General features: G+C 37.0%; 2 protein-coding genes across 2 annotated transcripts; both read right to left on the bottom strand.

Annotated features, from left to right (window-relative positions):
* Window positions 1-30,206: 30,206 nt before the first annotated feature.
* LOC131039278 (G-type lectin S-receptor-like serine/threonine-protein kinase At2g19130) lies at window positions 30,207-31,556 on the bottom strand. Its single transcript, XM_057966520.2, has 2 exons — window positions 31,119-31,556; window positions 30,207-30,896 (listed from the first exon to the last, which is right to left on the bottom strand). The coding sequence occupies exons 1-2, from the start codon at window positions 31,554-31,556 to the stop codon at window positions 30,207-30,209; spliced, it is 1,128 nt and encodes a 375-aa protein (XP_057822503.2).
* A 75-nt stretch (window positions 31,557-31,631) lies between these two features.
* Window positions 31,632-32,615, bottom strand: LOC131034910 (G-type lectin S-receptor-like serine/threonine-protein kinase At4g27290). Its single transcript, XM_057966522.1, has one exon. The coding sequence runs from the start codon at window positions 32,613-32,615 to the stop codon at window positions 31,632-31,634; it is 984 nt and encodes a 327-aa protein (XP_057822505.1).
* Between the last annotated feature and the right edge of the window lie 39,474 nt (window positions 32,616-72,089).

The following is a 72,089-nucleotide window of genomic DNA, read 5'->3' as shown; positions in this document are numbered from 1 at the left end:
CCTTCCCATGCCCCGCCTAAAAAAAACACCAAATATGAGGTATACGCCTCTCCACATGCATTCTACTGAACCAATAAAACATACGGGCATTCTTGAATTGACCCGTACTGTTATCTGACCATATTATATGTCGATCAGTTACAATATCTTTCCCATGCAAGAACTCAAAAAAATTCTCGAAAGAATGTTGCACATACTCAGAGGAGTATGATCTATCATCACTCATATAAAAATGATACTCCTTGATTATCTTCCTGTCCTCTTCTATACTATCAGGAGCATGTCTATATGTAATGTGAACAAAAATAGCAATCTGGACTGAATTGTAGTACTGAGACTATACCTCATTTTGTGGTTGCAATGTATAGTTCTCTGCAAAATCAACCACCGATACAATAGTGCCAATTAGGAAAGAGTTCTTACACATCCTTAACTATTGATCCAACCACTGAGACCTATGGGTGTGCCTTGCATACTTGTAGAAAATATTTTCCTTAAAATCCAAAATAGAATCAGCAATACTCACTTCTCTTGAGACTAATTCGCATCTAGAACCTTCATCTCCACTTTTCAAAGTATATTTCACTATCTCATACCTTTTTTTCTCAACATAATTATTTCCAAACTTGTGTTCACTACCCTCATGAAAACATGAAACAAACTTCAACAACCCACCACATTCTGAGCATTTCTCATTCAATCAATCATTTCTATAGAAATAGTAGCCATCATCTCGAGGGCATAAAAATAGATCTTGCAAGTCTCTTGATGATCTTGGAAATAGCATTGCACCACACTCCTGCAACATCTCATTAGTATGCATCGTAGAACGAATATGACATAAAAGTTCATGGTACATTGAAAACTCCACATGGTACTTGCAACAATAGGTATTGCAAATCTTAAGAGGAACACAATAAAATGGTTTCAAAGATTCAAAGGCCTTTTGTGATATTTGCAAAGTTGGATGTAATTCACAAAATCTTTTGTACAACATTGTTTGGCTTGATTCCAAGAAATGTTTGGGATGTGGTGTGCGGTCTCAATTGCCGATTCTTAATTTTACAATGTCCTTTACATTGGGTGACACTCTATAATTAGAGTGCCAAAATTGTTGAATCTCTTCCTTCACATTGTTAGTCAACTTTCTATTAACACGTGGAAGCCTCCCACCAAATGCCCATGTATCTTGTTGAAGTGGATCGTCAAGTCTGTGTCTTTGTGCAAGTGCTCCATCCAAAGTTTTATGGTTTATGTTAAAATCAACACAAGTTTGTCTAATTTGATGAGCCTTCCTAAATTAATGGCTTACTAAGGAGGTTGTAATCACTCTTCAAGCGGCTCTCTTATCTCTTTCTTTGGTATTCTTTCCAATAGAATTGAGAGCGTCAAATAGATTTTTTGCAATAATAGAATTTCTCTCCGTCTTCTTGTTCATACGAATCTTCAATTTCTTTAGCAATGGTTTCATCTTTATCATCTTTAGCAATTGAACAAAGAGTTGGCATTGCTCGGTCAATGTCTTATTGCTAAAATTTTGGTTGAAAAGTTCTGTAGCCCACAACCGAACGGTTCTTGTTGACCTCTTGCCTTCAAGATTCGCAATAATGTTCTCATCGATTTCAAATAACCATTTTGGGGTTCTTGAAGGTCTTGGATTTGGAATTTGTCTTTCATCCATGAGAGGGTCTTCATTTCTAAAGTAATTAGGTGTTACATATGGTTCACTTGGTGAGGCAATTCCACCTTCAATGTTAAAGTTTTCCACATTTTCACCTCCTATGTCAAAATTTTCCACATTTTGAGCATTTTCATTATCACTTTCAACATTTTCAAAATTTTCAATATTTTCACTTTCAAAATTTACATTTTCATTTTCAATAACTTGTGGCACATTTTCAATTTCAATTTCCTCTTCAATTGAAGTAACATTAGCAATATTTAACATACCTTGTCTTCTCCTCCTATGACATTCTCTATCTCTTTCACTATACACTTCAACTTGGTCATTTGAAAGTTTTCTTTTGCATTTAGACTTCCGACGACTACTACTCCCCATTTCCCTCCACACATATGCTCCTTCATGATTGACAATGTAAGTTTTCACTTTAAGAATCTCCTACAAGCATAAATTTGTCTCTAGCTATCTGAAACCACGTGATCCTCGACAGAAAACATAGGAGAGAGAGAGAGAGAGAGAGCGGGGGGGGAGAGAAGGAGAGGGACAGAGAGAGAAAGAGATAGAGAGAAGGATAAAGACACCATATGACCCCTAACGACACCATAGGACCCCTTAAGACACCAAATCATGTCATTAGGGGTCATATTGTGTCTTACAGGGTCGTAGGACACAATATGACCCCTAACGACATGATTTGGTGTCGTTAGGTGTCATATGGTGTCTTGAGACACCACAGGACCCCTTAAGACACAATATGACCCCTAATGACACAATATGACCCAAAGCAACCCAATATGGTGTCACTAGGGGTCATATGCTGTCCTAAGAGGTCATAAGGGTTCATGGGACACCATATGACACCATAGGACCCCTTAAGACACCAAATCATAACATTAGGGGTTATATTGTGTCTTAAAGGGTCGTAAGGGGTCCTATGACACAATATGACCCCTAATGACATGATTTGGTGTATTAAGGGGTCCTATGGTGTCGTTAGGGGTCATATGGTGTCCATAGGGGTCATATGGTATCCCATGAACCCTTATGACCTCTTAGGACACCATATGACCCCTAATGACACCATATTGTTGTGTCCTAATGGGTCATATTGTGTCTTAAGGGGTCCTATGGTGTAAATATGACCCCTAACAACATGATTTGTGTAAAGTGGAAAATCATGGTCGAACCCTAGCTGTTCTCCCCTCTTCCAACTCCGAGGAGAGAGAAGGGAGGTTCGCTAGGATTCGATGGGTTTTCACTTAGGGGGAAGACTTTACATTCAAAAGAGGGGTTGAAACTCATAAGATTCAATCCCACACAATGTAAGATTGGATGCTAAATGAATTTCAAGGGTTAGGAAAGCAAGGCTACCCTCTTTTGTAAAGAATGTGCATAGAAGAATTAAGCTAAGCATGCATAGAAAGTCATAAAGATTCGCTCATAAACTGAGTTTAGGTTATAGGATGAAGCTATGGACCTGGAATTAGCAGTAAAATGTCGATACGGCGCTGTCCTGCAAATTTGAGCAAAAGTTGTCAGGACGATGGCGCCCGGCGCCACGGTCCTCCGAAAAATCCGTCAAATGAAGGGGGATCGGTTCGTCTCTGCACAAGGATTCCAGATTTTCAATCTCAGCTGCGTACCTGCAACCTACACATAGAAAAGCGAAGACGATTGGGGGGTTAGGGATTAGGGGTTTGCCTTTAGGTCAAACCCCGGTTTTGGAATTAACCAAGAAATGAGCAAGAGCTGTAAATGTAAATGACTGTAATGTAAAACAAGTACTAATAACTTGTTCTAAGGATGTTGGTATCCTTATGTGCGAAGGTTTAGATGTTGTATGTAGCATGTAGTAAGTGATCTCCTCTTCAATGGTTGAATCCTTGTCTTGAATGCAACACTTAGCCTTGAATGGAGACTTAGAAGGAATGCTTGAATGCTTGAATGCTTGAATGCTTGAGTATAGTTTCCACGCTTTGTACACATATCCTCTTCATCCCAAATGAGAGAGAAAAATGTAGTTTATATACTTGTCAATTAGGGCTGATAGACTGATTTTCCCGACCTTAGGCCGACCAGGGAAGTATATTTCCAAATTGCAATAAAAAAGACCCGATATCACTTAGGAGACCGGGCCCAAAATAGGACCCAGGGACCAGGGCACTGGGCGCCCTGGTCCTGAGGGACCAGGTCGCTGGGCGCTCTGGTCCCACCTCCGGGATAGCGGGGTGCAAGGAGGTTCAGGCCAAGGTGCTTGAAAAATGCAGTTTTTGGTGTCGTGAGCAAGTTTTGGGGTCTCCATTCAGGTTGCGTGTTGCGTCGCCATCGTGAAGACCAAAATGCAGTCGAAATTGCAAGTGTCGCAATTTTAGGACGCTACATTTAGCCCCCACTTTAGCGGGAGTATGTATGCTGATACTTCCAGTAAAGTACAAGGAAACAATATTAAAAGACTTTCACCACGTCAAGGAGGCAAGATACACCAAGCCCCCAGTGGACTAAGGATCTTATGACTTCGATTGACAAAGCAAAAGGGAAGATCACGAGGGAGAACCATGACTGTCAGTAGTAAGGTTCCCTCACTATGAGTCATGTAAGAGAAATACCGAAAATTTTCAAGGCAAAGCTAAGTTCTCCAAGAAATTTTCAAGTATCGTGAAGGGATAGTCAGGGTGTATGCCCCCCTACGTTAAAGCGATCGCACGCGCCTCGATGGGGGTGATTGTTTTAACGTAGTGATACACATAAGAAATGAGAAAGGAAAGGAGCGCGTTATCGCAAGGATTTAGCCCCCAAGTGTGAGATAAACCCAAGGATAATAGACACAAAACACAAAGCACGAGGTGACTTCGCTTTCCTCGGGGTCAGTATGCTGTATGATAAGTCATGTATATATCATATGTATGTATGCATAATTGTTCTTCATTCCCCAATCAAGGAAGGTCACCTAGAAGAAGGGAACACATGTGTCTTTTGAGTCAACGTGAGAGAGACCAAAGAGATCTCAATGCTTTGCATCATCCTCAAGTAGACAACACTAAGGACGACAAATAGAAGAATGAGAATAACATATAGAAGAAGTAACAAAAGGGAGGGGGAGAGAATCTCCCATGCTAATGTAACTAGTCTAGCACATCATCTACCCCCCGATCTTGCTGATCAATGTTTCGGGAAGGCAGGGAACACGCCAGAGGAGGAACATCCAACACATCAGATGGAGCTATCACAAGATCCAAACAAGGGCTATGTTCATGTTCCGAGCCACATTGTTCTTGTCTAGGAGCTAGGATAAGTGCTTTAGAAAATTCATTAGATAAATGGTTATCAACATCAACAAGTTCATATTCACTATCAGAAGCAAGAGGAGTAACATTTTCATCATGAATAACATTTTCATCTATATCATCATCAAGATTTATAAAAATAGGATCTTTAACTCGCACAGGATCAAGACCATCATGCATCTTATGTTTAGGAGATTTAGGCTCAATATCCGGCTGAGGAGAAAATGGAATAATGCTTGTTGAAGGTGTTTTGGGAGATTGTAAATTTTGAGGAGCGGCTGCTTGAGCCCTAAGACGACGTTTTCGTCGGCGTTCGCATGCAGAACGATTACGTCTAGTCTTAGTAGGAAGTGTAGAAGATAGAGGAGGAGGAATGTTCTCATCCTTATCACTTGGGTGTTTAGGTTGTGGTCTCTTAGGCTGGATAATAGGAGAAGAAGAAGGTCTCTTCTCTCTATAAAAGGCAGGAAGAGGAACTGCTCCATATAAAGGAGGAATTTTTGGTTTAGGGAGAAGACCAAGTCCATCATGACGAGGAGGTATAGGTCTACTCTTAGAAGATTTATTAGGCATAGACATAGTCACATCCATGGGGACGGGTTGGGAATCTTCTTGAGAAAAGACATTAGTTTTGTCTTTCAAAGGAAGAATTTCCTTCTCAAGAATGATAGGAATGTCAAGTTTAGGTGTTCTAGGTTCACTTAAAGATAGGATCATATCTGTTTTCCACTTTTGATAAGATTTGAAAAGATGATCACTTCGTGGAGGAAGAGATTGGAATTGTTTAGGCCAAAAGTAATCAATAGGAACACTAGAGGTTCTTTCGGCTGGTTTAAAGAGACTATGATTGACAGTAACAACTTCACCATTATGGGGAAATTTCAAACACTTATGAATAGGAGAAGCAATAGCCTTCATGGAAGATAGCCAAGGATAGCCAAGCTTCACACGAAATTGTTCGGAAGAAGGAATAATAGCAAAGTTCACATCAAGAGATTTGTTATGGACCTCAATAGGCAATGTAATAGAACCAATTGCAGGAGAAGAAAATGCATCAAATAGTTTCACAATCACATCTGTTTTGTCATAGATCATTTGATTCAATGGCAAAGTAAAAAGAAATTCTTCAGTAATAACATTAACCATGCACGAAGGATCAATAAGCACTCCACGGCAAGGTGTATTCTTGACTTTTGCAACTATGTATAAAGGACCATCAGGTGCTCTAATGGTTTCACTAGAATCAAATGTGATGGAAGGTTCTTTAGGGATTTCTTGCTGCTCAACAAAGTTAATCACATTCGGAGTCATAGACACAAGACCATCAGATGAAAGAGAGGAATCATTAGCCTCAATTGCATTAGAGGTATGAGAAGGCAATGGATCAGTGAAAATCTGAAGATTTTGGTTAGGAGGAGCTACAGATGTGTTGCCTTTATCATTCACTCCAGAAACAGAAATAGTATTATTATCAATCAAATCCTGAATTTTACCCTTTAAAGAAAAACATTTTTCAGTATCATGACCAGGCTGACGATGAAAATGACAAAAAGCTTTGTGATCAAAATAAGGTGAAGTAATCTTTGTAGGATCAATTTGTCGTACAGGAGGAAGAGTAAGCACATTTTGTCCCAATAACTTATTCATAATATCATGCAATGATTCATTCAAAGGAGTATACTTTCTTTCTTTCCTGAAAAATTTAGAAATAGGAGGCACACCTGATGCTGCATTCACATTGTTGTTGATGATGTTGTCATTGAATTTGATGGAATCTCTGTTCGGTTTAAACTTCCCAAATGGTTGTTGACTGCTATCACCCTTATCACTCGGAGCCATAGGATGTGATTGTTCCATTTGACTCACATTCAGTTGATAATTGTGAAGAGTGGCACACAACTGTTGGAAAGAAGTAAACTCAGAAAACAGAAGTTTGTCTCAAATATCTTTTTGCAAATTAGAAATAAAGATTCTTTGAATATCATTATCAGGCACTGGAAAAGAAATTTGAGCATACAAATGCTTATATCTACCAATAAAATCAGTCACTTTTTCTTTAACACCTTGTTTACAATGCATTAAATCAATCAAAGTAACTTTAGGACTTATATTGTTTTGAAATTGTTGAATGAAAGCATTTGCAAGTTGTTCGAAAGAAGTAATAGAATAAGAAGGCAACGAGCAATACCATTGTAAGGCTTTGTCTCTTAATGTTCTAGTGAATAGTTTTGCAAGCAACCTTTGGTCATAAGCAAAATCGGTACAAATTGTTTGAAAAGTCTTAACATGTGTTAGAGGATCTCCTTTACCATTATAAAGCTCAAAATGCGGAATTTCAACATGTTTAGGAGGGATAGCTCGAACAATATCAAGAGAAAGTGGGCTCGCAACATCAAATGTGGGCACACTAAACTTAGATTGATTCATAGCGGCAATTTGTTGCTATAAAGAAGAGACAATTTGTGCAAGATTGTTAATGGTCGCTTCAGTCGAAGAGTTCATATTAGGTGTGTTAGATTGAGATGGAGGTGTGATGTTATTGAAAGAAGGTAAAGAGTAAGGTGGTGGGACCCTATGATAGTCAACCATAGGGGATGACTGGATAGGAGGAACACTACAAGGAGGAACGGAATGGTTAAATGAATTGCCCCCTTGCGTCATGTTCATTTGTGAAGATGTAATAGGAACATTCATTGAAGGAATGTACGAAGAAGTTGGATTGAATGAAGGAAGAGGATTAATTGAAGAAGAGGGAGGATTGCCCCCATGACTAGTGATCACAGGAGGAATGTCTTGTATAGAGGTAGCCATGATGTTTGATGTAAAGGTAGGTATACTAGCAATAGGAGTGGTCAAAGGAATAGAATGGTTGACTTGTGTAGGAGGTTGTGTATAACCTAAAGATTCAGCACAACTCTTCATAGGCATCATATTCGAATTCACAATGTGTGAAATACCACGCAAAATATCAATTCCATTCTTATCACTTTGAAGCATGCGTTTTAGACCCTCAATTAAAGGAAGAGCTTGACTATCGGGATACTCATGAGACATCCATTGGTGAAAATCGTCAAATTGGTTATCCAATTTGGAAAGTTGTTCAACAGAAACTTCATGGGGAGCTTCTTCATCATTAGGAGGATTAGAGGAATTACCCATATCCTCGTTAAAAAGGCTACTCAAATTAGGTTCCATCTCCTCGGTAGTTAAACCTCGGAAGGACTTAATTCTAAGGCTTCATCTAACGGGAATAGTGTAAGTAGGGCTTGTTGTTGTAAAACTCATGCACTAGAGAGAGAGAAAAGATTTTGATCTTAGAGGTAGCAATTTTCAGTAAAACCAGCCAATCTTCCAGATTTAAGCTGTTAAATACAATCACAACAGTCTCCCGAAATTTCGGAAAAAATGTCCGGGACCGTGGCGCTCGGAGTGCAACACGGTCCTTGCAACTTTTTTCGAAATTTGCAGGGATGAAAGGTATGGTGATTTTAGAGCTAATCTGAAAAAATTGAGGGATTTTACGATCTGTAGATAGGCCAAATTAAAGTTGCAAATTCAAAATTGAACCCTATCAAGATTGTCGAAAAATGCAAAATTTGAATTTTGAAAAAGAGAGGGAAACTGAAATTTTGAATTTTATGATTTTAGAGGGAATGTCAAAAGCAATGCAAATTTTGAAAATTAAAAATTGACTCAATTTCACGCAAAATTCAATTTTGAAAGCGGAAATCAAAGTTGTTGTAATTAAGCACTTAATTTCAAAAGTCATAAATTGCAAGAATTTGAATAAAGCACTGAAATTTCGAATGAATGTAGACACACTTTTCAGATTTATGATAATAAAAACGCAATTTTGACACAAAATTTTAATTTCGACAATTTTTGAATGATTGGGAGCCTTAGACCAAGCAATCGCAAGACCAACTTTGACTGTAATTTTGAAGGTGTTATAATTGATAAAATCAGCCAAAATTCTGGATTTTAGCAGAAAAACACAGTAAGATGTCGCTCCCGAAATTTCGGAAAAAATGTCGGGGACGATGGCGCTCGGAGTGCAACACGGTCCTCGCAACTTTTTTCCAAATTTTCAGGGATGAAGGATAATGTGATTTTATTGCAGAATCCAAAGTTACAGCTGATTTGGAGATGTTTTGATCGGTCAAATTGTCGGACAAAGGTTGAATCAAGAGGGTTTCAAAAATTAGGGTTTTGACTTTTAACCACTTAATTTTCAAAAGTAAAGTACAGACACGAATTGATAATTTGTAATAGAAAAGCAGATCTGAAGCAAGCATTAACAATTAAACATTTCGTAAGTTCAATGTTCAAAAAGAAAATTTAGGGTTTTTATGCAATCACCTCTAAAATTTTGCAAAAGATCAAACATGGAAATGTAATCAACTTTTCCGATCTAAGCATGAAAAATCAGAAAGGATGTTCACGTCGGGTTCACCAAAATGTAAAGCGGAAAATCGCAGTCGAACCCTAGTTGTTCTCCCCTCTTCCGACTCCGAGGAGAGAGAAGGGAGGTTTGCTAGGATTCGATGGGTTTTCACTTAGGGGGAAGACTTTACATTCAAAAGAGGGGTTGAAACTCATAAGATTCAATCCCATACAATGTAAGATTGGATGCTAAATGAATTTCAAGGGTTAGGAAAGCAAGGCTACCCTCTTTTGTAAAGAATGTGCATAGAAGAATTAAGCTAAGCATGCATAGAAAGTCATAAAGATTCGCTCATAAACTGAGTTTAGGTTATAGGATGAAGCTGCGGACCTGGAATTAGCAGTAAAATGTCGATACGGCGCTGTACTGCAAATTTGAGCAAAAGTTGTCGGGACGATGGCGCCTGGCACCACGGTCCTCCGAAAAATCCGTCAAACGAAGGGGGATCGGTTCGTCTCTGCACAAGGATTCCAGATCTTCAATCTCAGCCGCGTACCTGCAACCTACACACAGAAAAGCGAAGACGATTGGGGGGTTAGGGATTAGGGGTTTGCCTTTAGGTCAAACCCCGGTTTTGGAATTAACCAAGAAATGAGCAAGAGCTGTAAATGTAAATGACTGTAATGTAAAACAAGTACTAATACCTTGTTCTAAGGATGTTGGTATCCTTATGTGCGAAGGTTTAGATGTTGTATGTTGCAGTATGTAGTATGTTGTATGTAGCATGTAGTAAGTGATCTCCTCTTCAATGGTTGAATCCTTGTCTTGAATGCAACACTTAGCCTTGAATGGAGACTTAGAAGGAATGCTTGAATGCTTGAATGCTTGAATGCTTGAGTATAGTTTCCACGCTTTGTACACATATCCTCTTCATCCCAAATGAGAGAGAAAAATGTAGTTTATATACTTGTCAATTAGGGCTGATAGACTGATTTTCCTGACCTTAGGCCGACCAGGGAAGTATATTTCCAAATTGCAATCAAAAAGACCCGATATCACTTAGGAGACCGGGCCCAAAATAGGACCCAGGGACCAGGGCGCTGGGCGCCATGGTCCTGGAGGACCAGGGCGCTGGGTGCCCTGGTCCTGAGGGACCAGGGCGCTGGGCGCTCTGGTCCCACCTCCGGGACAGTGGGGTGCAAGGAGGTTCAGGCCAAGGTGCTTGAAAAATGCAGTTTTTGGTGTCGTGAGCAAGTTTTGGGGTCTCCATTCAGGTTGCGTGTTGCGTCGCCATCGTGAAGACCAAAATGCAGTCGAAATTGCAAGTGTCACAATTTTAGGACGCTACAATTTGGTGTCTTAAGGGGTCCTATGGTGTCACGAGACACCATATGACCCCTAACAACACCATATGACCCCTTAAGACACCAAATCATGTCATTAGGGGTCATATTGTGTCTTACGGGGTTGTAGGACACAATATGACCCCTAACGACATGATTTGGTGTCGTTAGGGGTCATATGGTGTCCATAGGGGTCATGTGGTGTCTTGGGACACCATAGGACCCCTTAAGACACAATATGACCCCTTAGGACACAATATGGTGTCACTAGGGGTCATATGGTGTCCTAAGAGGTCATAAGGGTTCATGGGACACCATAGGACCCCTTAAGACACCAAATCATAACATTAGGGGTCATATTGTGTCTTATAGGGTCGTAGGACACAGTATGACCCCTAACGACATGATTTGTTGTCTTAAGGGGTCCTATGGTGTCGTTAGGGGTCATATAGTGTCCATAGGGGTCATATGGTGTCCCATGAACCCTTATGAACTCTTAGGACACCATATGACCCCTAATGACACCATATTGTTGTGTCCTAAGGGTTCATAATGTGTCTTAAGGGGTCCTATGGTGTCGTTAGGGGTCATATGGAGTCTTGTGACACCATAGGACCCCTTAAGACACCAAATCATGTCGTTAGGTGTCATATTTACATAACAACATGATTTGGTGTCTTAAGGAGTCCTATGGTGTCACAAGACACCATATGACCCCTAACGACACCATAGGACCCCTTAAGACACAAAATCATGTCATTAGGGGTCATATTGTGTCTTACAGGCTCGTAGGACACAATATGACCCCTAATGACATGATTTGGGGTCATTAGGGGTCATATGGTGTCCATAGGGGTCATATGGTGTCTTGGGACACCATAGGACCCCTTAAGACACAATATGACCCCTTAGGACACAATATGACCCAAAGTGACCTAATATGGTGTCACTAGGGGTCATGTGGTGTCCAAAGAGATCATAAGGGTTCATGAGACACCATATGACACCATAGGACCCCTTAAGACACCAAATCATAACATTAGGGGTCATAATGTGTCTTATGGGGTCGTAGGACACAATATGACACCTAACGACATGATTTGGTGTCTTAAGGGGTCCTATCATGTCGTTAGGAGTCATATGGTGTCCATAGGGGTCAAATGGTGTCCCATGAACCCTTATGACCTCTTAGGACACCATATACCCCCTAATGACACCATATTGTTGTGTCCTAAGGGGTCATATTATGTCTTAAGGGGTCCTATGGTGTAAATATGACCCCTAATGACATGATTTGGTGTCTTAAGGGGTCCTATGGTGTCACAAGACACCATAGGACCCCTTAAGACACAAAATCATGTCCTTAGGGGTCATATTGTGTCTTATGGGGTTGTAGGACACAATATGACCCCTAACGACATGATTTGGTGTCGTTAGGGGTCATATCGTGTCCATAGGGATCATATGGTGTCTTGGGACACCATAGGACCCCTTAAGACACAATATGACCCCTAATGACACAATATGACCCAAAGAGACCCAATATGGTGTCACTAGGGGTCATATGGTGTCCTAAGAGGTTATAAGGGTTCATGGGACACCATATGACACCATAGGACCCCTTAAGACACCAAATCATAACATTAGGGGTCATATTGTGTCTTATGGGGTTGTAGTCCATAATATGACCCCTAGTGACATGATTTGGTGTCTTAAGGGGTCCTATGGTGTCATTAGGGGTCATATGGTGTCCATAGGGGTCATATGGTGTTCCATGAATACTTATGATCTCTTAGGACACCATATGACCCGTAATGACACCATATTGTTGTGTCCTAAGGGATCATATTGTGTCTTAAGGGGTCCTATGGTGTAAATATGACCCCTAACAACATGATTTGGTGTCTTAAGGGGTCCTATGGTGTCATAAGACACCATATGACCCCTAACAACACCATAGGACCCCTTAAGACACCAAATCATGTCGTTAGGTGTCATATTGTGTCTTACGGGGTTGTAGGACACAATATAACCCCTAACGAAATGATTTCATTTCGTTAGGGGTCATATGGTGTCTTGGGACACCATAGGACCCCTTAAGACACAATATGACCCCTTAGGACACAATATGACCCAAAGCAACCCAATATGGTGTCACTAGGTGTTATATGGTGTCCTAAGAGGTCATAAGGGTTCATGGGACACCATATGAAACCATAGGACCCCTTAAGACACCAAATCATAACATTAGGGGTCATATCATGTCTTACAGGGTCGTAGTCCACAATATGACCCCTAACGACATGATTTGGTGTCTTAAGGGGTCCTATGGTGTCGTTAGGGGTCATATGGTGTCCATAGGGGCCATATGGTGTCCTATGAACCCTAATGACCTCTTAGGACACCATATGACCCCTAATGACACCATATTGTTTTTTCCTAAGGGGTCTTATTGTGTGTTAAGGGGTCCTATGGTGTAAATATGACCCCTAATGACATGATTTGGTGTCTTAAGGGGTCCTATGGTGTCATAAGACACCATATGACCCCTAACGACACCATAGGACCCCTTAAGACACCAAATCATGTCATTGGGGGTAATATTGTGTCTTACGGGGTCATAGGACACAATATGACCCCTAACGACATGATTTGGTTTCATTAGGGATCATATGGTGTCCATAGGGGTCGTATGGTGTCTTGGGACACCATAGGACCCCTTAAGAAACAATATGACCCCTTAGGACACAATATGACCCAAAGCAACCCAATATGGTGTTACTAGAGGTTATATGGTGTCCTAAGAGGTCATAAGGGTTCATGGGACACCATATGAAACCATAGGACCCCTTAAGACACCAAATCATAACATTAGGGGTCATATCATGTCTTACAGGGTCGAAGTCCACAATATGACCCCTAACGACATGATTTGGTGTCTTAAGGGGTCCTATGGTGTCGTTAGGGGTCATATGGTGTCCATAGGGGTCATATGGTGTCCTATGAGCCCTAATGACCTCTTAGGACACCATATGACCCCTAATGACACCATATTGTTTTGTCTTAAGGGGTCTTATTGTGTGTTAAGGGGTCCTATGGTGTAAATATGACCCCTAATGACATGATTTGGTGTCTTAAGGGGTCCTATGGTGTCATAAGACACCATATGACCCCTAACGACACCATAGGACCCCTTAAGACACCAAATCATGTCATTAGGGGTAATATTGTGTCTTACGGGTCATAGGACACAATATGACCCCTAATGACATGATTTGGTTTCATTAGGGGTCATATGGTGTCCATAGGGGTCGTATGGTGTCTTGGGACACCATAGGACCCCTTAAGAAACAATATGACCCCTTAGGACACAATATGACCCAAAGCAACCCAATATGGTGTTACTAGAGGTTATATGGTGTCCTAAGAGGTCATAAGGGTTCATGGGACACCATATGACACCATAGGACCCCTTAAGACAGCAAATCATGTAGTTAGGGGTCATATTATGTCTTACAGGGTCGTAGGACACAATATGACCCCTAAGGACACAATTTTGTGTCTTAAGGGGTCTTATGGTGTCACAAGACAACATATTACCCCTAACAACACCAATCGACCCCTTAAGACACCGAATAATAACATTAGGGGTCATATTGTGTCTTACGGGGTTGTAGGACACAATATGACCCCTAATGAACTGATTTGGTGTCTTAAGGGGTCCGATGGTGTCGTTAAGGGTCATATGTTGTTCATAGGGGTTATATGGTGTCCCATGAACCCTTATGATATCTTAGGACACCGTGTGACCCCTAATGACAACATATTGGGTCACTTTGGGTCATATTGTGTCCTACGGGGTCAGATTATGTCCTAAGGGGTCCTATGGTCTCTCTCTCTCCCTCCCTCTCTCTCTCTCTCTCCCTCTCCTCTCTCTCTCTCTCTCCCTCTCCTTCCTTCTCTCTCTCCCTCTCTCTCTCTCTCCCTCCCTCCCTCTCCTCCTTCTCTCTCTCTCTCTCTCTCTCTCTCTCTCTCTCTCTCTCTCTCTCTCTCTCTCTCTCTTTCTCCCTCTCTTCCTCTCCTCTCTCTACCTCTCTCTCTCCCTCTCCCTCTCCTCCTCTCTCTCTCTCCATCTTTCCCTCTCTCTCCCTCTCTCTCTCTCTCTCTCTCTCTCTCTCTCTCTCTCTCTCTCTCTCTCTCCCTCCCTCTCCTCCTCTCTCTCTGTCTCTATCTCTCTCTGTCTCTCTCTCTCTGTCTCTCTCTCTCTCTCTCTTTCTCCCTCTCTCCCTCTCCTCCTTTCTCTCTCTCTTTCTCCCTCTCTACCTCTCCTTCTCTCTCTCTCTAAAATATGACCAATAAAATCTGATATCTGATTTAATCGGATATCAGATTTCTGCCATGTGGTAGTTTACTTCATAAATGGCGGTAAAAGGAAATTCTTTGAGGACCGCAAATTTTTGTACTCAAATTTTGAAATTTCAAATTTCGGCTTGGGAATGCTTTGGTATTAGGCTTGGAAGTGACAAGCCTAGAAAGTCAACTGGAAAAACATGTTTTTCAGTATTCCTTGATTATCCAGACTTTACACTGGTGGCTGATGACTTTTTTTGTAGCCAAAATTGATAAAATGAAAAGGGTTTTTAAAGGATGTTCCTAGCTTTCCAACAATATAAGGTTTGTCTTATTTTGACTTTAGTAAATAATTATTATTTATTTTCTAATTGAATTTTGACAATAGTCCTGATTGATATATTGATTGAAAAACAATCATAACTTTCAAACGGTATAACATTTTTTGAAACCGAAACATGTGTCACATGCTATGCTTCGTCTACTATAGGGAAAATTTCAAAAAAAAAAAATTCATAAGGTTTTGACCAAGGTAAGGTGGTCAAATGTAGGAGTTTCTGAATTTCTGAAAAAGTTGTAGTAAAAAAATCATAAATAATTATTTAATTCATAAAAAAATAAAAAAAAATATGTGTCACATCCGGACATGAGTCTAATACTTATATTATAAATATTATAAAAAAATATTAAGATTTGATTGTGATTAGGGTGGTCAGACATACATCTACTTATTTTTTTCCTGAAATTTTAGTACCACTGCATTGAAATTTGAAATTTTCATTAAATAGGATTTTTCTTTTCCAAAAAACAACTAGTATCTTAGAAACTACATTCAATTTTCTATATATTCTCTTCTTACATATTTTAAAAATAATGTTCATAACTTATTCAAATTTTCATGTCAAGTTGCATAACTCTGATTTTTTTGAAATTTCATTGCCACTTAAGGGCCTGTTTTGGCACACCATGAATCTGCACATACCCAAAAGTAAAACTTAATTTGAAATCTATCTTCATGTTCTTCCAAACTATTCACCAAAAATAACCAACAAACTTAGTATCAAGCAGTCTGCAAGTATGCTCTTAGGTAATCCATGCAATCTCAGCACTTCTTTGAAAAATAGGTCAGCTATATGCACTACATCTGTTGCCTTCCTACAAGGTATGAAATGAGCCATCTTTGTGAATCTATCCACCACCACAAATATAGAATTGTTTCCTCTCTATGTTTTAGGTAATCCAAGTATAAAATCCATGCTTATGTCCTCCCAAGGTTTCTCTGGTACTGTCAAAGGTTTATACAATCCCATAATCTGACAACTACCTTTTGCAACTCGACAAGTTCTGCAACTCTGCACAAATTTCCTAACATCCTTATGAAGCAGGGGCCAAAAGTAATGCTCACTCGCCAATGCTACTATTTTGGCAACTCCAAAGTGTCTGTCTAATCCTCCAGTATGCTTCTCCTTTATCAAATTCTCCCTCATATAAATCTTAGGTATACACAATTGAACTCCTCTGAATAGCATCCCATCCTGAATGAAGTAATCCAACCACTTGCTTCTATCTACCATAATCGGTTCTATACATACTTTCCAAGGTTCAACAAAATCTGGGTCATCATACAAGGTCTTCAACTCCTCAAATCTTAATACTGTCACTTTCATCTTTGTCTACAAATTCCTCCTTCTACTCAATGCATCAACAACTTTGTTTGACTTCCCACTCCTATGCTTCAACATAAAGGTGTAACTGCAAAAATGTGACCCATCTCATATGTCTTTGGTTCAACTTACTTTGACTATTCAAATACTACAACACTTGATGATCTGTATACAACACAAACTCCTTAGGTAACAGGTAATGTCTCCATTTCTTCAAGGCTTGAACTATGGCATAAAATTCCTAATCATACACTAAATATCTTCTTTGGGCATCATTCCACTTCTCACTAAAATAAGCTACTGCTCTCCCTTCCTCACTCAAGACTGCTCCAATTACTATTCCACTAGCATCATAATCAACTTAAAATACTTTGTTGAAATCTAGTAAAGATAACACGGGATGCTTGGTCACTTTCTACTTCAATAGTTCAAAACTTTTGTTTGATTTGCTGGTCCACTTGAATTCTTTCTTATCTCCCCTCATTGTCTCAGTCATAGGACCACAAATAGAACTGAAATTTCTAATAAACTTTCGATAGAAACCAACCAATCAATGAAATGATCTTACCTCTCTAATGCTTTCCAGTGTAGGCCATTTAATAATTGCTTTTACTTTCTCAAGTTTTATCTTCAACCCATCAGCAGATATCACAAATCCCAAATATAATAACTCTTTATTCATGAAAGTACTCTTCTTAAGGTTTATCAACACCTTTTCTTTTCTAAACCTCTGCAAAACTTATCTTGTATGCAACAAATGCTCGTCTTTTGTCTTACTGAAAATTAAAATGTCATCCAAATATACAATAAAAAAGTTACCCAATAATTTCTTCAATAGCTCATTCGTCAATCTCATGAAAGTGCTCGGTGCATTAGTTAACCCAAAAGGCATCACCAACCATTCATATAGTCCTTCATTTGTCTTCCACTCATCTCCTTCTCTGATCCTGATATGATGATATCCACTCAAAAAGTCCATTATGTCATTCATCCTAGGCAAAGGAAATCGATATTTCACTGTGATCTTGTTTCTTTCTCTAGAATTGGTACAGATCCTCCATTCTCCATTCTTCTTAGATGCTAATATTGCTAGTACTACATAGGGACTCAGACTTTCTTTGATCAAACTTTTCTTCAACAACTCCTGCACTTGTCTATTCAACTCCATTCTCTACCAATGTTATTCGATGTGTATCTTTGTTAGGCAGGCTAGCTTTGAGAATTAGGTCCATGTAATGATTGATTCTTCTTACCGGTGGTAATCCATCAAGCACATTATCTAAAATGATTTCTTCATACTCTATCAGAAACTCCTTTATCTCTTCCGGTTGTTCTTCTCCATTCTCTAGATTTTTAGTCTTCTTAGGAACTAAGGCAAAACATACATTCTCATGTCTCATTCCATCGAGAAATTTCCTTCCATCCACCAAACAGATTCTAGCATTCATACAAACTTGACTTTTCAAAGGCTCCTACAAAGGTAACAAGGTTTGCTTCATCCCATTTGCTACAATAGTTTATATATTCTTTCTCCCATCATGTATTTCTTATTTATCAAACTGTCAAGGTCTATCCAACAAAAGGTAAGAGATATCCATAGGCATAATATCACACAAGACTTCATCATGATAATTCCCAATTTTCAATTTCACCAAAAATTGTGCACTTACTAACAACTTATGTTCATCTTGAATCCATGGTATCTAATGAGCCTTAGGGTATTTCAATCTTTCTAAGTTCAACTTAGTCACCATCTCTTGTAAAACAAGGTTATTTGAACTACCACTATCAATAACAACTTTATAGCACTTACTAGATACCTTACATCTGGTCTTGAACAAATTCCTCCTCTACAACCTGGCTCTTCATCTCCTCTAGTATAGCACAAATTGTTGGTATTTTGGTATGGTTTTGTCATTGATGTCAACACCTAGTAAACACTATCAACTCTGGCACTTTGGAGAAATCACCAACATTCACCGGCAAGCAAATGACTCATAAACAGTCACTGATATCTAGTACACCGGTAGGATATAATATTCACCGGAACTTGGAATGGCATGAAAAACACATGGTTATGTCGAAGACATCGTTTGGACACTTTGTCTTGAAGATTTGTTTATTGGCATAGTTGTATTTGCATATTTGCCATTACCGGCAAATAGGTCTAGGTTATACACCGACAAGCTTATCTTTTCTAGATCAGCATGGCACGCTATGGAGATGACTTATTATTGTTGTAAATGTATTAAGATGACATGTTGAATCGGTTATTGCATTGGGCATTAATTTATTAATTGATTTTAATGTAATATCCTTTAGAGCTGACCTACTAAAATTGGTCTTATGTTATGATATAAATGTAAGATCTTATTTGTAAGATCGGATGTGGAATGCGGAAAAGAGTTGTGCGAAGGTATATGCGAAAATAAGTAGAGCTATACATGCAGACATCATTTGAAGATTGAAGGAGGGTTTTGTGAAGACAATCAGAACTATACCAGTATTGAATCCAGCATAGAAAGATGCTAATTTAAACAGTACATTCTTATTGGCTTTAAGCATCCAATTGTAGTCAATGTGACTCCCATTTGTTATTGAGCAGTGAGCTCTAGGCGCTTGGCCTTTTTGCATGTGCAAACCCCATTTGTATGTACTTACTATCTGCAGTAGTATCATCTAATTGTGGGTAAGGTTTTCCATTGTGGTTTTTCCCCTTACAGGGTTTCCACGTACAAGTTTTGGTGTTATGTGTTGTGGATGACTTTGTTCATTTTGTTTCATGCATTAAACCTGACCGATATTGCTATTAACTAATATAACTGTCTACCAGCATAAAAGACTGTTTTACTTGTAGAAAGTATTAAAGTTGTTTAAATTGCTTTTGGTTTAAATTTGTTTAAAAACTGATTCACCCCCCCCCCTCTCAATTGTCTTTGGGACATAACAATTGGTATCAAAGCCTAGTCCTCTTTTGCAGAAGTTTAACAGCTTGAGGAGATCAAATGTCTAGCAACTATTTCAGGAAGGACAGTCCTAAACTTGATGGAACCAACTATGGGATATGGAAGATCAGAATGGAGACACATCTGAATTGCATTGGAAAGGATATCAGGGAGGTTACAAAGAATGGCTACACTGCTCCTACTACAAGTTAGCCCAATCCACCAAATCTGGCTAACAATGAAGAAAACAATTGCAAAGCAAGAGAAGCACTTTTGAGCGCATTATTAGATAAGCAAATCATGGGACTATCTGATAGGTCTACTACTAAAGCTATTTGGGATCATTTGGAAACACTGAATGAAGGAGACTCCATAGTCAAAATTGCAAAACTTGAAAGCTTCTGGGTCAAGTATGAAAATCTGAAAATGGAAGAAGATGAAAGAGTTTATGCTTTTATGGAAAGAGTTAATGAAATTGTTTTGGGTATCAAATGTTGTGGAGGAACCTTAAGTGAAGATGAAATTGTTTAAATTTTTTTAAGAGGATTGCCACCGACATATAAGATAAAAGTTGCTGCTATAAATGAACTAAGAACAATGCCTAACACATCAGTAACTATGGATATATTGATTGGAAAACTTTCAGCATTTGTAATTAAAGAATTTGGTACTGTTGCCACTATAAAAATGAATTATCTTTTAAGGCATCAACATCATATGCACAATCATTTGACAAGTCTGATTGGAAAGCCTTTTATGCAAGAGAACTTGAAGAAAGCGGGAGAGAAAATGAAGAACTTGAAGCACTATTCGCAAGAAAAATGCCTAAAGGTCCAATTGGAAGTAAGTATGAAGGTAAAGCACCCTTTAAATGTTTCAACTATAAAAAGATTGGTCATATGGCCTGAAGATGCCCTGATAAACATGCTAGGCTAAGAGAAGAAACTAGAAGGACATACAAACCTAACCCTGAATATTAGAGATACAAATTTAAGAAAAATAAAGACAAATCTTGTTATCTTGTTGATGAAGGAGTCACTGATGATTCTGATGAGGATCCAACAGACAATGGATGGGTCTTTGTTGCTATAACAGATGATCAACTGACACCTACTATTCAACTAGTAGAGCAGGCCTTGGTAGCTAAAATTAAAATTAAGGATGAATGGATCATTGATTCAGGATGCTCACATCATATGACTAGTGATAACAAGAGTAAATTCCTAACTTTTCAGGAGTATAATGGAGGTCTAGTAAGATTTGGAGATGATAAAGCTTGTTTGATCAAAGGTAAGGGTACAATATCTCTTAATGGTAAGCATAATACTGACAATGTTTACTATGTTGAAGGTTTAAAACATAATCTTTTGAGTGTTGGTCAATTAGTTGAAAAAAGGATTTCAGTTACAATTCAAAAATGGTAAATGCAAAATTATGAACAGAACTGGTTTGGAAATTGCAACCGGTAATCAAACTAGAGGTAACATCTTTCATCTGAATAACAATGAAAAAATATGCTTGATTGCTCATATTGACGAAAGTTGGCTATGGCACAAGAGACTCTATCATGTAAATTTTGATTGCATGGTGAAGATCAGTACCACAAAGGTAGTTGGAGATCTACCTAAGATTATTAAACCTCACAATCCGATATGTAAGGAATGTCAATTTGGAAAACAAGTTAGAGCTACTTTCAAAAGTATTCTAGAAAAATCTAATAATGCTCTTGACTTAATTCATACTGACTTATGTGGTCCAGCTAGAACTAAAAGTTTACAAGGTGATAGATATTTCATGCTAATCATTGATGACTATTCTAGAATGTGTTGGGTTACTTTTCTCAGAGAAAAATCAGAAGCACTTGGGAAATTCAAACTATTCAAAGCAATGGTAGAAAATAAAACCGGTAAGAAAATCAAATGTCTGAGATCAGATCAAGGAGGAGAATTTACATCTAAGGAATTTAATGCATACTGTGAAGTGAATGGAATCAAAAGACAACTATCAGCACCTCGGATACCATAGCAAAATGGAGTTGAAGAGAGGAAAAATAGAACTATCTTAGATGCAGCCAGAAGTATGTTGTCTGAATCAAATCTACCACATGTATATTGGAGAGAAGCAGTAAGTACAACAGTCTATACATTCAATAGAGTTCACATCAAAGGTGAAACCAGTAAGACACCTCATGAACTATGGTTTTGAATTACTCCTACACTTAAATATTTCAGAATATTTGGAACTAAATGCTATATTAAAAGAGATAAGTATATTGGCAAATTTGATCCTAGAAGTGATGAAGGAATATTTCTTGTTTATTCATCTAAGAGTAAGGCATATAGATGTTTTAACAAAAGATTGCAGAAAATTATTGAGAGTACAAATGTAAAGATAGATGAACAATTCAGGGAAACTTGAAGGTATACAGACTCTGAACTGGTAACAAAAATACTGACAAATGAATCTATACAAAATCCACGAGTACAGAATGAAGATCCAATTACACTAGTATCATCTAAAAATTCCACTATAACTGAGGAATAGTAGCAAACAAAGACACCTTGGTATGTAAGACTAAATCACTCTAAAGATCAGATAATTGGAAACAAGCATGAAGGAGTCATGACAAGAGGAAGATTGGAAAATGAAGAGGTATGTCTTATTTCTCAAATTGAACCATCATCTGTTAATGAGGCATGTGAAGATAAATACTGGATTAAAGCTATGGAAGAAGAATTAGAGCAAATTGAGAAGAATAACACTTGGACATTAGTTCCCCGACCTAAAGACAAAAATGTGATTGGAACAAAATGGGTATTCAAAAACAAACTTAATGAAGATGGTAAGGTTATCAGAAACAAAGCAAGACTAGTGTGTAAGGGATATTCTCAGAAAGAAGGAATTGATTATAATGAAACCTTTGCACCAGTAGCTAGAATTGAGGCAATCAGATTATTCTTGGCTTTTGCAGCACACAAGAACTACAAAGTTTATCAAATGGACATTAAATGTGCATTTCTGAATGGATATCTTGAAGAATAAATTTACATTGAACAACCCGATGGATTTTTTTTGATAGAAAATAGAGATATGGTTTGCAGGTTAAGGAAAGCCTTGTATGGATTGAAGCAAGCTCCAAGAGCCTGGTATGCAAGGGTAGATAAGTATCTTTTGAAGATTGGTTTTTCTAAAGGTAAAGAAGACAACAATTTATATTATAAAGTGACTAATGATGACATCTTGGTTATAAAAGTTTTTGTTGATGATATAATCTTTGGAGGAGAAGATAGATTGTGTGAAGACTTTTCTATTGAAATGCAACAAGAATTTGAAATGTCTATGATTGGTGAAATATTTTTTTTTTTACGATTGCAGATTTCACAAACTAATAAATGTATACTCTTGAGTCAATCTAAGTACTTGAAGGAGTTACTAAAGAAATTTGGGATGGAAAACTCTAAACTAGTAATCACACCTATGACTACAAATGACAAATTATCACTAAGAGATGAATCTACACCTGTTAATCCAACTAGGTATAAATCTATGATAGGAGGTTTACTGTATTTAACACAAACAAAACCTGATATCATGAATGCAGTATGTATTGTTTCAATATTTCAAAGTAATGCTAGAGAAAATCATGAATTAGCAGTAAAAAGGATTTTTTGGTTCTTACAAGGCACTACAAATCTTGGATAATGGTATCCTAGAGATGAAAACTTTGAATTATATGCATACACAGATGCAAATTGGGTAGGAGATGTGGATGATAGTAAAAGCACCACAAGTGGAGCGTTCTTTCTTGGAAGCAAACTAATTTCTTGGTTGAGCAAGAAACAAAGTTCTACATCTTTATCAACAACTGAATTAGAATATGTTGCAGCAGCAACAAACTGTACATAGGTATTATGGCTTAAACAAATGTTGAAGGACATAAAAGTAAAATGCAAGGAACCTATAACTATCTATTGTGATAACACGGCAGCAATTGATATATCTAAGAACCCGGTATTACACTCTAAAACAAACATGTTTCTATAAAACTAAAATTTCTAAGGGAAAATGTTGAAGCAAAAGAAATAAAACTAGTTTATGTGAATACAAAAGAGAAGATTGCAGATATTTTTACTAAACCTCTACCTAAGGAGACTTTTGAATATCTCAGAGACTAGCTTGGGGTCATACCCCCACCAGTAGAGACTTAGGAAGTTGATATTTGTCATCAACCAACAAAATTAACAAGAGAAAATCTTTTACTCTGGTCTTTGATGAGGAAGCTACTTCTCAGGGGGAGTAGTTGGTATACTATATTGGTTGGTATTTTGTAAATATTTTTTTTACTTTGGCATTTGATGTCAAATGGGAAAAGATTGGTATATGGAAAAACACAGGAAAAACACAAGGAAGACACATGTTACTCTTAGGGGGAGAGGCTATTACTTTAAGGAGAGACTATTCATATCTGAATTCTGATTATAATTTTCTTTTGGGAAATTATTGGTTTTGGGTATTTGTCATTTCTGTTTTGGCACTTTGATTGTTTTTCCATCTTGTGTTGCCATCAATGCCAAAGGGGGAGATTGTTGGTATTTTGGTATGGTTTTTCCATTGATGTCAACACCTACTAAACACTATCAACTCTAGCACTTTGGAGAAATCAATAATATTCACCGGCAAGCAAATGACTCATAAACAATCACTAATATCTAGTACACCAGTAGGATATAATGTCCACCGGCACTTGGAATGGAATGAAAAACACATGGTTATGTCGAAGACATCATTTGGATACTTTGTCTTGAAGATTTGTTTATTGGCATAGTTTTATTTGCATATTTTCCATTACCAGCAAATAGGTCCAGGTTATACACCAGCAAGCTTATCTTTTCCATATTAGCATGGCACACTATGGAGATGACTTATTATTGTTGTAAATGCATTAAGCCAACATGTTGAATCAGTTATTGCATTGGGCATTAACTTATTTATTGATTTGTAAATTGATTTTATTGTAATATCCTTTAGAGCCGACCTACTAAAATTGGTCTTAGGTTATGATATAAATGTAAGATCTTATTTGTAAGATCGGATGTGGGATGCGGAAAAGAGTTGTGTGAAGGTATATGCGAAATAAGAAGAGCTATACACACATACATCATTTGAAGATTGAAGGAGGGTTTTGTGAAGACAATTAGAACTATACTGATACTTAATCCAGCATAGAAATATGCTAATTTAAGCAATACATTCTCATTGGATTTAACCATCCAATTGTAGTCAATGTGACTCCCATTTGTGATTGAGCAGTGAGCTCTAGGCGCTTGGCCTTTCTACATGTGCAGACCCCATTTGTATACACTTGCTATCTATAGTAGTATCATCTAATTATGGGTAAGGTTTCCCACTATGGTTTTTCCTCTTATAGGGTTTCCACATACAATTTTTAGTTTTATGTGTTGTGGATGAATTTGTTCCTTTTATTTCATGCATTAAACCTTATTGATATTGCTATTAACTGATATAACTGTCTACTGGCATAAAAGACTGTTTTACCGGTACAAAGTATTAAAGTTGTTTAAATTGCTTTTGGTTTAAATTTGTTTGACAACTGATTCACCTCCCCCCCTCTCAATTGTCTCCAGGACCTAACACAAATCTCTCCTCATCATCAAGAATCCTCCATCTTTTAGTTTGTTATCTGATCTAATTGGGCTTTCTTCCACCATGATTATTCTCCTAGTATTACTTATCTTCTTACACTCAAAAGCACAATATCCTTCTCCTCCACACTTAAAGCAAGTACCTCTAAACACTCTCTTGTCTTGCTTCTATCATCGTTTCAAAAATTCTCATTCTAGTAGCCATCAGGTTTTCTTCTCTGGTAGACATTTTTATCCTCCTTTCATTATGAACCACCATCTTTGCTTACTTCCTTGTCCTTGTTTTGATTTTTATAGGTTCCTCTTCCTTCTATATATCCTCTTCCTCCTTGAAATTTTCTTCTGATAAACCTTCCACCTCTAGCTCTTTGTCTCTGCTCATGTCTTTTGTTCAACTTCTCATCCTCTTTCAACGCATATTGATGAGCTTCTTCAACACTCTGCAACTTGATCAAACTAAGTTCGTCTTTTATAGAAATCTGCAATCCATTCAAATATCTTACAACTTCTTCAACTTCATCATCAACATGTCTAGATCTGATATTCAATTTGTAGAACACTTCAGTACGATCCTTTACACTAGATTCCTTTTGTTTCAAGTTTTGCAACTTCTATAACAGATTCACTTGATAATTAGCTAGCATAAACTTTGATTTTAACTTAGCAAAAATCTGATCCCATGTTTTAATCTTCTCTTTACCTCTCCTTTGTCTATCAACTTGCAAATGCTCCCACTAAAGAGATGCATGACCTTTCAACCAGGTACAAGCATACTTCACCTTCCTTTCCTCTTAAGTGCTCTCAAAATTAAAATATTCCTCCATTTCTGAGATCCAATCCATGAACTCATCTGAATCCAACTTCCCATCATGTTCTAGTGGAGTAAAATGTGGTTTATTATTCACCCTACTCAAAACCCTCAACAACAAGTTTCTTCATCTGGATCAATCGTTGATGGATTTACTCGCTCTGTCAGGGCTTCCTCTTCTTCATCTTCACTCACATCTTCAATATATTAGCCTCTTCTCTAGGTTATCTCCATGACTTCCAAATGGGAATAAATTCTTCTCAACATTTCTATCACAACAGGGTCAACATTCCCACACGCTCCATCATTCCTATTTCATCTTTGTGCCATCTTCATGCTAGTCCTCTGTAGCTGCAGGTCGGGTCCAAAATATGCCACCCCACAATAAAATTCTTAGGACAATGAAATCACCAGAATGAAACCTTTCTCTAATACCACTTGGTGCAATCATCGATTAGGAGGGACCTCAAAGAGATCAATCTGAACCGGTCAACAAGAGTAAACACAACGGAAACACAAGGATATGATGGATGTAATGCAGAACAAAATGAATTATAATCAATTGGTAACATCCGGGTTATAACAACCAGCTCACAGGCCTGCTCAAAATGTACTCAATACAGAACAGGTCACAACCGAGACCTCAAAACTTAAGATCTAGTTTCTATGTTCCGTCTACCACCTTAGATACATTCTAGTGCTCAATTACAATGACTTATATGATTCAAAGGAATTTGGTTGGCCAAAAAAAGGACCAAACACTGAAGAACAAGACCAAACGTGTGAAACCAACAAGGTCGGCCTTCGTCAAAGACATTCCTCAAAAAAATCCAAAGGATGAAGTGTAGATCTTAGGGAAGGTCGGCCACATGCCAAGGAATATCAGGATAAACACTCATAGCTCGCAAGCTACGAAAAGGATCCAATAGATCATCAATGCAAATAGGTCCAAGCAACCGATATCAAAAAACTATCACCGAAACTGGTAGCGATAACTTACTGAAAAATGATCCAAATGCTTCATGGTTTGGGAATAAGGAAGATGATCAAGTCTTCAAGTAAAATCCAACTCCATAGGTTCAGATGAGCCAAAGCCAGAAAATACAAAAAGAAATCCTAAAACTGCAAAATAGAAAGAAGAACAAAAAAAAGAAGGGTAAAAGCACAAAACTGTGTCACGTTTCAGGCTAACTTATCAGCACAAGTGAATTTAAGCAATTCTAGCTACAAAATAATTTTAGTCAAACATATGGTCTATATAGATTCATTATAGCTAACTTATATATGAGACACAACTTTTCCAATTGGAAGTGTCTACTAAATGTATATTTTATACTACTTTTGGTCTAATTAAAAAAATAAAATAAAACTCGATGTTTCAACAACTCCCACTCTTATAAATAATATTTTTTTGAAATGTAAAAATACCCTTTTATAGATCTATAATTGAATTTTCCAAAATATATATCTTTTAATATTGTAATTAGTTTTTATGTTTTATATTTTGTTTTTATTGAAAGTAGGTCATCAACATTAAAATATAAGGTTTATTATCTTGTCAAGGAAAAATACTAAAATTTATCCAAAAAAAAAAGAAAAAAATATGATGCAGTAGAGAAAAGAATCTATGTCAAGATGATATAATTCTTTTATGATTTGGATAATTAATTAAGAAAAAAGGTGGTGGAAATTGGAAACAGTTATATTTTAGCACATACAACTTTTCAAATTTAATGAAAAATATATATTTATAAAAAATAGTAAAAAATATATCCATGCACTAAAGTTTCAAGTTATCAATATACCAAAAAAAATTCAAGAAAAAAAAGTAAATTTTACTAAATAAAGTGTGGTGGCTTGAATAACTTCAATTTCAACATTTTTCCAGCAACTATATTATAGTGTTTACTTTATAAAAAACTATATTCAAATAATTTTTTAAATTTTTGTTAAAATTACAAACTTAAAATAGACATAAGAATATAAATTTGATTACACTACATCATTTCAAAATTCAAAACATATATTTCACTTTCTTTTGTTTTAATTTAAAAAGTTGAATCAACATATAAAAGTGTGACACAACTTTGTACTTTTACCTAGAAATATTTTTGGTTGATGCAAGATTCTCAAGAATCGAGTATGGTGCTGCATTAGATACACTAAAAAATAGACTGGGAAAATGGGTGGTAGAGTATTGGGGTCCAAAACAAAGGACCTATTCTTGAAATGAACATATGACAACTCTTAAGTTGTGGGTTGAACAATTAAATCATAGAGTAGGATAGGGCTAAAATAGGTTTGAATTGATAGAGGAGGAAGCACACTAAAGTTAGGACCCAAATAGAGTGTGAAATTGTAATTGAGTATACTTTACTATACTATGAAGTCATAACTAGAAATTGGTATACTAGTGCTTATTATTAATTTTTTTTATTAATGGCTTTAAAAATAATATTCCACTAAACTTTTTATGCTCATTTATAAAGAGATGATACCAATTGATAACTTGGAAAAAAAAATATATAGTTTTGGGTTTTGTATTACTATTCATATATATATTTAGTATCACTAATGATGTAAGGTATTAGGATGAAAATATCTTTAGGGGAATACTCAATTCAACTATTTGTTTCTTGTATGACAATTCTACAATGTTCTAGGCTCTAAATTTTTGGTTCTCAACATTGTATAATAAAGAGAAATGAAACTTTTTTTAGATTCTTATGTAAGGTAAGTTTGATCTCATAGCTCTCTTTATTACATATTTGTTCAATATTCTAATAAGAACCTAAAGGACTATCCTTCTAAACTTATTATAGTGTAAAGAGTAAATCGATTACCTTACCTTATGCATTGGATAGTTTACCATCATGATTCTTTTACCATAGTATTTCTCTATCCATCTTAATCAATATTGTCTCTCTAAGGATTTTTGATTGTATGTAAAAAATAATTCACAACTGACCCTTACTAAATTAAACAAGAAAAGATGAAAACTATTAAATTAACAATAAACAAAATTTTTTATAAAAAATTAAAGGTAAAAATTAAGTGTTATTTTAATATGTAGTAAATAAAAAGGATTGGAACTAAAATTAAATAGTTTTTATATGAGTAAATAAATTATTAAAATTAAAAGTAAAAATTAAGTGTTCATTTTAATATGTAGTAAATAAAAAGGATTGGAACTAAAATTAAATAGTTTTTATATGAGTAAAAAGCTCCGCATCTTTTTTTTTATTAATCTATTTGTGTTATTATGTGTGTAGTAGTGTAACAAATATACATTAAAGATAATATGCATGGAGAAAAATGAAGTAACTCTAAAACTCAAAACTAAACATAGTAAAATAGTAAATAAATTATTGAAATGATTATTTTAGTTAATTGTTAAATTTTTTTATATTATTAAAAAAATTATTTATCAAATAATGTTAGAAATTAAAACAACTAGAAAAATATTAATTTTTTATATCCATAAACTCATGTTCCTATGTGGATGCTTAATTCCATTTTGCTTAAATTTAAGTATTTAACGGTTACCATGCAACTTTAAAATTATGAAAAAAAGGATAATTTAGAATCTTTTTCTATTTTGGTGGAACAACTATTGTTTATGAATTAGAAATAAGCTGTGGAAAAAAGGGTCCGTTGGAAATAACCAACGAGGACTACTTATTAACAAAAATGTCACGTGGCTTCACAATTTGCTTTCCCTTTTAAAGATTTTATTTCTATATTTTAAACTTTTGTATTCACTATCATGGAATCTGGAGGTGTCCTCACCGAAGCGAGACTAATCCCCCAGTGTGTACAACCCACTCACAAGGTAGCAACACACACAGAGTTAACACAGCCGGGGACTCGAACTCAAGACCATGGGGAGCATACCCACGCCTTAAGTTGCGATCCACGACCAGGTGAGCTAGGGCCGAAGCCCATATATTTTAAACTTCATTTTACCATACTTGTACATATACAAGGTGTTCCTCATTTGAACACGTGGCAAGAGCTTAGTGCCAGAATATAAATACCTTCACATATTCATTATTATAATTCCATAACACATCTTCAACACCACCTATTGTTTGGCGAATTTGGTACCAGTGGATATTGGAGGAGTTCGAGCAAATGCATCGCTATCATCGTCGTCTACCTCACTTACCAACACCTGTAGAGACCTTGGAATCTTTGGCACATGGGCCTCCATCGTGCCTTCCAGTATCTTCACCACTTCACTCATGCTCGGCCTCTCATTCTCATTGTCTTGAATGCACAGCCCAGCCACCACAGCGCTTCTCTTCACCTCTTTCATATCCGCCTCACTTGCTATCCTTGAATCCACAACATCTATTATGTTTCCCCTCTGAATTTGAGATAAAACCCAGGTAGGAAAGTACAACCGACTTTCCTCCACCGCTAAAACCAGATTTCTTCGGCCTGATATAATTTCGAACATAATCATGCCAAAACTGTATACTTCTGCCTTTGGAGTGATAGGAAGGCCTGAGATCCACTCTGGAGCCAAGTACCCTTGAGTTCCCCTTGTGGTTGTCAGTACGCGGCTGAAATCTCTGCCCACCAGCTTTGCCAGCCCAAAATCAGCTATCTTTGGGCGGAAGTCGCCGTCCAACAGAATGTTTTCAGGCTTAATATCGCAGTGAATAATGCGATCCCTGCATTCTTCGTGGAGATAAACTAATCCTCGCGCAGTTCCCAGTGCGATCTTGAACCGAGTCTTCCATTCCAACACCTTCTTTGCTTCTTCTGACTATGAGAAGAGGAATGAATTCAGGGAGCCATTGGGCATGTAGGAATACACCAATAACCTACATGAACGTTCTACGCAGAATCCCCGCAAGCTGACAAGATTCACATGCTGTAGGCTACCGATGGTGCTTATTTCCGCACGGAATTGCTTTTCTCCTTGCATGGAACCCTCCAATCTTTTCACCGCAACAAGCGTGTTGTCTGCCAGAGTTCATTTGAACACGGACCCGAATCCTCGGCTCCCCAGCTTATGCTTGAAATTTTCAGTTGCAATACGTAGCTCTTTGTAAGTGAACATTTTGAGCGTTATTGGCACGTCCTCTTCAACACTCTCCTCCCGCAGTCTTTGATTTTTCCACAGAAGAAATGAGGCAAAGAACAGAACTAAAACAATAGAGAAAGTTGTAGGAAGTGAAAGGAAAAGACGAGAAGTTTTGTTGCTTTGATGTGATGTCAAGTGCGGCAACTCAGAAGCAGCCAGCCTAACAAAGACGGATTGGCCCTCCGGCGAAACACGCACTCTCAATAAATCTCCAAACCACAATCTACAAACGGGTGGATCAGAAATAGCGAAAGCAAAGGCTGTGCAGGAGCAATTTTTTAGACAACCTGTCCGGCAGCTATACTGTGTTGGCTCGTTGTTGTAAAAGACAGCTTCCATTTCGGGAAAGTATTGGTTCTTGGCTTCCAGGAAGCCGTCGGTTGTGCCCTCTGTGACAGAGCATTGCAGGGGTCTTCACTTAACACATCCGTTTGACCACCAGCTACAACCGCTTGAGTCGTGCTTGGGTGTGAAACCTTGTAAACAACTACACACATCATTCGAATTGCACAGTCCATACGCCCCACGGATATTGTAATCACTGCATTGACCGAGGTATGTCGACCACCTCAGACTCCGTGTACCGTCATGCATCCAGAAGTGGAGCTGAAATTCGCCGTTCTCATCTAACAGGTACCACCCTGCGAGGGTATGATCTATTGGGTTTATGCTAAAATTAATGTATATTCTTGAAGGAGATAGCCTTACAAAGGACATTTGTAACCTCTTCTCACCTGACATCTCTGGAATCTTGGCGAATTGGTTGCCAGTCCACTCTCCGCTAGAACCATAGACCACGCTCTTGTTATAGACCAACTTCATCTCCATTTTTCCTGGAGACTTGTCCATTTCCAAAGAGAATAACCCAACTGCAGGATCCACAGAACTCATCCAGGATGTTAGCTTCATGCCCTTCCACATCTTCATGTTGGGCAACCATGTATTTCCCGGATGTGCGAAACTTTCCCAGGCAATCTGAGTTTGGTTGTGGGCGTCCAGCAGAATGAAATTACCAGAGTCCATTATCACAGCACGGGACCCTTTCGGGCTAGCGTCAGTTGACCAAACTGACAGACCATTTCCATCAAACAAGTTAAGATATCCATCGCGCGAAAATTTAAGAACACCGGGCATGCTTCTGATAGGATTTTCTCTGTTAGCCACCCAAACAATGGCCTTCTGAGAGATTGGCGCATACCAGATGCCAATATACCATTTATTCGTTCCTACCGGACTGAAAAATCCCAAAGTAAACGTGCGATTCTTTGACGCCATGGTCTGATTTCCAGTGAGCGAATCGCCTAAAAGAAACGTATCTCCACCATCCACTGCTAATGATATGCCATTATGCAGTTCAATAATCATGATGATGGCTAGTAACAAATATTTCATCGCCATTTAGATAATCGGAGTATTTGTATTTTTGGATTGAAGTAGTACATAAATGCTCCTATGTTTATACTATATTTTTCCTGCTTAAATAGAAACTAAACAGGTTACACATTCAATGAACATGGCCGAGATACTGTGCCGTTGATCCCACGCAAGATGAATAAAAACGACCGACCTCTTTGTGCCAATAAATCCAAACGTTCAGGATGTGAATATACAGTTGGATAAAGCGGTCATTTTAATCCATTCAATAAATTCAGAGGGCGTAGGTTTCACGTGTTTTGCACACTAAGTGTTTTTCTACACTGGGATAGAACACTTTTACCTAATTGTTGAAGACTGAATCAAAGTCCAAATCTTTCTGTGCCAGACGGAAGTGACCCTTTCCTTTACACGCGAAAACAACTGTATGCTTTGATGAACATGAAATTGCATTAACAATTGTTTATTCAAGTAGTTGTTAGAAATTATGTATGCTCTTTTCTTTGTTCTTGGGGTCAATTGCAATTAATATTTTAATATAATGATTTCTTTATAAGAGTGTGACTTTTCATTATATTATTTGCTTTATCAATCAATAGATATTTATATCAATTTATAAATTTTTTATTCATCACTATCATTTAATTACAAGGATCTAAATTTGATTTAGAATATTTCTTTAGTAGATATTAATCTTGAATTTTTAAAATTTGAGAATTTAACTTTACACGTTACTTATTTTTTTACAAGTAGTTGTTCAAGTCAACCTATTATGTATTTGTGTTGAATTGTGTGCTATGACTATTGTACTCACATTTATTCAATCATTTCAGATGACTTAGGAATCAAGGCAAAGAGTTTATCATAGACCATTTATGATATAATAATAATGCAATTATAATATATTTTTGAATGAATAAACTTCAATTACATTTTATACACTAAAAGGATAATACTATATTATTCACAAAAAAGGGGGTGAGTAGTAGAAGGAAAACCCTCAAAGTCTAAGAAGTGAAAAAACATTTGGTTTTCCCCATACATTAATGCAAATGGCACAATTGTCAAATAGTGAAAGAACCTTCTTCATCTGTAGGTCGTTGAACACGAGAAAAAGAAATAAAAAATCTAGGTGACAAAACTTTCTAGAATATGGCTAGTTGGAGTTATTGCGATCATGAGAAGAGGTAAAAGGAAGCCAAGAGTGCTAAGAAAAAATATGATCAACATAATACCTTGTTCTTTTAAGCTAAGAGCCATAAGATTAGGAGGTGTTATTCCTTTAAGTATGTTGGATATGTTTTAGTTTCTGCCCACATGGTGGGAAGTGATCCTAATCGGAAAGAAAAGATAATGAACATATGCAATGTAAAGAGGAAATAATTTTTAGAGCATTGAAGATAATCTCTACCCTACAACTATGCAAGGTAAAATTGAAATAGAAGCTAAACATATCTCTTAATACAATTGTCTAAAATAAAAATAGGTTAAGCCTAAAAATATTTATGAATCCAAGTGAAACCTCTTGACCAATGACGTGGAGATAAAAAAATAATTTTGAAAATCTCAAGTTTCTCATGAAATGGGTGACAAGAATTAAGAATTCCTAAATGACATATATGATAACTTAGTGAAAAACCTTGATAAAGAATGCACTAAGAAAAACTGGTTTGCTTGAGTTGAAGAATAGACAACCAAACACTATACAACCTACATTTCCAAGTTCCTATTAAGAATTAGAGCTACCAATGATAATTTAACTAGGTTGCCACAATGAGATGATGCTAAGCCATAAATAGTCATTGAAAGGTCTATAAGTACAATTTGGTGTATTGAGATACCATTTCTAACACTGTTACCATGAATTAAATATGCTAATCCCAATTTTATGAATGATGTGTGGAGAAATGACATCAATCACAATTTGATATATCTCATGATCCTGGTCAAAAATATTTTTTTTAAATTTATCCTTCGTATAATAAATTTTTTATATTTCCATTAAAATATTTAGAATCATTTTACCTCTATTTTAAAAATCTTCAAATCATAAACACAAGGGCTTTGTCTATGAGATAGTTTTGATAAGAAATATTGATTACCTTATGTTTGTAGGTATTCAAGGTCCCTTTTGAGACACTAAATTACGTAGAAATTTAAACTTATATAAAAAAGTGAATACCTCTTTATTATCTTGCAACTAGAACATTACAACAAGAGTAAATTTTTTTATGATGTTACTGTAATTTAATATTCACATATGAATTCATGCTGTAGCGTCGTAAATTGTATGCACTTGCTAGGGTGGTACAATTTCACACCTAGTTTAGCACCCGCCTTGGCGCATTTTGCATTTTGCATCACATTTCCCCTTTAGCACTTAATTAATCAAATTAATTAGGTCTAAGGTCCTATTTTATCATCTCCTATATCATAAAGTTGGGCCCTTTCATTAAAGTGTGCCCTTTTCATTTTATTCCTCCAATACATCATTTAATCAAAAACCCTGATTAGGTCCTATTTCGAACTTGGGGGCTTGATTTCGAGGGTCAAAACATCTCGAAATCACCTGTAACTTCAGGATTCTCTCTAAAATCATCATATCCGACGGCCCTGAAAATTTGGTGAAAAGTTGTCGGGACCGTGGCGCCCGGAGTGCACATGGTCCCGGACATTTTTCCCGAAATTTTAGGAGCACGATCCAATCATAAAATAAAGCTTAACCCCAAGAAATTGGCGGGATATTCAATCTCTAGGTCGGCCAAAAGACGAAATTATGATCTAGGGTTTCCTACATAAGAGCTCTCTTTCTTCATTTGAAAGGATCCGATTTTTGATTTTGAGGACCTCATATGCAGCGAAAGAGCAGATCTTTGAAGAATTCAACAACATTCAACATCCATCTATCAAGCATTCATCAATTTCAATCATTCATTTAGGGCTTGGAAGACATTGAAGAACAATAGGAGATTACCGACTGAAGATTGGCTTGTACTCCTCCCTTGAGGGTTGGGTATGATTTCATGTTGTTTTCATGCCTTTGCATAAGCTTCAATATATCACTTATTCATTCTTTAGATCATTTTGCATCTTGATTTGGAGCATTTACATTATCATTTACAAGCAATTAGGGTTTACTTTCTAGGTTGCTCTAGTTTGCTTTCTTGCATTTTAGGACCTTGCACACACACTAGGTCTGCACACACAATACATTTTACAATACAACTTGGCTATTCGTGGAGGTGGAAATCACCGAAGCGGGGGTTTGACTAAGGCAAAACCCTATATAGCCACCCAAACACCTTTTCAGATATAAGTGCAGGTTTCGAGACTCGGACGATGCCGCAAGTTACAGATCCAGAAGAAGCAGACGGAAACCAAACAACACACCAAGTTTCAGAGCAAAAGACCAGGACAGGGGCGTGGGCCGCCCTGGTCCTACCAGGACAGGGGCGCTGGGCGCCCTGGTCCCTGGGACAGGGGCACTGGGCGCCCTGGTCCTCCTGACAGACAGCATTTTCAACATTTTTGACAGCTTTTGCAGAGTGCAAAACAGCAGTTTTCAGAGCAGTTTTAGGGGCAGAATCAAGACAGTGGCGCCCGCGCTCCCGTCCCGAACATTTTCAGTCAGATTTTAACTCCGGGTACGCATTTTTATTCTTGTCTTATCCTTGTGTTTACAGCTTTCCATTGTTTAAGTTCAATTCTACAATCTTGCTATTAGTTCGTACTTGCACTTTGGGGTTAGGGATTGAACTTGCATCATTTTATCTTTCAATTGCAACAAAGGAATAGAAATCCTAATAGGTAGCCCGTGGCTCTCTCTTTCACAAAAAGAAGTAGCCAATTGTGTGATATCTCTAGGCTCTTTCGTATTCCACAAATGTGTGATTGAAAGTGAGATTAGGGCATGCTTACTTAGTGTCACTTTTTCCCCCACACATTTTGGTGAACCCGACGTGAACTCCAATCTTCTCTAATTCTGATTTATGTTTTCAAATTTGAGTGTTTATGCTATTTCAAATTCAAATTTGTATTTACAAGTTTTAATTTCTTGCAATATTAAAAAAATCTAGAGGAAATTTTTGCTAAAACCCTAATTTTTCAATTCAAAGTTGAACTTGTGGATAGCTTAATTTTGGTCAATAATTTCAAATCTGATTTAGGAACTCATTTGAATCATCTACATTCTAAGTGCTTGCATTGAACATTTCCTTCTATTTTGCGTGTGTTATCATTTGAAAGAGGAAAATTGTTGTCATGATGCATTCATTTCATAGATGTGATAATGGGTTAGCTTCCCTTGTTTCAATTTTTCCTTCTCCTAAAGAACTTCCCCCTATCTATAACAACATTTTAGTGCCTAAAAGAGTTTCTATCAATCCCTTTGAGACTCTCCCATACTCTAAGGATGAAGACTTTAAGAGTGATCTTGACAATTCTCCTAAAATGTGCCCTTCCTATTTAGCTATCCTAGAGGAAGAGAATGATATCATAAACACCTTTCTTAATGTTACTTCACCTTCCTTCCATGATGCCTCTCTAAGTGAAAAGGTATTGATGGAAATTGATTTATTTTCTCCTAAAGTTGGTCCTTCCAATGGGGGCATGTTAGTGCAACAAGAGGTTATGAACACTTCTTTCAAAGATCTCAAGCATGAATCTTTGGAGAAATATGTTCATGTTCCTCCTAAAAAACACTCCCTTCATGAGGATCCTTTTGTGCAAGAAGATGACATTATCCTTACATTTCCTAGTGATGGCATTTCCTTTTCCAACAAAATTCCCACTAGAGATGATGAATTAATGATAAATGCTTACCCTTCTCCTAAAGTTTGTCTTACCCATAAGCATCCCTTAGAGAAAGAAGATGAAATAATAAGCAATTTCCTTAATTCTCTCTCCCTCTCAAAAGTGAGACTTTAGAGAGTAATGTTGATCCTTCTCCTAGAGAGTTTATTCCCCATGTAGATCCTTTGATGATAGAGGATGATATGACCTTTCCTAGTATTACTCTTCCTACTAGAACATCAGTGCCTACCCCTTGTCTCTCTCCTAAAATTGATTTAATCCGTGATAAGATTTTAGTGCAAGAGAAGACTATCAATAATTCTTCCAACACTTTTGTGCTTTCCCCTAAACCATCCTCAATCAATTTGATACGTGTGAATGAAACACCTAACAAACCTCTCTTCACTGTCCAAGGTGCTTGTCCTTCTCAAAATTCTCAACCTTTAAATAAGCCTATCTTAGTGGTTCAAGGTGGTTATGCTAATGATTCGTTTTGCACTCCTAAGAAACCTGTTATTACTGTGCAAGGAGGTTATTCTACTAAAAGCCCTTATGAGTATGCTAAGCAATTGACTAGAGAGAGTTATCATGTGGTTGCCCATACTTATAACACAAGAAACAATAGGCAACCTAATCCTCCTCCAGTTATCCCAACTTCACTTCCTCCTTCCCAACCTATTCTTCTGCAAGCTCCACGTATTTCACAAATGCTTAGTAAGGAATATGATCTCATAGAACAACTTAAAACTACCCCTGCTAAGATATCCCTTTGGGATTTAATCCAAACTTCTTCTACTCATCATGGAATGTTACAAGATGCCTTGAAAGATTTGAGTGTTCCTCCACCTAATACATCTAGTAATATAGTTTCTTTGGTTAACTCTGTGATGAATCCTAAAGCTCAAATTGTGTTTACCCAAGATGAGTTGCCTACTAATGAAATTCAACATCAATATGATCCCTTGATGATTGTGGTTATCATAAATGACACTGCTATAAGACGAACACTGGTAGATAATGGCTCTGGCCTTAATGTGTGTAGCATTAATCTATTGCATAAGATGAATGTGGATACATCCCTTATTGAGCCTGACTCTCGTCCCATTTGAGGCTTTGATAATGTGGCTAAGTCTTCATTAGGTATTATCACCTTACCTGTCACAGTGGGACCTGTTACTTTGCCTACTCCTATCCATGTTATGTCGGGAAATCTAACATACAACTTGTTATTAGGGAGACCTTGGATTCACAGTATGCAAGCTGTCCCCTCTACATTGCATAGACAAGTTAAATTCATTTATAACAATAAGACATATACCTTGATAGGTGATACTAATTTTCAATCTTGTTTGCAAACATCTACTTCCAAAGGGAGTTCTTCTAAGCCTTCCTCTTCTAGTGATGACTCTTTGAACAAGATACTTATGGATGAATCCTCACCCTCTGATAATCAAAATTCTTTGGATGAGTCTAAAGCTCCTGAAGAAGATCCTTCTTGACTTGAGTCTACACATGAAAAGGCTTTTGATCCTGAGAAGGTTCTCGCAGAAGACGATTGGGGATCTCTTAACTTTAATCCCACCTTTGTAGGTGAGTATAGGGTTCCTCCTAGAGGGCTTAAAGTTAAAAAGAAGGAAGAAACTAGAGATCAATCAGTCTTACTTGAACCTATGAGCAATAATTTTGTGGCCGCTTCTCAAACTTCTTCTCCTCACACCTCTAATTATGAAGAGTTTGATTCTTTGTCTTATGAAAAACCACCTTCTCTTCCTGAAATGGCTGATCATTATGGTCGTGGTTTTCGCATCTTTGCTAAGCATGGGTATCATGGAAATGGTTGTGGTGCTCATGAACAAGGGATAAAAGTTCCTCTAGAGACTAATTTTCACAATTATGCCTTTGGACTTGGCTATAATCCCTGCAAACGTACCAAAGCATCTAAAAGACCATCTCTCAATGTGAATGCTATATTTAGTAGTGATGATGATCTCACTTCAACTAAGTCATCTTCTACTTCTATCAACTCTCATTCCCCTCATAAGGAAATCTTGGCGATGAACAAATCCCTTTATGACTCCCCTCAAATTTCTAGATCCACTTATGAATCTTTATCTCCTATTCATCATAAAGTCCTTTCCTCCAGGGATAAGGCTCTAATAAATTACACTCATCCCTCTTCCAAGATTTATTGTGACTTTTCTTCTTCAATTTTTATCATTTTATACATGTTTCTGATCTCACTTATAGTTGAGCATTTAGCATGTCATATTCAAATACCTCATTCAGTCTATCATGTCTTTAAATAACATTAATGGCTATTATGTTGCTCATCATTATGTGACATTGGTAGCTCATTTACTGGGGGCTCATTGTCATTCATGATGGTACAATTTCAAGTGCAATCATATTTTTGAAGCAACATAATAGCCTAATTTTCTATGTTATCTCTTGTTCCTATGGGGACAAGAGTGATTTCATACATCTCTTCTTTTTCTTATGTCTAAATCTCTCCCTAGAAGATTGTGTAAGTCCTTCTCATTGAGGCAATGATCTTTCCTTATTTTTATCTAAGGATCCACTTTTTCCTATTTCGTGGATGGTGTGAACTTTATTACTTGATGTTATTCCATGTATGCATTTGTTGTTGTTTGTTCAAGGATTCTCTCTTACAAGAGGTGTAAGTCCTTGACTACAACCTCTTTTGCACTTGGTAAAATACATCCATAATGAATTCACTCTCCCAATTGGGTTAAAAAGAGCGTCATCCTTCATTAAGAATCACTTTCACCTCGCAAAAGAAGGAAGTATTGCATTCTTATTCTCTTCTTTGTCTTATTCTAGAAGATGTTATATTTGTCTAAGACAATTCCTCTTGGGGATAGGTGTCTTTTGTACAAAGATCTCTTCTCCTCTAAGGATCTCCTTTACACATACTACAAGATATCCCTTTTCAAACTATCTTATCCTTGCTTAAAGAGTGCAAAACTCTCTTTCTTGGATCTATGACATTGTTGCATTTTTTGGGGTATCTTCTTTTGTGATGAAGGTAGGTATCCTTGTTCTACTTTGCTTATGACATAAACATTACACTTTTTGAGCAATGGGTCATTCTCGAAACCAGAGCATAGACTCTTAGAGCGAGATGTCTCCATTTTTCTTTTATGCAAGGTGATTATTCTCGGAACCAGAGCACAGACTCTTAGAGCGAGATGTCACGCTTTTGTACTATACATATATAGGTTGTAGCATACTCGGGCATAGACTCCTATGAGATGCTTCTAACCTCACTTACACACACATGCATGAGGTTGAGTGGAACTAGCAGCATAAGGCTAGACTTTCTCACTCTCCTCCCTTACATGGATCACCTAGACAAGATCTAGGGGTGAGAAGTCCATGTTTTCTCTCTCACTATTCTTCTCATGGATCACCAATGTGTGTATTCATGCTTTTTTTCCTTTCTTTCTCTTTGCATTTTGTTTCCATTTACATCCTTCATCTTGTGTTAGAGAACTCCCAAATCCTCACACTCTTTGTTGGAATTGAGATTTAGTCCTCTTTCTTACCAAATGATTCTCCATTAGTTTTTGATCTCATATCAAATCTTCTTGTGAGCATTTGTCATCAATATTCTTTAACAATTCGAAGTGGTAAACATGATACCCTGTTTCAACTCACTAAAATTAGCAAGCCGAAACAGGGGGGGGCATATAGCTACCCTCGAATTTTCATCACCTTCCTTAGTAAGCATTAGGTGATTTTGTGATCTAACGTGTGTTTTGTAGGGTGCGGTTCCTAACTGTGTACTGCAGATACCGCTGGGGGCTTCGTTCGACAGACTTATGGATATATACTTTTTCAAATAATGTTTACTTTTCTGTACTTTAGCTTGCCTATGCACGTAGTGTTCATATGACCGCTAAAGTGGGGGCTAAATGTAGCGTCGTAAATTGTACGCACTTGCTAGGGTGGTACAATTTCACACCTAGTTTAGCACCCGCCTTGGCGCATTTTGCATTTTGCATCACATTTCCCCTTTAGCACTTAATTAATCAAATTAATTAGGTCTAAGGTCCTATTTTATCATCTCCTATATCATAAAGTTGGGCCCTTTCATTAAAGTGTGCCCTTTTCATTTTATTCCTCCAATACATCATTTAATCAAAAACCCTGATTAGGTCCTATTTCGAACTTGGGGGCTTGATTTCGAGGGTCAAAACATCTCGAAATCACCCATAACTTCGGGATTCTCTCTAAAATCATCATATCCGATGGCCCTGAAAATTTGGTGAAAAGTTGTCAGGACCGTGGCGCCCAGAGTGCACATGGTCCCGGACATTTTTCCCGAAATTTTAGGAGCACGATCCAATCATAAAATAAAGCTTAACCCCAAGAAATTGGAGGGATATTCAATCTCTAGGTCGGCCAAAAGACGAAATTATGATCTAGGGTTTCCTACATAAGAGCTCTCTTTCTTCATTTGAAAGGATCTGATTTTTGATTTTGAGGACCTCATATGCAGCGAAAGAGCAGATCTTTGAAGACTTCAACAACATTCAACATCCATCTATCAAGCATTCATCAATTTCAATCATTCATTTAGGGCTTGGAAGACATTGAAGAACAATAGGAGATTACCGACTGAAGATTGGCTTGTACTCCTCCCTTGAGGGTTGGGTATGATTTCATGTTGTTTTCATGCCTTTGCATAAGCTTCAATATATCACTTTTTCATGCTTTAGATCATTTTGCATCTTGATTTGGAGCATTTACATTATCATTTACAAGCAATTAGGGTTTACTTTCTAGGTTGCTCTAGTTTGCTTTCTTGCATTTTAGGACCTTGCACACACACTAGGTCTGCACACACAATACATTTTACAATACAACTTGGCTATTCGTGGAGGTGGAAATCACCGAAGCGGGGGTTTGACTAAGGAAAAACCCTATATAGCCACCCAAACACCTTTTCAGATATAAGTGCAGGTTTCGAGACTTGGACGACGCCGCAAGTTACAGATCCAGAAGAAGCAGACGGAAACCAAACAACACACCAAGTTTCAGAGCAAAAGACCAAGACAGGGGCGTGGGCCACCCTGGTCCTGCCAGGACAGGGGTGCTGGGTGCCCTGGTCCCTGGGACAGGGGCACTGGGCGCCCTGGTCCTTTTGACAGACAACATTTTCAACATTTTTGACAGCTTTTCCAGAGTGCAAAACAGCAGTTTTCAGAGGAGTTTCAGGGGCAGAATCAGGACAGTGGCGCCTGTGCTCCCGTCCCGAACATTTTCAGTCAGATTTTAACTCCGGGTATGCATTTTTATTCTTGTCTTATCCTTTTGTTTACAGCTTTCCATTATTTAAGTTCAATTCTACAATCTTGCTATTAGTTCGTACTTGCACTTTGGGGTTAGGGATTGAACTTGCATCATTTTATCTTTCAATTGCAACAAAGGAATAGAAATCCTAATAGGTAGCCCATGGCTCTCTCTTTCACAAAAAGAAGTAGCCAATTGTGTGATACCTCTAGGCTCTTTCGTATTCCACAAATGTGTGATTGAATGTGAGATTAGGGCATGCTTACTTAGTGTCATTTTTTCCCCCACACACATGCATACCTTAGTGTTAAGCCTTGCAACATTCATGCATTTGAACTACAACATTTTGCGGCCTTCTCATTGAAAAACTCTTCAAATTATACCTCTTATAGAAGAAGTCCCTCCAAAAAGAATGGATGACCAATTTAAGGACAAATAGGATGGAGACGGAAACCACCCCACATCATGACATGAAAGGACATATGGAAGTCATTCATTAACTCTTGAAATAAACACGCAAGTATTTATTTTCACTACTGTGATGCCTTTTATCATTTATCAATAAAATAGAGGCCAATAGGATGATTACAAAATATAGTGTTGTAAATTGTTAACTTTAATTATTGCATACTAGGTTTGGACCATTTTGGTTGATGTGTGATTGCGCCTAGTTTTGAGACTATTTTCATAAAAATGGTTCATCCCCCCATTCCCAATATTTTTCATGGATCATTTTTCTAGGTCTTAGGTCATGCAAACCCCTATCTAGACAAGAAGAAGTCAACTTTTAAAGAAGACAAGATAGCTTTGCAAATATATGGAATTTATCTTTCTTCACTGGCCTTCCTTAAAAATTTATTTCAAAAAGGTGTAAGATGCATATAAATACCTTTCAAGTCCTAGCAAGTTAAAATAGGAATCCTCACAGTCCGACAATAAATTCAATCACAAATCTACATTTAAGTTGAAAGCATGCACTAACTATAAAGTGGAAAATTGGATCCTAGTGACTCCCCACCTAGGAGAGAGAAAAGAAGCCACTAGGATGATTTTCACTTAAGAAGAACTTTACATTCAAAAGAGGGACTTGAATCCACTAGATCCAAATCTGAGGGAAACAAGGATGTGAATTCTGAGTGGATTGCAAGTGGTTGAAGTGTGATTTACCCTCTTTTGTAAATGAGAAAGTTGACTTGTTGACTGTATGGAAAAGGGAGAAGAAATGAGTGAAATGAGGAGCTACCAGTTCAAGATCACGTTGTAACTTAAAATCTTAGCTAATTAAATTGACATGGATCTTCCCTGCAAATTTGGACAAAAGTCGTTGGGACTGTGGCGGGAATGTACATGGTCCACCACAAAATCTGCGAAATGAAATGGGTTCTTCCATCTCTACAAATGAAGCCCAAACCTGCAATTACAGTTGTGCACCTGCAACCTACACACAGAAAGAGAAGAAAAGGGGGTTGTGGATAGGGGTTTGCCTAAGTCAAACCCCGGTTGAGTAATCAAACTTGAAAGAAAGTAATTGCAAATGCTTGAATGTAAGCAATGGAAATGTATACCTTGTAGATCTGGAACTTGTTGATGATGATTGCTTTGCTACTTGAATGTAACAACAAATGTTGTATGAAATGGCATGTAACATGACAAAACTCTAACATACACACATGCTTGCAAATGAATATCGTATGTTGCTCCAATGGATGAATGAAGAAGACTTGAATGCTTGAATGCTTGATGATGACCTTGAAATCTTGTATCTTCTCCTTATGCTCTCTATCAGTCTTTTCATTGCCCATCTATCCTTGAATGAGGGTATTGAATTCCCTTTTATACATGCCTCAAGGATTAATTTTAAATCACTGACGACTGACAAAGAGGAATTGCAAACCCCAAAGACAAATAATGCATAGGAGACCGGGCAGACTGAACATAGGGCCACCCTAGGAGGTGGAGATAGGGGCACCATGCCCCTATCCTACCTTATTTTGGGGTTTGGACAGGGTCTAAAGAAGAAACAAGACATGAAGGGGGAAGAGTGAAGGGTTGGAAATGTGGAAATATGTCTCGATTAGGGAAGGAGATGTCGTCGCCAAGGTGAGGACCCCAAATATGGTTAAAATTGTAGGGGTCACAATTTTATGACACTACATTTAGCCCCCACTTTAGTGGGAGTATGGCTTATGCCACTACTACTGGTAAAGTAGAAGAAAGAGAGATGAAGATGAGAGACGTGGAGCAATACCACAAAGAGTATAAGACACCACTAATATTTGAGGAGAAAAAAGCCTCCAATCTTAGGGTCTTAACTCATGCCAACATATGTAAGAACACACAAAACAAAAAGGCACAAGACACACAAAAAGAAAGACAAAGCACAAAAAGACACACAACAAGAACAAGACACAAGATGAAAAACTAACTAGCTGAAGAGTTCTCAAGCTCAGATGTCTAAACAACTAATCAGGACACAAAGACCAATGCCATCACATAAACATGAGCGACCACATACAAGAGCAAACCTGACATCATGCATGAACTATCAATAGTAAAAATATGAGTTCATGAGAGGAAGAAGAGAGAGAACATGAATACACACTTTGGTGATCCATGAGAAGAAAAGGGAAGAAGAAAGAAACCATAGACATCTCACCCCTAAAAATAGGTGATCCATGGAGAGGACATGGAAAATCTCATCCCTAGAGCTTTCCTAGGTGATCCATGTAAAGAGAGAGAGTGAGAACACCGTTAGTTCCACTCAACCTCATGCACGTGTGTGCAAGTGAGGTTCAAAGTTCCTCATAGGAGTCTATGCCCGAGTATGGTACAAATTGTATAGAATGTATTGTACATGTGTCAAGAATAATCACCCCGCATAACAGAAAAGTGGCGTCATCTTGCTCTAAGAGACCATTCTTTGGTACCGAGAATGACCCACTGTACAAGAGAAACATGACGACATCTTTCTCTAAGAGGTTTCTCTCTAGTTCCAAGAATGTCTCACTGTATAAGAGAAGAAAAATTGAAGACATCTCGCTCCAAGAGACCGTTCTTTGGTTTTGAGAATGACCCACTATACAAAAAGGGATGACATCTTTCTCTAAGAGGTTTCCCTCTAGTTCCAAGAATATCCCACTGTTCAATACATGAGAGAAGTATGATACAAAGGAGCAATGTGGGTGCCCCCCCTTAAGATGTCAATAGATGCTAATGTTGATATCTTAAGGAAAGTAGAATAAGGATACCTAGCTTCATCACAAAGAAAATATCCGCTATGCAACAATGTTATAAATCTAAGCAAGAGAGGGAATACTCTTCAAGCAAGGATAAGATAGTTGAAAAGGGATTTCTTACTGTAAGTGTAAAGGTGATCCTTGGAGGAGAAGAGATCTTTGTTCAAAAGACATCTACACCCAAGAGGAGTTGTCTTAGACAAATATAACATCTTCTAGAACAATAAATGGAAAGAACAAGAATGCAGTCCTTCCTCCTATTTCTAGGTGAAAGGGATTCTTGATGAGGGATGACTCACATTTTAGCCCCAAGAGGGATGGTTGGATTTATTATAGATGTACATAACCAGGTGTAAAAGAGGTCGTAGTCAAGGATTGAAACTTCTTGTATAAGAGAGAATGCTTTAGCAAATAACCAACAATTTAGCACAAGGAATGAGATCAAGTAATAGAACTCACACCATCCACTTAATAGGGCAAAGTGGATCCCTAGAGAAAGAGAAAGAGAAGGATCATTACCCCCCAGGCTAATGGGACAATGAGAAAAGCTTACAGAATCTACTAGAGAGAGATTAAACATAAGCAAATGTGCAATGAACTTACATGACCACATGCAAGAAAAGACATTAGTAAATGTGAAATACCCATATCAAGAAGTGGTAATCTTCAAAAAGAAGAGAGAATAAGAATCATATATTACCTAAGGGGGATTAATCATAAAATCATACCATTGTAAGAAATGATAATCACATATGAAAAATGCAACCCCTAAAGGAAATAATGATGCAAGGGAAAGGAACAAAAATCCTTGCCCCCCAAGTGAGGAGATCAAGGAGAAATATTACAAATTTTTTGATGGTGATTAGTTTCAGGTGATATGATGTCCTAGTGGAGAAAATCCTCTCAAGGAAAGGATACATACCTCCCAAGAGATCATTCCTTGCCAAGGGGCATATCTTACTTGTGAATAATCAAAACCATAGAAGAGGTAAGATTTCCAGGAGAATGAATGAAAGAGAACAAGTGCAATACTCATTGAATATTCTCCTGTCCAAGCAAAGAGGAAAACCAAAGAACAATTATATTCTCACATAGGATTAGTCCTATGAAAGAAAAGAGATCTAATAATGAATAATGTACCAAGATAGAGATAAATGTTGTAGTGTCATAAAATTGCAACCCTAGCAATTTTTGAATTTATTAGGGTCCTCACGCGTGTAAACTCAAATCCTCTAGCCTGATCGGAGACCGAAGATTACTCGGCTTGCAAAAATAGCTTCTTGCTTGGCCTCTACATCACCTGACCACATTTTGCCCTTGAGAAAGCAGTAGGATAGGGGTGTGGCACCACTAACCCCCCTTGGTTAGGGGCGTGGCACCCCTCTCCATATCCTATTTTATGGCAGGACCCTTCCTAGAGCATGCATTCTGGGTTGTGCATCGGGCGGGAAACTCCCCTGATGTCAGCCCATGATGAAATTCAAATCCACTAACATGTATTTAAGGGGAATTCATCCTCCAATTTGCATAATTTCAATAAGTTGAAGTTGGATAAGATTGGAGTATGCGGAAGCGATCAAGCATTCAAAGGAATTCAAGCATTCTTTTCCAGCATTCAGCATTCTCAAGTCTCCCTTCAAGGCTAGGTGTTGCATTCAAGTCAAGGATTTAACCATTGAAGAGGAGATTGATTTCAACATATAATTCCACACAAGCATTTCTATCAACATTGCTACTACAACCTCCCTTGAGGTGATTTATAATTTAGTCTTTCATTTGCATCTACTTGCAAGTACTTTCTTTCATTACTTGGTTAATTCCAAAACTAGGGTTTGAACTAAAGGCAAAACCCCAATCCCAACCCATTTTCCTCTTTAATTTGTGTGTAGGTTTCAGGTGTGCAGCTATAATTTCAGATTTGGGCTTCATTTGCAAAGGTGGAAAAACCCTTTTTGTTTCCCAGATTTTTTGAAGGATTGTGTACTTTCCTGCCACGGTCTGGGCAACTTTTCATTAAATTCGCAAGGCAATTTCGTCTCAACATTTCACTACCAGATCCAGGTGCATAGCTTCCTCCCATATTCCAATATTAAGTTATAATCAATTCTTTGTCACTTTTGGACTACATAATTCAATCAATTCCTTTCGAAATCAAACAAGTAAGAGGGGATCAACTTAGAATTCCCAATTCATTCAAAATAAAATCTACCATCTTTGCATGGAGATATTGAATCTAGTGAATTATCTTCTCCCCCTTCCTAATGTAATGGTGAAAAGTGCTTGAAGGATAATCAATAGTGAAACTCCAAACTCTCTTTTAGGGAAAGGGTAGTTTTCTTCTTGATCTATTAGTCACCATTTTCCCACCAATACATTTTGGTGAACCCGATGTCTTGCATGCTTTCCTTTGAACAAAATTGCATTATTTTCATTTACAAGTTTTTAATTTCTGCAAACTTAGTGGTTAAATCATCCAAAACCCTTGTTTTTAAAATTAAAATTGAACTTGTGATTTGTAAAAAATTGCTTGTGGTTATCTTAGATCTGAAAATTGTTCTGATTGTCAAGTTCAATTTCCTCACTGTCTTGTTCAATTTGCAGTTAAAATTTACAAAATTAAGAGGTTACTTGTTTAAACCTTACTTTTCAAAAATCATCTTGAACTTTTGCAAAAAATTGGATTTCCATTTAATTTTCAGATTTCTAATTGTTCTCAGATTTGTCTTCAATCCTACAATTTAAATTTTCAATTTTCCCCCTTTTTCCTAAAATTCAAATTTCAAAATTAAGTGGTTAGGTCATCAAACCCTAATTATTATAATCAATTGGATTTTGTGTGAATTTCAAATCAATTTCATTTACATTCTGATTTCTAAACATTTTCCAAGGTGTCCCCATCCATTAGGTTTGACCCTTTTCAAAATTCCAATTCAATTCCTCTTTTTGTTCAAAACCCTAATAGGGTCTTATTTTCACATTTGCGCCTTCATTTTGCCCATCTAGAGATCGTAAAATTCGCCAATTTTTTGGAGTTAGCTTTAAAATCATCGTAATATCCATCCCTAAAAATTTCAAAAAATGTTGGTTAGACCATGTGCATTCTTGCCACAGTCCTCGACTTTTTTCTTGAAATTTTGGGAGACTGTTATGACTGTATTTAATAGCCTAAATCTGGAAGATTGGCTGATTTTATCAATTTTTTATCCCTCTAGAATTGGAAATACCTTCAAAATTCAACATTTCAAATTTCAAGAAATTTTTTAAAATTAAAAGGTTTATTATAGTCTGCCCTGATTTTAAAATTAAGTGGTATTCCCTTGGCCCTAATTTTAAAATTCCAATTTCCTTTCATTTTTGGAAATTGTGTCATCCCCTTCCTCCAACAAAGTTCAATTGTGTAATCATATTTTTCTTAAATTTCACATTACTCAATTTTGTAAGCTTTGTTCTACAAATCAAAATTCAAATTTTCCCTCTAGTGCATGAGTTTTACCACTATTAGTCCTACCTATCCTATCCTCGTTAGATGAAGCTTTAGAATTAAGGCTTCCCAAGGTTTAATTACCAAGGAGATGGATCCTAATCTGGGTGACTTCTTTAATCAGGATCATGCTAATTCTTCCCATCCTAATCATGTGCCTATTCACCCCATTGATGGATCCCATGATGAAGAAGAAGCTTTAACTAGGGTTTCTTTAGAACAACTTTCTACATTAGAAAATCAATTGGATATCTTTCAACAATGGATGTCCCAAGTATACCCTAATAGTGAAGCTCTTCCATTAATTGAAGGTCTTAAACACATGCTTCAAAATAATACTTGAATGGAATTGATATATTGCCTAGCATTGCATATATTGTTGATTCTAATGTCATGCCTATGAAAAGTTGTGCCAAAACCCTGGGTTACTCACAACCTTCAACACAAGTCAATTCTTCTATTCCTTTGACTACTCCTATGACTCGTATTCCTACTTTCACATCTAACATCATGGCTACTTCAACTCAAAATGTCATTCCTACAACCATAGGTCATGGGGGAAATCCCTCTTCTTCATTTAATCCTCCATTGTTACCTATGGCTTCCATAAGTATTCCTATTATTCCTCAACCAATCAGTGTGACACAAGGGGGAAATTCCTTTAACAACTCTATTCCTCCTTTAAGTGTCCCTTTTCCTACCTAATCATCACCTATGCTTACTTATCATAATGTCCCACCATGTTATTCAAAGTCCATGCCTTCTTTCAACAACATCACACCAACTTCTCAATCACCTATATCTAACATCAATTCTTCTATCGAAATGACAATTAGCAATCTTGCTCGAACTGTGTCTTCCTTACAACAATAAATTGCTTCCATGAGTCAATCCAAGTTTAGTGTGCCCAACTTTGATGTTGCGAGCCCACTTTCTTTGATATTGTTAAAGTCATGCCACCTAAAGCTGTTGAGATCCCTCAATTATAACTATATAATGGAAAACGTGATCCTCTTATGCATGTTAAAATATTTCAAACCTTGTGTATTGATTTTTCTTATGATCAATGATTGCTGGCAAAATTCTTTACAGGAACACTAAGAGATAAGGCCTTACAATGATATTTCTCTTTGCCTTCTTATTCTATCACTTCCTTTGAACAACTAGCATGCTCTTTCATCCAACAATTCCAAAACAACATTGGTCCTAAAATCACTTTGACTGATTTAATGCATTGTGAACAAGGCGTTAAAGAAAAAGTGATAGATTTCATTGGTAGATATAAGCATTTGTGTGCTCAAATTTCTTTTCATGTGACTAATAATGATATTCAAAGAATTTTCATTTCCAATTTACAAAAAGATATTAGGGAAAAGGTTCTTTTGTCTGAATTTACTTCCTTTCCATAGTTGTGCGCAACACTCCACAATTATCAACTGGTTGTGAGTCGAATGGAGCAACCCACTTCTATGGCTCCGAGTGATTAGGGGGAGAGTATTCAACATCCATTTGCAAAGTTCAAACCAACAAAAATCTTTATCAAGTTCAATGATCCAATCAACAACAACCATGTGAATGCTACAACAAGCGTGCCTTCTATTTCTAATTTTCTCCAAAGAGAAAGGCAGTTTACTCCTTTGAATTAATCTTTACATAGTATTATGTCTTAGTTGTTGCACAGAAATGTTATCAAAGTTCATCCTATAAAACAAATTGATCCTTCCAAACTTGCATCTCCTTATTTTGATAACAATTCTTTTTGCCAATTTCATTGTCAACCTGGTCATGATACTGAGAAATATTTTGTATTGAAAAATAAGGTTCAGGACTTGATTGATAATAATACTATATCTGTGGCAGGTGTGAATGACAAAGGGAATAAATCAGTTGCTCCTCCTAATCAAAATCTTAAGATTTTCACTAATCCCTTGCCATCTCATACCTCTAACATTATTGAGATTGTGCCTAATTCTCTAACTTCTAAACAATTCACCTCTATGGCTCCAAACTTGGTGAATATGGTAGAAGCACAAGATACGCCTAAGGATCCTTGTATTACATTTGACCCTAGTGAGACCATTAGAGCACCCGATGGCCCTTTATACCTAGTTGCAAAGGTTAAGGATATCCCTTGTTGTGGTGCTCTGATTGATCTCTCTTGCATGGTTAATACCATAACTGAAGAGTTTCTTTTCACTTTATGATTTCATAAGCCAATATATGAGACTTTTAATATGGTTGTAAAGTTATTTAATGGATTCTCTTGTCCTACCATTGGCTCTATCACACTTCCTGTTGAAGTCCATACTAAATCCATGGATGTTGACTTTGATATCATACCTTCTTCTCAGCAATTCCGTGTGAAGTTGGGCTATCCTTGGCTATCTTCCATGAAGGCTATTTCTTCTCAAATCCACAAGTGTCTTAAATTTCCCCACAATGGAGAAATCATAACCGTGAACCATAGCTTATTTCATCTGTCTCAAAGAAGACCTGATGTTCCTATTGATCTCTTTTGGCCTAAACAATTTCAATCTCTTCCATCAAGGAGTGATGCTGTTTCTCAATCTTATCAAAAATGGAAGAACGATATGATCTTATCCTTAAGTCAACCTAGATCGCCAACACTTGGCATTCCTATTATTCTTCAAGATGAGGTTCTTCGCCTCTCAGATAGAACTAATCTCCCTCCTAAGAAAGATCATCAACCTACTCCTATGGACATGACTTTACCTTCTCTTAAGGAGAACAACAATATTCCTCCTAAGGTTAGACCTATACCTCCTCCTCATGATGGACTTGGTCTCCTTCCTACACCAAATATTCCTCCTTTCTATGGTGTTGTTCCTCCTCCTTCCTCCTATTGAGAGAAGAGGCCTGCTTCCCCTCTTGTTCAACTAAGACTCGACAGAATAATTGTGCGAGAGAACGCCATTGAAGATGTCATGTTTGAGCTTGGGAAGTTATCCCTCAAAATACTCAATCTCCTCAAACTCCAATAGTTGACATGATTCCCTTTTCTCCTAAGCCAAATGTTCAACCAACATCTCCAAATCATAAGTTGCATAAAACATGTGATGGTTTTACTCCTATTTGTGTTCTTGTTCCTCTTGCTTTAAAACTTGATGAAGAAATGGGTGAAAATATTATTCATAATGGCAATACAACTCCTAATGCTTTTGATAGTAAGTATGAGTTTGTTGATGTGGAAAAACATTTATCGGATGAGTTGTCACAAACCCTAATCCTAGCTCTTAGAATCGACCAAAGTGACTTACAACATGAGCATAGCCCTTGTTTGGATCTTGTGATAGCTCCATCTGCTATGCTCTATGTCGCTCCTATTGCATGTTTCTCACCTTCTCGAAATAGTGATCAGTAAGGTCGGGAGGCAGATATCATGCTAGATTAGCAGTATTAGCACTGCAGATATTTCTCTCTCTCCTTTCTTTCTCTTTTGTGACCATTCTTCTATGTCTATCCCTATTCTTCTATTGCTCCCTTAATGTCTACTTGGGGATGATGCAAAGAATTGAGATCTTTTCTTAGTCTCCTTCATGTTGACTCAAAAGACATCCTCTCTTCCCTTTCTTCTAAGGTAGTAGCCTTCTTTAGGGAATGAAGAGTATTATATGCATATACATACATGATATACATGAGTTATCATACAATATACTGACCCCGAGGAAAGTGACACTGCCTCATGTTTCGTGTTCATTATCCTTTTGTTTATACCTCTATTGGGGGCTAAATCCTTGCGATAACTTGCTCCCTTTCTTTTCTCTCCTTGGGGTGTATCCTACCTTAAATCAATCGCTCCTGATAAGGTGTGTGCGATCGCTTTAATGTGGGGGCATACACTTCGCTCACATTTTCCTTCTTGTGATACTTAGAATTACTTAGTGGATTTTTTTTTGCTTTGTAACCTTTTGTATCCTTGCTTTCATGACTCATAGTGAAGGGAAATTTGCTACTTGCAGTCATGGTTCTCCTCTTCTCGATCTTCCCTTTTACCTTGTCAATTGAAGTCGTAAGATCCTAAGTCCACTGGGGGCTTAGCGCATCTTGCCTTCTTGACATGTTAAAAGTCTTTTAATCTTGTTTCCTTGTACTTCACCAGCAGTATTGGCATACGCTTATACTCCCGCTAAAGTGGGGGCTAAATGTAGTGTCATAAAATTGTGACCCTTGAAATTTTTGATTACATTAAAGTCCTCACGCATGCGAACTCGAACCCTCTAGTATGATCAGAGACCGAAGATTGCTTGGCTTGCAAAAACAGCTTCTTTCTTGGCCTCTGCATCACCTCGACCATATTCTGCCCTAGAGAAAGGGGTAGGACAGGGGTGTGACACCATTGTCCCTCATTGGATAGGGGCGTGGCACCCTTTTCCTCCTAGGATAGGGGCATGGCGCCCTTGTCCCTGCCCTATTTTAGGGCAGGACCCTTCCTAGAGCATGCATTATGGGTTGTGCTTTGGGTGGGAAACTCCCCTGATGTAGGCCCATGATGAAATTCAAATCCACTAACATGCATTTAAGGGGCATTTTTCCTCTCATTTTCATAAGTTCAATAAGTTGAAGTTGGATAATATTGGAGTATGGACAAGTGATCAAGCATTCAAGAGCATTCAAGCATTCAATCATTCTGTTCCAGCATTGATCATTCTCAAGTCTCCTTTCAAGGCTAGGTGTTGCATTCAAGTCAAGGATTGAACCATTGAAGAGGAAACCGATTTTAAAAAATAATTCCAGACGAGCATTTATATCAACATTGCTACTACAACCTCCCTTGAGGTGGTTTACAATTCAGTCTTTCATTTACATCTACTTGCAAGTACTTTCTTTCATTACTTGGTTAATTCCAAAATTGGGGTTTGACCTAGAGGCAAACCCCCAATCCCAACCCATTTTCCTCTCTTTTCTATGTGTAGGTTGTAGGTGCGCAACTATACTTTCAGACTCGGGCTTCATTTGCAGAGGTAGAAAAACCCTTTTCGTTTCACGGATTTTTTGGAAGATTGTGTACATTCCCACCACAGTCCGAACAACTTTTCCTCAAATTTGCAGGGTGACTTCATCTTGACATTTCACTACCAGATCCAAGCGCACAAATTCACCCCATATTCCAATCTCAAGTTTTAATCGATTCTTTGTCACTTTTGCACTACATAATTGAATCAATTCCTTTCCAAATCAAACAAGGAAGAGGGGATCAACTTAGCATTCCCAATTCATTAAGAATTCAATCTACCATCTTTGTGTGGAGAGATTGAATCTTGTGAATTATGTTCTCATGGATTCTCTGAGCGACCAAAGGGGAATGACTATCAATCCCATCAAGGATGACTTGGTTAAGTATGCTTGCATAATGATTGGGTACAGAGTATTTAATGCTAGCAGAATAAACTTTGTCCTTGCTGTTGCGGTGAATGTTGCCCACAGAATGATCAAGGAGGATGCCTAATTTGATCTATGCACCTATTTTCACAAGCAACTTCTATTAAAATTGAAGTCCATCAAACAGGATAGTGCCTTAAGATTCAGATTTGGACACATTTGGTAGGTCTATTTTTTTACTTTCAAGGCTATTTCCCGGGAGTCGGTGATATTCAATGGTTTGCTGACCAACTGGTCACTAAAGAAATTAGGGAAAGTCTCCAAGTGGTGGGAACTAGATATCCTGAAGTCTTGAATAAATACTTTGATGAATTCAAGCGGAAGATGAGTCAGAGGATGAGGATATCTAGAGAAATTGTTATGAAATATGAAGAGGACATCTACTTTACCATTAAAGTAGATTAGTGCATAATGGAAGCAGTAGAGCCTAGAAAGGAAAAATTAGAACCTATGGGATATGAGGCAATGTATGACATATTGGATGGGTATGCCTCTATCTTGATTGCCTCTCCTTTAGATGCAAAGAAAAAGTGAACTAGCACCTACTTGGAAAGGGTAACACTGGTTGAAGAACCTTCAGTGAAAAAGGGAAAGGCAATGCCATTGGTATCGGCACCGCTTACCTCAGCAAGTCCTAAAGTGACCAAGCGGTCACCTACCAAAAAGAAAATTGAAGTCACTACCGTTAAAGTTTTTGAAAGAAAGCAGAAGACCAAAAGCAACTCACCAGAGTCTGAGGATACAGAACCAGAAGTGTAGCCTAAGAAGACTAGGCAAACAAGGAAGAAAGCAAAAACTACCGATAATGCACCTGCATCGTTTGTATCGATAAATATTGACATCTCTTCTTATAAGTTGATGACACATTGTCAGAGGACTATTAAGAATATTAAAAGAAAATTGCTTGGTGATTTGAATGAGTATTTTGATGATTTTGCCGATAGTGAGAAAGAAGAAGTAGAGCAGGAAATCATTAATTATTTATGTGTTTATGACCGGTCGTCATCAGAAATTAGATCTAAGGCACCTAATTCTTTATACAATTATTTAGATAATAAATGGTGCATTGCTATCGAGAGAGAACAAGAGCTTAGAGAAATATTTTTGCAGAATACTTCCTTGACGCTTCAAACTCTGAATTGTTTGAAATCATGGACCGGTACAAATGTCTCTTCTTCATGAGAAGAAGAAGAATCTTTCTACTGGAAGGAAAATCCTCTGAAGTGTTGAAAGACACACACATCCATACTAAAGCCGCTGTGAAAATGCATCAAGTTGCTCAAGCAAATAGAGAAGCTGAATAGGAAACAGAAACCAAAAAACCAGATGAGGCATTTGATGGTGAAGGAGAACCAGCTATAGAATAGGTTGACACTATTGATGTGGACAAGTTAGATGGTGAAGATGTCACTCCGGACATAGAGAAGGAGAAATAGGATAAAGAAAAAGCAGAGAAGTTGAAGCTAGACAAGGAAAAGGCTGACAAAGAGAGAGCAAAGAAAGAGGAAGAGAAGAGGAAACAAGATGAAGAAAAGAGGAAACAAGAAGAAGAGAAGAAGAAACAAGAGGAGAAGAGAAAAGAAGAGAAAAGGAAAGAAGAGGAGAAGAGGAAAGAAGAGGAAGAAAAGAAAGAAGAGGAGAAGCGGAAAGACAAGGAGAAGAAGAAACAAGAAGAGGAGAAGTGGAAAGAAGAAGAAAGAAAGAAGGAGGAAGAGAAGAAAAAGCATGAAGTAGAGAAAAGGGAGAAAGAAGAGGAAAAGAAAAGAGCGGAAGAGAAGAAGGAAGCAGAAAATAAAAAACAAGTGGAGACTCTAAAGGGAACTGGTGGTCAAGCCAAACTAGCTAACATCACGAGTCCTATTGACCTCCAATCTGTAGATGAATTGGAGCTGCTGCAAGGCATAAAGCTAGCACAAGAAAGACTAGAAACATTTGGGGACGAAAAAGGAGTAGGATGTCATTTACACTGTGATTGACACCCTTAATAGTTTGATTCTAGGTACCAACCTCCTCGGTACCAATTCCTCTCTGGCCAAATTAAAACTTCTATGTACAGTTGTAGAGGACTAGGTACAATACCTGGAATAAGTTGCTGAAGCTAAAGCACATAAGAAGCATCAAAAGGCACTAAACATTTCCTTAGTAAAGAAACTGAATGAGTTCTGGTCTCAACTTCAAAAACAACAGAAGGATATAAGAGATGCTATGGATGAGGCAAAACTACTATTGAGCAAAATAAGCCAACCTCATCTATTTTGTGATGATGTGCTTGCACAAAAGGATAAACTGCAATCTGATTTGTAGGCATACATAAGCAACTTTAAGACGTCGTATGATTCTTTCACTACATATAGGTAAACTATTCACCAGTATCAGCTTCAGTTTGCCAAGATAGAATTGGAGATTATTAACCAGACAAGAGATTTGCAGGAGCTTCAACTAGTTTTATTACCCAGACAACAAATTCTTTAGAAGTGCTTTCTTAATCTAGAAGCTTTAATGGTAACTCAAGAGATGAGTACAATTGATGCCATGGAAGAACATGTATCACAGATGTAGACAAAAAGTGAGGTTGCTACCTCATTACTTGAGTCATGGTCATTAGCCATGAATATTTTTATGCAGGATTTTAAATTTGTTTTTGATAAGTTTCACTCATTATTGTCATAAACATTTACTTATTTTAATGTTAATGAGAAACAAGGGTTATTCTACATTACTTTGTCATTGTTGGCAAAGGGGGAGTAGTATTTAAAATTTTGATGCATGTTATGTATACTTTCATGTTACCTCTTTAAGGGAGTAGTATACATTGTATTGTCTACAAAAAGGGATAATGTATATGCATAGGGGGAGTAATTTTGATTATGGCATATTTTTGTTGTAAAACACTTAGATGTCAAAATTTTGCTAAGTGTTGCCATCAATGCCAAAGGGGGAGATTGTTGGCATTTTTTATGATGTTGTGATTGTCATTGATGGACACACACTTGTTTTGTGATCACTTTATTTATGTATGAGTTATGCTCAACCAGTACTTGTTCCAACTGGTATTATGTATTATAGTCTTTAGACTATTAGTGTTTTGCAGAAGGTGTTTACCGGTCACAAACTGACTAAAGACCCAAAGCAGTATGAAGACCTCAAGCAGTTCGAGGATCTCAAGTGGTATGAAGGAACAAAGCGGTAGTTAACATTTTTCCAATCTTCATTTTGACAACCAGTAATCGGTAAATTGTATGAACTGGTATTACTCTATGATGAGTTACCAACCGGTATTTCTGTGATGAGTTATCATCCATCGACACTTTGGCGGTGATTTTTTGTCATGTTACCAAATGTGTCTAGATGCACTAAACCTAGGAACTTGTAATGTAATCCTATTGGACCGACATGAAATTAGACTCCTTTATAAGGACATCATATCTAGGGTTTTAAGTGACGAGGTTTTGTGTGTGCGATCATAGAAGAGAAGATTAGGTCCATGTGAAGAGTAGGAGTGTGAAGATATTGAAGACCGGAGTAATGCTGAAATGCATTAAAAATGAGTTGTCATGGATATAACCAAGCATACTGTGCTAGTATCTAGATCACTCACTTGTTGATTACTCACATCTTTGACAAGTCTGAAACCCTTAACCGGTTACACCTAGGAAAGCCTTTGTAAATCCTCTAACAAGGTGGTTCACAACTGTGAACCTGAAATCCTCTCACAAGGTAGTCTTTAATAGGACTTATCTCCTAATAGAGATCTAGATTCCTAACAGGATCTGTTCTGGTGAAGAACATTATATGACCTTAACCGGTCTAGTTTCTATTCTGCAAATAGTTACTTGTGAGTTTCTGCTCACCGTGGTTTTTTCCATTTGGGTTTCCATGTCAAAACTTCTTGTTTTATGGTGATTATGCTTTTGTGGGTGAATGCTTTGTTTGCTATTTGGTTTGCATTTATCTTAACCGGTTTATTTGTAAATTTGTCATACCAGTTATCTGCTAACTTGTTTAAGTGTTTGAGTTCAGTGTTTTTTGGTATACTAATTCACCCCCCCTCTTAGAATTCATTAATTGCATGTTCAAGGTTTTGATTTGGGTCCATGCTATATCCCTGCTGACATTGTATTGGTCCACATATTGATTTATGTATTGTGTGATATAATTTTGTAATTAGGTCTTATGAGTTGAGCCGACCTTGGAATTAAGGTTGATGATTTGTATAAATAAGTGTAGTAATCATGTAGGATGTATGTCTATGGTTGTGTTTGTGTTCTTTGAGAGTGTTGTATGTGTGATCAAGTGAATTGATCTTCCAGAAGTGTGTAGAAGAGAAAAGAAGTGTTGCAGTGCAAATAGTGTGCTTAACCATAACTATGACCAGGCATTTGGAGATGTTATTATTTTAGTTCATGTAATCCAGATTGTTGTCCATCTTTTTAAGGTAGTGAGCCTTCCCAAGGTTGTAGCTTTTTGTTACTTTTGAGTAGTGATCTCTAAGAAGTGTGCTTGAATGCATGTGCATTCCCCATTGTCATATTTACACATACTACTATTGAGTATCATCATATTGTGGGTTGGTTTCCACTATGGTTTTTCCCTTAAATAGGTTTTACACATCAAAATTTGGTGTGTTATGTGTGTTATTATTGTGAACTTTATCTTTGTTATTGTTATTCTTGATATGATATAAAGTTGAGGTTAATTTGATTAAGTTTGGTGAAAACTGATTCTCCCCCCTCTCAATTTTCCTGCAGTTGTTGCCAACTATCCTTAGGGGTCATATGGTGTCCTATGACCCCTTAGGACACCATATGACCCCTTTTAACATCCTAGTACATAACATGGCCCCTTGTGACACCATATTGTGTCTTTGGGGGTCATACAATGACGCAAGGGGTCATATGGTGTCCTAAGGGGTTATATGGTGTCCTAAGGGGTTAAATGGTGTCCTAAGGGGTCATAGGACACCATATGGTGTCCTTAGGGGTCATATGGTGTCCTAAGGGGTCACAAGACACCATATGACCCCTTAGGACACCATATGGTGTCCTTAGGGGTCATATGGTGTCCTAAGGGGTCACATGGTATCCTATGACCCCAAGGACACAATATGACCCTTTTTAACATCCTAGTACACAATATGACCCCTTGTGACACTATATGACCCCTTAGGAAATCATATGACCCCTTAGGACACCATATGGTGTCCTTAGGGGTCATATGGTGTGCTAAAGGGTCATATGGTGTTCTATGACCTCTTATCACACCATATGACCCCTTTTAACATGCTAGTACATGATATGACCCCTTGTGACATAATATGGCCCCTTATGACACTATATGACCTCTTTTAACATCTTAGTACACAACATGCCCCTTGTGACACCATATGACCCCTTAGGACACCATATGACCCCTTTAACATCCTAGTACATGACTTGACCCCTTGTTTCCTCCGTTGTGCATATTCCTTATGGGCTCATCACAATATCACACGTGAACAACAATATTTGTGTATAAGTTTGAAACATTGTAAAATGATTTTTTCTTTTGAAATGCTTCCTTCCCACCTCTTTTTAAACTTACTTAGGCCCATCAATGAATCCTTGAATGGGCAAAAAACACTACATATAAAATTTGAAATTTTATCAAATTAATTTAAAATTACTCCACCTTGTCTCCCCTAAATCATCTAAAATGATTTAATTGGTTTTTTGTGCAAAATCATATGTATAAAACAATAAAAAATGATTTATTGGTTTTCACCTGCCCCTTTTATCCAATTGATTAAATTCTAATTTTATTTAAATTTGAATGATCTAAATAATATATTTTCCTTTAAGAGGCCTTAACTGGTCACATTGGGTCACAACTTTAGTTGGGCCCCAAAGTGGGCCAAGCTAAATTTTTTTTCACTTCTGATCAACTAGCTCATTGAGAATCCTTCACAACACTGATTAGAGAAATTTTTATCTTGAAAAACTGAGTGGGTATTCATCAAATTTGATGTTTTATGACTTTGAGATTCAATCAAAAACACTTGAGTAGCCCCTGAAATTGCCTTAAAAAATTGACCCGAACACCTGATCAAGGCTTGAAACCTAGTACACTGATAAATTGTTATACTGAGAATCTAGGGCATTGGATGGATCATTATTAAGTTATCTGAGTAAAAAATTATTAAGTTGAAAAGTTACCCACTCAGAAAATTTGGAAATTGCCACTTTTGAACCTTGAAAAAAGTGTTTTTGGAATGAGCTTCAAAAATTGATCAAGTGACGAGCTGGGGGCCTACAAATTGGGAATTTGATAGATACTTTTATAGAGAATCACAGGGTACAATCATTTTGAAGTGTAGGTCAACTAAGTGTGAAACACAAATTCACAAAGAGGGCTACTGACTATTGTTTGACACTATTTAGTTTGCAAAACGAAACCTTTTGCAAACAGATTTAGCTTTGAAAACTTGTCAAATAGATTTGTTGGGCTAATCCACTTGGCAGGGAGCTTCAAAAAATAATAGGGAAACATAGGGAACTCTCTATGTGGCTTGAAAATCAACCGACACAAAGATACAAGTTCTCAAAGTGGGCTTACTTAGAAAAGATGCAAAAATGCAAATCAACAACCTAACTTTTGGACCTCCAAAGGAGACTTCACAAACACATCAAGTCTGATCATAGGTGGCTAAAAATATGTATATAGCATCTCTAATTGGTGCTGAACACTTCCTTAATATGATTCTACATGAAACTCAATAGGTGCAAGACTACAAGCTCTCAAACATAGCTACTTAGGTTTATTTAGCAAGGGAAAACTGAGTGCATTTGAACAAAATTTTACATGGGCCCACAAAATTATGAAATTTTTTGGAGGTCCCAATAGTGGCTCTTTCTCGGAGATGCATGCCCCTTGCAAGCATGACATTAATTTAGATCTCTGGAGGAGCAGACTGAGTTCCTACTCCATTTGACCACTCTACCACTGTGTGCTTCATTCTAAAAATTTGATTTTAATATCCAATAGGTGGTCTCGTACCACCAAACATGTAGAAACAAAATTTACCTTGATAAAAAATGTGACTCCTATCTTATTTCGTCATGCCCAATATGAAACAGTCACTAGAAACATATTGATCATAGGCATAATCATTCATACTAGTAGCTAGTGCCTTAGTTAAACTACTGCCATCATCACCTTGGTCACTTTGCATTATACATCCACCCAATAACAAAAATAATTATTCATAAATCAACACATGGTGGTTATGTTCTTTGAGTGATACACATCCATATGCATTGTAGCATCCGTCGTTGTATACCTTAAAAGCATGATTTCTCAAATGGGCATATGGCTGGCATAAAAAATGAGAGGGCTAATATACCTCATTGTCAATACTAGGGCTCCCCAACTCATCATTGAATAGCATATCTATTTCATCCTTTGAATCCTCTTGAACATGCATGTAGGAGCCCTCATCAAAAATTTCATGCACACTCAACAAGGTCCAATCATCAAAATCAACAATAAGAGTCCTTTTGATAATGATCAACATAATGGACCTCATAGAATTATCCATCTTCAACCATATGAGTGTATAACTCTTAATCATCTTTAATCACCACATTTTTAGGTTTACCATAGCTTTCACCTTGAAGCTCAAACATTTCTATTCCTTCATGGGCATCATTGGTTTCTTCCACCTCATGGGCATGAGTCATGTCAACCAAGGAATATTGCCAATCAAGGCTACTAGTACTCCCACCATCTGATTCCATACAAGAGTCTAAAATCTTTATCTCATTAGCTACCTTTGCAGTATAATAATCATGCATGCATTGTGTTTCTTGCTCATCCACTTCCTCATGGTACATAAGTAGTTCATCCCATGAAGAAAAAGAAGTATCAACATCTCGTTCACTAAAATCAGGCTCATATAGAACATATGAACCTATTTCCTCAGTTTCATGGAGGTCACTCTCACAGATTGACAAAACATCTTCCTCATTTGAAAATACATCCTCCTCTTCAAAAAGTGGATTTGAGACCACATAGGAATTGATCTCAAGCATGTCAATGGTATTATCATACAAGGGATTCTCATTTCTATATACCACATCCATCTGCTAATCATGATACATCACCTCATCTATCTCAGGTGTACTTGGCCCTAGGATTACACTCATGTCATACTGCTACACCTTGCCATCTCTTAGTGCAACAAACTCATAATTGTAGGTCCCGGAGACAACTGAGAGGGGAGGGGGGGGGTGAATCAGTTGTCTAATAAATTCAAACCAAAAACTTATTAACCAACTTAATGCTTAATATTGGTAGGATAGTTAACTATGCCAGTAAACAGTGTTAACAGAAAATTGTTGAACTGGTAAGAATTAATGCATGAAACATAAGCACAAAGTCATCCACAACACATGACACCAATATTTGTATGTGAAAACCCTGTAAGGAGAAAAACCACGGTGGGAAACCTTACCCACAATCAGATGATACTACTATAGATAGTAAGTGTACAAAGAGGGGTCTGCACATGCAGAAACGCTAATAGCCTAGAGCTCACTGCTCAATCACAAATGGGAGTCACACTAACTATAGTTGGATGGTTAAATCCAATGAGAATGTACTGCACAAAATACAATCTTCATATGCTGGATTCAGTACCAGTGTAATGCTTATATGCTTCTACAAAAACCTAACTTCACCTTCAACTGATGTCTTCGTGTATATCCCTACTTGATCTCGCATATATCCTTCCTTAAAATCTTTTTCACATTCCACACCTGATCTTACAAATAAGATCTTACATTTATACCATACCATAAGACCAATTTTAGTAGGTCGGCTCTACAAGATATTACAATAAAAACATTTTACAAATAATACAATATCCAATGCAATAACCGATTGAACATGTTGACTTAATGCATTTACAACAATAATAAATCATCTCCATAGCATGTCATGCTGATCTGGAAAAGATAAACCTACTGGTGTAACCCTAGATAACCTAGACCTATTTGTCAGTAAAAGAAAATATGCAAATGAGAATATACCAATGATTATTACTTCAAAGTAAAGGGTCCATATGATGTCTTCAACATTACCAAGTGTCTTCCATGTCAATGCAGGTACTGGTGAACATTATATCCTGTCGGTTAACCATATACCGGTAACTGTTTGCACAGTTTACTATTTGCTGGTGAATGTTGTTGGATCTCCAAAGTAGGTGAATTTAGCAGGTGTTGACATCAATGACAAAACCATACCAAAATACCAACAATCTCCCCCTTTGGCATTGATGGCAACACAAGATCGAAAAACCATCAAAGTGCCAAAACAGAAATGCCAAAAATCAACAATCTCCATTTCTCCCCCTGGGAGTATTTATTCAAAGATTTATTTTCAATACCAATCTCTCATCAAAAAGGTAATGCATTTTTCATATATCTTTCCTTAATGTTTTTCCATATATCTCTCCCCCTTTGACATCAAATGCCAAAGTCACAAAAAGTCAAGTTCATACAAAATACCAACCAAGTCAATATACCAACTACTCCCCCTGGGAGGTAGTTTCCTCATCAAATACCAGAATAAAAGATTTGTCCATTTAATTCTGCCAGTTGATGACAATCATCAATTGTCTAAGTCTCTACCGGTGGAGGTAAGACTCTGAGCTGATCTCTGAGATACTCAAAGGTTTCTTTAGGCAAAGGTTTTGTGAAAATATCTGCAAGTTGTTCTTTAGTATTCACATAAACCAGTTTTATCTCCTTTTCTTCAACTTTTTCCCTTAGAAAATTTAGTTTGATAGAAATATGTTTTGTTTTAGAATGTAATATTGGATTCTTAGATATATCAATTGCTACAGTGTTATCACAATATATAGTAATAGGTTCCTTGCGTTTTACCTTTATGTCTTTCAACATTTGCTTAAGCCAAAGTACCTATGTACAGTTCGTTGCTGCTACAACATATTCTAATTCTGCTATTGATAAAGATGTACAACCATGTTTCTTACTTAACCAAGAAACTAATCTCTTTCCAAGAAAGAATGCTCCTCTAGTGGTGCTTTTTCTATCATCCACATCTCCTGCCCAATTTGCATCTGTGTATGCATATAGATCAAAATTTTCATCTTTAGGATACCATAATCCAAGATTTGTTGTGCCTTGTAAGTATCGAAAAATCCTTTTTACTACCGATTCATGATTTTCCCTAGGATTACTCTGAAATCTAGAAACTATACATACTGCATTCATAATATTAGGTTTGGTTTGTGTCAAATACAGTAAACCTCCCATCATAGATTTGTATCTAGTTGGATTAATAGGTGTAGATTCATCCCTTTGAGATAATTTGTCATTTGTAGTCATAGGTGTGCTTACCGGTTTAGAGTTCTCCATCCCAAATTTCTTGAGTAGCTCTTTCAAGTACTTAGATTGACTCAAAAATATGCCTTTATCAGTCTGTAAAATCTGCAATCCTAAAAAGAATTTTATTTCTCCAATCATAGACATTTCAAATTCATGTTGTATTTTAAGAGAAAATTCTTTGCATAATCCTTCTTCTCCTCCAAAAATTATATCATCAACAAATACTTCCATAATGAAGATGTCATCATTAGTTACTTTGTAATATAAATTGCTATCTGCATTTCCTTTAGTAAAACCAATCTTTAAAAGATACTTATCCAATTTTGCATACCAAGCTCTTGGAGCTTGTTTTAATCCATAAAGAGCTTTTCTTAATCTGCAAACCATATCATTGTCATCTATCAAAGAAAATCCATCAAGTTGTTCAATATGAACTTCCTCTTCAATATCTCCATTCAAGAATGCAAATTTAATATCCATTTGATAAACTTTGTAATCCTTGTGAGCTGCAAAGGCCAAGAATAATCTAATTGCCTCAATTCTGGCTACCGGTGCAAAGGTTTCATTGTAATCAACTCCTTCTTTTTGAGAATATCCCTTACATACTAGTCTTGCTTTATTTTTGACAACCGTACCATCTTCATTTAGTTTGTTTCTAAATACCCATTTGGTTCCAATTACATTTTTATTTTCAGGCCGGGGAACTAATGTCCAAGTATTATTTTTCTCAATTTGTCCTAGTTCTTCTTCCATAGCTTTAATCCAAAATTTATCTTCACATGCCTCATTGATAGATAATGGTTCAATTTGAGAAATAAGACATACCTCTTCATTAGCCAATCTTCCTCTTGTCATGACTCCTTTAAATTTGCTTCCAATTATCTGATCTTTAGAATGATTCAGTCTTACATACCAGGGTGTCTTAGTCTGTTGTTGTTCTTCAATTACTGTGGAATCCTCTAATGATACCAGAGTAACTGGATCATCATTCTATACCGGTGGATTTAATGTTGGTTTATTTGTCGTAATTTCTGTTACGGGTTCAGAGTCTATATACCTTGAAGTTCCTCTAAATTGTTCATCAATATTTACATTTGTACTTTCAACAATTTTTTGTTATCTTTTATTAAAACATTTATAAGATTTACTCTTAGATGAATAACCAGGAAATATTCCTTCATCACTTCTAGGATCAAACTTGCCGATATACTCATCTCTTCTAATATAACATTTACTTCCAAAAATTCTGAAATACTTAAGAGTAGGAGTATTACCAAACCATAGTTCATAAGGGGTCTTACCGGTTTCACCATTGATGTGAACTTTGTTGAATGTATAGAAAGCAGTGCTTACTACCTCTCTCCAGTACACATGTGGTAGATTTGCTTCTGATAACATACTTCTTGCTACATCCAAAATAGTTTTGTTCTTCCTTTCAACAACTCCATTTTGTTGTGGTGTCCGAGGTGTTGATAACTATCTTTTGATTCCATTTACTTCACATAATGTATTAAAATCTCTAGATATGAATTCTCCTCCTTGATCTGATCTTAAACATTTAATTTTCTTACTGGTTTCATTTTCAACCATTGCTTTGAATAGTTTGAACTTCCCAAGTGCTTCTGATTTTTCTCTGAGAAAAGTAACCCAACACATTCTAGAATAATCATCAATAATTAGCATGAAATATCTATCACCTTGTAAGCTTTTAGTTCTAGCTGGACCACATAAATCAGTGTGAATTAAATCAAGAGCATTATTAGATTTTTCTAGAATACTTTTGAAACTAGCTCTAACTTGTTTTCCAAATTGACATTCCTTGCAGATTGTATTATGAGGTTTCACAATTTTAGGTAGATCTCTAACTGCCTTAGAAGTACTAATTTTTACCATACAATTAAAATTTACATGACATAGTCTTTTATGCCATAGCCAACTTTCATCTATATGTGCAATTAAGCATGCCTTTTCACTGTTATTCAAATGAAAGATATTACCTCTAGTCTGATTACCGGTTGCAATTTCGAAACTAGTTCTATTCATGATTTTGCATTTTCCATTTTTAAATTGTAACTGAAAACCTTTCTCAACTAATTGACCAACACTTAAAAGATTATGTTTTAATCCTTCAACATAGTAGACATTGTTAGTGTTATGTTTACCATCAAGAGATATTGAACCCTTACCTTTGATTGAATAGGATTTGTCATCTCCGAATCTTACTAAACCTCCATTGTATTCTTGAAAGTTCAAGAATTTACCTTTGTCTCCAGTCATGTGATGTGAGAATCCTGAGTCAATAATCCATTCATCCTTTGATTCAACTTTAGCTACAAGGGCTTGTTCGACCAGTTGAGCAATAGGTACTAGTTGATCTTCTGTTATAGCAACAAAGACCCATCTATTGTCTGCTAGATCCTCATCAGAATCATCAGTCACACCTTCATCAGCAATGTAACAAGATTTATCTTTGTTTTTCTTAAATCTGTATCTCTGATATTTAGGATTAGGTTTGTATGTCCTTCTAGCTCTTCTCTTAGTCTAGCATGTCTATCAGGGCATCTTGAAGCCATATGACCAATCTTATTGCAGTTGAAACATTTAAAGGGTGCTTTACCTTCATACTTACTTCCAATTGGAACTTTTGGCATTTTTCTTGCAAATAGTGCTTCAAGTTCTTCAAGCTCTTCATTCTCCTTCCTGGTTTCTTCAAGTTCTCTTGCATAAAAGGCTCTCCAGTCTGATTTGTCAAAAGATGGAGCAGATGATGTTGATTCTTTGAAGGCCAAATCAGTTTTTATTGTAGCAACAGGACCAAATTCCTCAATTTCAAAAGCTGAAAGTTTTCCAATCAATGTATCCGTAGTTACTGATGTATTAGGCATTGTTTTCAACTCATTTATAGCAGTAACCTTCATTTTATATGCCGGTGGCAAACCTCTTAAGATTTTTGAAAGAATCTCATCTTCACTCAAGGTTCCTCCACAACATTTGATACCCAAAACAGTTTCATTTACTCTTTCCATAAAAGCAAAAATCCTTTCATCTTCTTCCATTTTAAGATGTTCATACCTGACTCGGAAGCTTTCAAGTTTTGCAATTTTGACTGTGGAATCCCCTTCATTCAAATTTTCCAAATGATCCCAAATAGCCTTTGCAATGGATCTATCTAATAATCCCATGATTTGTTGATCTGATAATGCGCTCAAAAGTGCTTCTCTTGCTTTGCTATCATTTTCTTCATCTTTAGCTAAAGTAATGGGAGCAGTCTGACTAGCTACAGCAGTAGTATAACCATTCTTAGTAACTTCCCAGATGTCTTTACCAATACAATTTAGATGTGTCTCCATTCTGATTTTCCATATCCCATAGTTGGTTCCATCAAGTTTAGGACTATCCTTTCTGAAATAGTTAGTAGACATTGGATCTCCTCAAGTTGTTAAACTTCTGCAGAAAGAGGACTATGCTCTGATACCAATTGTAGGTCCCGGAGACAACTGAGAGGGGGGGGGGGGGGGGTGAATCAGTTGTCTAATAAATTCAAACTAAAAACTTATTAACCAACTTAATGCTTAATACCAGTAAGATAGTTAAGTATGTCGGTAAACAGTGTTAACAGAAAATTGCTGAACCGGTAAGAATTAATGCATGAAACATAAGCACAAAGTCATCCACAACACATGACACAAATATTTATACATGGAAACCCTATAAGGGGAAAAACCATGGTGGGAAACCTTACCCACAATCAGATGATACTATTGCAGATAGTAAGTGTACAAAGAGGGGTCTGCACATGTAGAAAGGCCAACAGCCTAGAGCTCACTGCTCAATCACAAATGGGAGTCACACTAACTACAATTGGATGGTTAAATCCAATGAGAATGTACTACACGAAATAGCATCTTCATATGTTGGATTCAGTATCGGTGTAATGCTGATATGCTTCTACAAAAACCTAACTTCACCTTCAAATGATGTCTTCGTGTATATCCCTGCTTGATCTCGCATATATCCTTCCTTAAAATCTTTTTCGCATTCCACACCTAATCTTACAAATAAGATCTTACATTTATACCATACACTAAGACTAATTTTAGTAGGTTAGCTCTACAAGATATTACAATAAAAACATTTTACAAATAATACAATATCTGATGCAATAACCAATTGAGCATGTCGGCTTAATGCATTTACAACAATAATAAATCATCTCCATAGCATGCCATGCTGATCTGGAAAAGATAAACCTGCCAGTATAACCCTAGATAACTTGGACCTATTTGCTGGTAAAAGCAAATATGCAAATGAGAATATACCAATGATTATTACTTCAACGTAAAGTGTCCATATGATGTCTTCGACATTTCCAAGTGTCTTCCATGTCAATGCAGGTACCGATGAACATTATATCCTATCAATTAACCATATACCAATAACTATTTGCACAGTTTACTGTTTGCCGGTGAATGTTGCTGGATCTCCAAAGTAGGTGAATTTAGCAGGTGTTGACATCAATGACAAAACCATACCAAAATACCAACAACAATCAGCATTATCATCTTCATAGGTGCATCTATGATGTGAAGCGTCGTCCTCTTCATTTTGTGCATACTCATAGTCACCAACGTTGTCTAGATCTATTCCATTCTCATATGTTGCAACCGAGTCCAAATCTGATTCATACTTATCATCTTGAGCACTAGGACATCAAACCATGTGATTCCAATCATGAGAATAGGTTGCATTATTATCACCATAAGGATGAGAATCATATCTTGCATGGTTTTCAACATTTGTATGCATATAATCAACATTATGCATTTTTTGTTCACTTGCTAACTGAGGTGTCATGCTATTGACATGCATAGCACAAAAGATTCTTCTTGAATCAAAACCACCATAGGGCTACCACTGAGTCTCTACCATTGCCATGTCTTCATTTCTTTTAGACATTGTTGTGTTATTGATGATTAAAGCCGTATCATACACCATTTGATCAGTGACAGCCTCGTGTTGTTGGTAAGGAACATAAGGCTTATTATGATATTCATTCGTACACACCAATGGGTTTGGGACAACAGGTTCATACTGATGTAGATTAACATTTTTTAGGTGCGTATACATAACCTAGCTACTCATAGATGTAATCTTGAATAAGTTCTTGAGGAATAGATGTTTCTTGAGGCACACTTGCTTCCTCAATATACATTGTATCAGCTTTGGGCTCAAATGAACAACACTATGTAAAAATTGCTGATTGATATTTTGAAAAGAAACACATGAAGGGATAGCAAGCTGGGAATCATATATAACTTCAAAGCAACCTTGCTTGCTTGCACACTAAGCTCCCCTTTCAGGATTAAATTCATGCTCATCTTGAACTTGGAAACTTTCTCAATCTTCTTTTCTATTTCATAGGCCTCATACAAACTTTTTGGACCTTCATTTCTCATGTTTTAGCTCATCTCTGCATCAAAAGCATCAAGATATACCACTAAAGCCATATAATCAGATGGTCTAATGTTTTAAGGAATCCTCTTGAATGTCTTTGCAAATAAGAGATTGAAAGTTGAGACTAGCTCATCTTCTTCAATGTGAATCTCCATAAACTCTTAGATCATTGAGGACCCAAAAATCTTCTCACTAAACTGCTCTCTGAATGTTGATTAGAATTCTTCCCATGAGCTGATTGAACATGGCAACCACTTAGAAAACCATTCTCTTGCATCCTCTTTCAAAGAATGGACAAATAACCTCATGAAGACATCTTCATGATCAATTTCATAGTCTTCCATTAGCACACTAAACCACTGCAAAATTCTCTCAGCTGATTCCTCTTTCAACCCACCAAACTTAGGAATCTTATCTTTGATTTTAGGTGGTATGGGGTTTAGGAAACCTAGAATGTTATTAAGCCTCAAGGCCTTATACCTTTGGATGATGAAATCTCTTTGACTACTTGGATGGGACTGACTTCTTAGTGTATTAACATTGGGAGCCAAGTAGGGATACATACTTTGATACATTTTAAATGTGCTCACACAAGCTTTTGAAAACAAACTTGAAAATGCTTGTGACTACAACTTTCTTTGAAGAGCACAACTATTACAACATGCTGACTTTCTTTCAAAAAGAAAAAATCAAAAAATAACCAAGCAACATGTAAAAACCTTTGTTACAACTTCCCTCTCTTTATGCTACAACCATTCAATAGGTAACTTTCAAGTGCTAAAACTTTTTAACAAATAATTTTTATAAAAAAATTTTATTCTCAGTAAGATTTTTTGAGAATACTTGGAAGTATGCAACTACTGCTCACTTTCTTTTTTATCAGATTTTGTATGCTTGGAGCTTGCATCATCTCTTCATCGAGATCTTTGATAGATTCACCACCTCCTTGCAGAGGAATAATCTTTGAACAACATAAAGCTATTCAAAAACTAAGTTTTCTGAGTTCTTCGACCATAGAGCCACCTTAAACTTCTTCATACAAGTTGCTACAAAAGACCTTCCAGGATGGAGACACACTTAATGTCTGAAACAAATTTTAGATCCTTCACTTTGCTGACTCTTTCCAAATAGATTTATGGCTTTTTTCCCAATAGAGTTGGCAATTTTTTGGTTCCAAAATCAACAAATTCTAAGTCCTAAAGGAATAGCCACTAACTTATCAACAGACTCAAATAAGGATTTGGCCAAAAGATAAGATTCAGTCACAAGACTGAGATCTCCTACACTTTAGGCTCTGCAAAACTAAGGTGGGTCTCCCTTGCAATGTCTGAATGACCTACAACTTTATACTCAGACATTGCATACTGCAACAGGTTATCCCAATAAAAATATACCAAGGAAAGAAAGATAAACTCCTAGTTTTTTCTATAACCCC

This window comes from Cryptomeria japonica, chromosome 10 (genome assembly GCF_030272615.1).
Source record: "Cryptomeria japonica chromosome 10, Sugi_1.0, whole genome shotgun sequence".
Lineage (NCBI taxonomy): Eukaryota > Viridiplantae > Streptophyta > Pinopsida > Cupressales > Cupressaceae > Cryptomeria > Cryptomeria japonica.
Note: the sequence above shows the minus strand (reverse complement) of the source record. Positions and strands in the feature narration are given on the sequence as shown.

Excerpts from the sequence above, each read along its gene's own strand:
- LOC131034910 (XM_057966522.1), bottom strand. The coding sequence starts at position 32,615 with ATGGCGATGAAATATTTGTTACTAGCCATCATCATGATTATTGAACTG.
- LOC131039278 (XM_057966520.2), bottom strand. The coding sequence starts at position 31,556 with ATGGAAGCTGTCTTTTACAACAACGAGCCAACACAGTATAGCTGCCGG. Across the intron at positions 30,897-31,118 it reads GGAGCCGAGGATTCGGGTCC|TCAGAAGAAGCAAAGAAGGT; the intron begins GTGTTCAAATGA and ends CTCTTCTCATAG.